This window comes from Triticum aestivum, chromosome 4B (genome assembly GCF_018294505.1).
Source record: "Triticum aestivum cultivar Chinese Spring chromosome 4B, IWGSC CS RefSeq v2.1, whole genome shotgun sequence".
NCBI lineage: Eukaryota > Viridiplantae > Streptophyta > Magnoliopsida > Poales > Poaceae > Triticum > Triticum aestivum.
This window is the reverse complement of record NC_057804.1, coordinates 90,100,293-90,172,381: the sequence shown is the minus strand read 5'-3', so window position 1 is coordinate 90,172,381 and position 72,089 is coordinate 90,100,293.

The window sequence follows — 72,089 nt, the reverse complement described above, 5'->3', positions numbered from 1 at the left end:
AGGTGTCACGTAAGAAGGCGGTGCCTACGATGGGCAGGCCTTCGAAGAGGAAGGCAAATAGAGATATGGACGAGCCTTCATTGAAGAGGTATGGTTTTAAATATGCTCCATGGTTGTCATCTTAAAGTATGACACTATTCGTTGTGTCTTATCAGGAAAAACATTCACCGGACTGTGTCCGGGGATCCTTCTGGTCATGCCTCTACTAGCCGGATTCCGGACCCTGTCTTGAGGACTGAGGCTAACGCGGAAGTGACACCAGATTGTCCTTCTGCGGAGGATTCGGATAAAGTATCCGCCAGAAACTCCGAAGTGGAAAGCGCCATGAATCATCAGCGCCGGCGGGCCGCTCTTCGCGACCCTGGTTTTTCAGAAGAGGCTTTCAATGCCTTCAACCCGGGTGATGCATACATCTGAGCTGCTCGAGATGGGCTTTCCAGAGCCACATATCAGTATTTGAAAGATATGCGGGTAAGTTCATACTTGCACAATTCTGATAATTATATACCAGTTGCCCCCGAGACTTGAAGCAGTTTAAGCAACTGATTTAAGGATCGTTGTATACCCAGGTGCTCAAAGAGAAGAACAACCTGTTGTCTCAAGAGCTGGAGAAGTGTCAATCCCAACTAACTGCTGCTACCGCCGAACTGGAGAAATCTAGGAAGGCAGCGTCTGGTAATGTTCCCCTCTATCGAGAAAACATGATCATATACCAGGAGTATTAATACAGGTGCAAATCTTATGGCAGATTCATCAGATCATCTGGAAGAGGCACCAGAAGTCACACGAGCGGGAGGTCCAGGAGCTCAAAGGCAACTGGCCGCGGGCGAACATATACTGACACAGGTGAGGATGGAGAAGAACAAACTCCAAGATGCCAACACCGAGCTGGGCGTGGAACTAAAAGACGTGCGAGCCCAGCTGGCTGACTCCGTGAAGGAGAATAGGAGGCTGCGAGGCGGCATATTTAGTATGTGTTCGGACTTACCTTTACATAGTTCGGCAAGCAAAGGAACTGATAGTAATTATGTCTGCAGGTATATTGACGGGTCGTCCCAAGGAGGAGGTGTTCGGATCGTCGAGCGATCTGTTACAAGAGCTGTCGCAAATGCACGAGCGAGCTCAGAAGGCGATGGAAAGTATTGCCAAGGCCTTATGGCCATCTGACTCCCCTCCAGGAAGTATGGAGGGGCTTGTATAGCTATTCAAGGGAGCGCAGCGGCGCTTCCAATTATGGAAGATATCAGCCTGACGGGAAGGTGCGCGAGAGGCCTGGGCAATGGTGAAAACTCGGTATACCAAGCTCGACCCGAATCACATGGTCCGGGTCGGACCTGCAGGGTCAAATGGAGAAGAAATTCCTGTTAGTTTGGTATATGACCAGGTACAATTAGCTGCCAAGTATTCCCAACAATATTGTAGGCTAGATAGCCTGTTGGATGGCATAGAGGAAGAAGTTTTTGAGTCCAAGTGACTATGTACTTCAATTGACAATTTTGTATCTAGTCGGATTGTAAAATGATTGTCATGGCAGACCTTTTCGCTTTGGCCTCTGGACCCAAAGGTGTGGAGTGTTTCCGAATACCCACTCGGTAAGATATACCAGGGTACGCGTGGAAACCAGGCGTAGGGATCATAGTTGCTTGAACAGACAAGTATCCGACTAGCTATGTTATATTTCATTTTTGATCGTAAGATACATATTCCAGGGAGAATAGTTCTGTTAAGGGTTCCTTTCCCTGGGTAAGCATGCGTTAATGTGCATGTCCAAACTGTGTTTGAAAAAACCACAGCATACATAACATCTGGGGGTTCATAATATGACAAGTAAAAAACATCTTTAGTCCATCGACCGAATATTCCCTTAAGAACACTAGATTTTGGCTTCACCCAGTCTGAGGTAAACATCCGGTGGAGACGGTAGTAACAATCGCAGAGGTGCTCCGAACTAACGAGAACGTAGGGCATAAGCACAGGAGCCAGGCAACCCAGCTTCGCCAAAACTGAAGTCATATCAATGCATATAATGGCAAAGAAAAGGTACATATGCGGAAAAGACACATATGTGGTGAGCTTGATGCTCGGAAAATAATAATAATAATAAGCTTCTGTACGAGAAGCCCCCAGGTATAATTGACGTACATATTTTAGAATGTGTACGTCGAAGTTGCACAGTTTAGCCGCACAAAGGCTTTAAGGCTTAAAAAGGAAGAAAAATGAGAAAAGAGAGGATAATAAATACTAGAAACAAAAAGGGGTAAAGGAGACGAACGAAGAGTTCGTCGCTAAGCATAGAATCTTCGGAGTCTGGCCGCATTCCACGGGTTCGGCTCTAGGTGATTGTCTGACGCATCATGTAGGCGGTATGCTCCTCCGGTGAGGACTTCGTCAATGATGAAGGGACCATCCCACTTGGGCTTGAGTTTGTCCTTTTTCTTCTCCGGCAAGCGTAGAACGAGTTCACCAACATTATAAGTCTTGGCCCGTACTTCTCTGCTTTGATACCTGCGAGCCTGTTGTTGATAAAATGCGGAATGGGCTTTTGCAACGTCGTGCTCCTCCTCCAGGGCATCTAGGCTGTCTCGCTGATCCAACTCGGCTTCTCTCCCTTCATACATGCGCACTCTAGGTGATTCATGAATAATTTTGCAGGGTAACACAGCCTCTGCGCCGTACACCATGAAGAAAGGTGTATATCCGATAGAACGATTTGGCATGGTCCGCAGCCCCCAGAGTACAGAGTCGAGCTCCTCCACCCAGTGCTTGTATGATTCTTGCAAAGACCGCACTAATCTGGGTTTGATGCCGCTCATAATAAGACAATTGGCTCGTTCGACTTGACCGTTGGTTTGTGGGTGGTAGACAGAGGCGTAGTCGAGCTTGATGCCCATATTAGCACACCAGGCTTTTACCTCATCAGCTGTGAAATTGGAGCCGGATGATGCTGTGTGGAACACCATAACGGTGCACAACACCGGATATATAGTCTATTACTGGCCCGGCTTCGGCCATTTTAACTGGTTTAGACTCTATCCACTTAGTGAATTTATCCAACATGACCAATAGATATTTTTTCTTATGGCTTCCTCCTTTAAGGGGTCCGACCATATCAAGCCCCCAGACCGCAAAAGGCCAAGTGATGGGGATTGTTTGTAGAGCGGTGGGTGGCATATGGCTTTGGTTGGCGAAAAGCTGGCATCCGACGCAATGTTGGACAAGGTCCTGTGCGTCTGCTCAGGACGTTGGCCTATAGAAACCTGTACGGAAGGCCTTGCTTACAAGGGCCCGAGCTGCACATGATGACCACTGAGACCGACATGAATTTCAGCCAAGAGCTGCCGCCCTTCTTCCTCGGAGATACATCTTTGAAGTACTCCGGTAGAGCTTTTCTTGTAGAGTTCTCCCTCGTGAACCTTGTAGGCTTTAGAGCGCCGCACAATGCAGCGTGCCTCATTCTGATCCTCAGGAAGCTCTCGCCTATTAAGGTAGGCCAAGAAGGGTTCGGTCCATGGGGCGATGACTGCCATGATGAGGTGGGCCGACGGTGTAATTTCGGTGGCTGAGCGCCCGATGATGTCGGTGTGTTAAGAATCTGGGGTTGTATTCGGATCGGATTGGTGTTGCCGCTCTCCCCTTGCCACACCATGGATGGCTTGAAAAGCCTTTCCAGAAAGATGCTAGGTGGGACGGGATCGCGCTTGGCACCGATGCAAGCAAGGACATCCGCCGCTTGATTACTTTCTCGAGCCACATGGTGAAACTCAAGCCCCTTGAACCGAGCCGACATTTTGAGAACGGCATTACGGTAAGCCGCCATCTTCGGATCTTTGGTGTCGAAATCTCCATTTATTTGAGATATTGCAAGGTTTGATTCCCCGCGCACTTCCAGGCATTGTATGCCCATGGAGATGGCCATCGGAAGACCATGCAATAAGGCTTCTTATTCGGCTGCATTGTTGGAGTCCGTGAATAATATTTGTAGGACGTACTGAACAGTATCTCCAGTAGGGGATGTTAGGACAACGCCTGCCCCTAGGCCTGCCAGCATTTTGGAGCCGTCAAAGTGCATGACCCAGTTGGAATATGTGTCGTACTCTTTCGGGAGTTCGGCCTCTGTCCATTCGGCGACGAAGTCGGCCGTACTTGAGATTTAATGGCCCGGCACGGTTTGTATGATATGTCGAATGGGAGGAGATCAATGGCCCACTTGGCAATCCGGCCCATAGCATCGTGGTTGTTTATTATGTCATTGAGTGGTACTTCGGAGGCCATCGTTATTGAGCACTCTTGAAAGTAGTGTCGTAGCTTCCGGATGACATGAAGACCGCGTATGCTATTTTTTGCTAATGGGGGTACCGAGATTTGCATGGTGTGAGGATGGTGGATACGTAGTATACCGGCTTCTGAAGTGGGAATTTGTGTCCATCCTCCTCTCGTTCAACGATGAGCACTACGCTTACGACTTGGTGTGTGGCCGATATGTATAATAACATGGGTTCACCGACGTTCGGCGCGGCCAGGATTGGGTTGCTTGCTAGAAGGGACTTTATTTCTTCCAGTCTATCCGTTGCCGCGTCCGTCCACTCGAAGTGATCGGTGCATCGGAGAAGGCGATAGAGTGGCAACGCCTTTTCTCCTAGCCTAGAGATAAAGCGGGTTAAAGATGCCACACAGCCAGATAGTTTTTGGACTTGTTTAAGGTCTGTTGGTGTAGCCAACTATGACAAAGCTCGGATTTTAGCTCGGTTTGCTTCAATTCCTCTACTGGAAACGATGAAACCCAGAAGTTTTCCCGCGGGAACACCGAAAACACACTTTTCCGGATTGAGCTTGATGTCATATGTTCGGAGGTTGTCGAATGTGATATGCAGATCATCTATTAAGGACTCGACGTGCCTAGTTTTGATGACTACGTCATCCACGTACGCTTCAACTGTTTTGTCGATTTGTTTCTCCACACATGTTTGAATCATGCGTTGATAGGTGGCACCAGCGTTTTTGAGCCCGAAAGGCATAGTGTTGAAGCAGAAAGGCCTGTATGGGGTTATAAATGCCGTTGTGGCTTGATCAGATTCCTTCATCTTGATTTGATCGTATCCGGAGTATGCATCGAGGAAGCGCAATGAGTCGTGTTCTGCGGTAGCGTTGATAATCTGATCGATGCTGGGGAGGGGTAAGGGATCCTTAGGGCAGGCCTTGTTGAGGTCCTTGAAATCGACAAATAGGCGCCAGGATTTATCCTTCTTGGATACCATAACCAGGTTTGCTAGCCAGTCCGGGTGTTTTATCTCTCTGATGAATCCGGCCTCGAGTAACTTGGCTAGCTCTTTCCCCATGGCTTATCGTTTGGGTTCGGAAAAGCGCCATAGTGTTTTCTTGACCAGCTTATATCCCTTTAGTATGTTTAGGCTGTGTTCGGCCAGCCTGCGTGGGATCCCTGGCATATCAGAAGGGTGCCAGGCGAGTATGTCCCAGTTTTCGCGTAGGAAAGCCCGCAGTGCAGCGTCGACCGTGGGGTCCAGCTGTGCCCCGATGGATGCTGTCTTCATGGAGTCCGTTGGGTGGACTTGGAATTTGACTATTTCTTCTGCTGATTTAAAGGAGGTGGATTTGGATCACTTATCGAGTATCACGTCGTCCCTATCCACTTTGGAGTGCAATGCGATTAATTCTTCGGCCACGAGGGCTTCAGACAATGCCTCAAGGGCCAAGGCGGCGGTTTTGTTTTTAGCGTGGAGTGCTATGTCCGGATCACTAGCAAGAGTGATGATTCCATTGGGCCCGGGCATCTTGAGCTTCATGTACCCATAATGGGGTATAGCTTGGAAGCTTGCAAATGCATCTCGCCCTAACATGGCATGATATCCACTATTGAAAGGGGCCACTTGAAAGGTTATCTCTTCGGACCGATAATTCACCGCGTGCCGAATACCACATCGAGTGTGATTTTCCCGGCACATCGCGCCTCCTGGTTGGGAATAATTCCTCGGAAGGTCATGCCACTTTGCTCAATGCGGCTCCTGACTATTTCCATTTTGTTGAGAATTTCCTTGTAAATGAGGTTCTGAATTTTGATTCGTCACTGGCATTGAAAGTTATGGCCATGTCATTCCAGGGGTTTATTGCTGCGACTTGGCAGACTTCGGCGAGGCCACGGAGTGCCATTTTGCGCCTATTTTTTGAGGCGAAGGTCTCGAAGACTATCAATACTATAGGGTTGTTGTCTTCCATGGGATGTTGCTCTGCGGTATTCTTGGTGAGGAGATCCTCGCCGCTCTTGGCCACTTACCGGAGCATCCAACATGCTCTAAGGCTATGGGTTGGTACGGTATCCAGCGTTGTGTGTATTTTGCATGGCCTATTGAGCCATCCCTCAAGAACGGTTTCGCGCCTCGTAATGGGCTTCAATTTTTTTGTTATTGGATCAGGCGACCGACGAGGGTGCATCCTTTTGGTCCGGACGAGGGGTTTAGTGGAAACCGGTGGCTCCCAAGAGGCTGCCTAAGTTTGCCAGGCACTTTCCATTACGCAGTACTTCTGTACTATGGTTGCCAAGTCAGCGAAGTGTGATATGTGACGACGGTTGATGGCATTGCGGATTCCCTTGTCCGTGCACTTTTTGTAGAATAATGAGATTGCATCTTCATCGCGGCAGTCTTTGATCTTCACTACAAAAAAATACACTTCCGTGATGATACGTGTTTGTCACAGTAGGTCGTGTTTTTTGTCATGCATGTACATCCATGACGATTTTATGACAGAATCAAGATAGTCATACATGTGCTGTCGTAGAAGTGTTCCATGACATTCCCAAAATTATCATCATGAAAGTGTCCACTTCCATGATGATAAATTGCGCGTCATAGAAGTGCTTTCGTCAAGGGTGACCGACACATGGCATCCACCGTAACGGAACACTGTTAAGCTATCGGGTCGGGTTTTGGATCTGATAACCCGTTAACAGCCCCGACCAATGGGGATTTTCCATGTGTAAAATCATCATTGGCTGGAGGAAACACGTGTTGGCTCACCGTTGGGACAGATGTCATCCGCTCATTAGACAGAAGATGCCTATGATACGGCGACACGTGGCACGGCCCAACAGAAGCCCATTCTTGTGAAAAGGTTGGCCCGTTTGACTTGGTCAAAAGGTGACGGGCCGGCCCATGGAAAGCCTGTTAACGGACTGTTCGCATATAGCCCATTTACAGCCAGCTAACCCAGGGGCCATTACGCCCTATCTGAATTAGGCCTGGTAGCATCATCTAGGCCGTCCAATACGATTCCAGCCCATTTTAACTTTTGGCCCATGTGTGGCCCATGACTTCTTTCGGCCCATATGAGGCCCTTTGTAACTCTTGGCCCATTAACGGCCCATGGTGAAACTGGCCCGTAATGAACAGTGTATCACTTTATACCCATTAACGGCCCGTTATTCCATTGGGCCGTTTCTAGGCCAAGTTATCTTTCGGCCTTCTTAGGTCCCATTGATTCTTGGGCTCATTTGCAGTATTTGGTTAATACGGCCCGTTACTGTCATTTTCTGCTTGTGGGCAAAATTCAGCCCGTCGTTACAGTCGGCCCGTTTGTGGACCATTAATATGTTGGTCCGTTTTCATGTAAAAAAACCTGTTGGGATGTTTTCATAGAGTTATCAAATACGGCCTATTAACGGCCCGTTATGGTCCAAGAATAGTACGACCCATGATTGGCGAAATGATGATACGCCCCATAGAAGGCCCATGGATCCTACGGCCCGTATGTGGCCCATGGATAGTACAGCCCGTAGAAGGCCCATGGATCGTATGGCCCGTAGAAGGCCCATGGACCCTACAGCCTATAGAAGGCCCATGAATCCTAAGGCCCGTATAGAAGGCCAATGGATCCTACGGCCCGTATAGAAGGCCAATGGATCCTACGGCCGGAAGAAGGCCCATGGATCCTACGGCTTGCAGGAGGCCCATGGTTACAACAGTCCGTGTGTTTCCATGATTATTTTGGCCTAGTTACCAAAAATAGGCTGTTGTGGCCACTAGAAAAACACAGAAAAAGAACTGCAGTGACTACAAGCAAACAACTAAACAAGACAATAAGGAAATAAATAAGCAAGCAATTAACGCTAGCCTATTGCCGCTATTACACATATTACATCCACTGGGCATCAAAGTTCGCCACCAGTGCAAATATAGGGAACAAAGCAGCACATTACATACACTGGCCGTCAAAATTGGCCGCCAGTGCAAATAAACGCGGCAGCAAAACAAGAGCATAACTGAAACAACTTCAGAAGAGCTCAAGAAACGTTATCCTGGGTATCCACCATGCTAGCAATAAGCTTAGCAAGCTTATTGGCTTTGTCCTGTTTAGTGCTAAAATCCTCCAACGCTTGCTGTTGCACCAGAAAGTATGCATCTGAATGCTCCAGGGACTTCCGCAGTCCTTCCGCTTCTTGTCGCAGCACAACTGATCGATGTCTTTCATCTTGTAGTTGAGACTCAAGAAACCGAACTGATTCAGACAGTGAGTTTGAATAGCTTGTGCAAGCGGTAGTGGCCAGTAACTCGAACACTAAACCAGGACAGGACTTTGGGGTTGTCTCGCTGTCTTCAAGATAGTCTTCCGTAGCTGTTTTATCAGCTTTGTTGGAGACCAAGAAGGATGTGTCACTATCCTGAACCTTATATGCATTACTTCCTTTACCATTGCTTAGTAAGGCACTCTTCCCTAATATTCTGTTAGCATTCTAAAAGAAGAAACAAGCAGACACATAACAAGTTTAGCATGTACTAGTATATGAAACTCATTTCGGTGAACCAGTTCATTAGTAAGGTGGACAGGATTAAACTACCAAGTCTTCTATTGCCAAGTACTAGTACATAATAAAAGCATCAAACAAACATATATCTATGTCTTATGGTCACAACATTGTCTTGCCAAATCAAAATAGAGACACGGTTCAAATCATATAAGTTCAAGACAAATCAGCAGTGAAAGAATACAAAGCGTGGGAAACTACACGGCACAACAAGATTTCAGATGGGTACCACGGATCTACATTTACAACAACACTATTGGCTCTGTTGTGATGCTACTAATGTGCATGATATGAAAGTCAACTGTATACACAATTGAAATTGAAATCAATAGAGCTATTGATAAGAGCAAACCTGTTAAAGAAACATGCGTGAACATACTTGTTGTGCCATTGGAGTTTCGATTGGATCCTTCAATTTAAAAATAAGTCTGTATGAGTAAATACAGTGATACAAGAGCAAAGCAATCATAGTTAAAAAAGGCGCGCCTAAGCGAGCGCTTAAGCGCGCCTAGGCTCTAGGCGTTGGCAAAACGTATTGCGCATAACTACGCTTAATCTGTGCATAACTGTAACATCCCAAATTTTTAATTTGGAATGTTATACACCAGATCATCATTGCATATCATATTTTATTGTTTTTGGGTCGATCATAGAAATTTTACGCAACTCAAGGACCATCGAAGAGAGTTGGGAATTTCGTTATTTTCATATTTGAGTTTTCTCAAATTTTTAAAATAGGATCATTTGATTTATTTTATTTTATCTTTAGTTATTTCTAAAATAAAAATATGAGAGAGGGAATAAAATGACATTTCCAGAAGAAAGAAATATTGAGGATTTAATAAAAAATCAAATATGTTTTATTTTTGAGTTTTTGGCTATTTTAGTTGAATTAGGATGCATTTTAGGGCCAACAAAATGTTCATCTCGTTCTAAATATTTTATTTAGACGGTGAAAATTTATTTTGGCATTTTTAGATTTTTATTTATTTTTTTAGAATTTTTCTTAGTTTCGGCGGAATTTTTTTTTTTAAAAACTCTTGCGCACCTGACTGGGCCGAAGCCCAGCCGAGCCAGGCCGGACCGCGCCGCCGCCGCCTCCCGCATACGGATCGGGACCGGAGTCCCGATCGTCGCCGCCGCCGAGTCTGAGCCGGCCCCGCCGCCGCCTTGCCCCCTCCCCAGGCTACCACCACCCCCCCTTTAAATACTGAGCCGGGGCCCCCTGGAGACCCAAGCCGCAGCCGCAGCCGCCGCACTCCCTGCCGCTTGCCGTCGCCGCTGCCAGGAGCCGCCGCCGCCGCCAGCCGCCGCCGCCCCGCCACCCCACGCCGCCGTCGGACCCCGTCGGAGCCTCGCCGGAGCCCGAGCTGAGGTAGCCGCCCCGTCGCAACGGTTTTCTAATAAAACCGATCCGTTTTTTTAGAAAACCTTAGATTCGTTCTTTTAGAATAGATCGATTTATGTTTTTTTATTTCCGGTTTATTTATTTAGCGAGCGTTCGCTCGTTTGTTCGTTTTAATGGACGAGTTCACCGTTTAGTTTCAGTTAACAAACGTTCGTTCATTAAACTGTTCGTCAGTTTTTCTTTTTGTCGGATTTTCTGCGATTATTTCTGATCAGGATTTCTGATCTGATTTTCGTTTTAGTTTATCTTTTCGCTCGTTTATCGGAATCGGGCGATTCAAGCACCTAGAGTTTCGTATCGAAACCCTCTTTCCGTTTAACCAACTCAAACAAGTTTTTGCTTCTGTAAAATTTAACTTAGGTCCAGATTAGTAAACGAAGCTTGTTTCTTTAGCCGTTTGTGTTTCGTTGCTTCGTTTGATTTGATTCTTTTTGCAAACCGGAGTTCTTAAGTTGAACTTTCTGGTTAGATCTTTTATTTGAGTTTTACCTGTGTATTAGATGAGTACTTATTGTATGCTTGTTTGCTTGTTTGTTTGCGATAGAGTATCCGGATTGCGCCGCTTGCTACTTCAAATCCCTAGGTTTCACGGATCATCAGCAAGGCAAGTAACACTTTGATCATACCTCTTTGCTACCCAGTTTTATTGCATTAGATCAATCCTCAAACAACGGCATGATTAGGATCTGATTAATATGTGGGTTTGGGAAGTAGATGAGGTAGTACCTATTACCTGTTTTTATATTCAAACCTATGGGAGTTACTTCTACGTTTGCTTATTATGCCATGCTATGCTAGTAGACGTGGATTGGGTGAGTGAATCCATGACAGATGTGAGATTGTTAATTAATGGTTTATTTAAGGTGGCAACTTTAATACACATCTGGGTGGATTGAGGCACCTGGGTATTCCCGGATTGCCTGCTTTTTTATGGACCGCCACCTAGGCTCAAAGGGATCATAAGATTATTCATGCTAGAAACTTCTATGTGCAGCCACATGCTACTATGGGCTCTAGCATAGTTGATTAAGTCGTGCGAACTCTTACAGTGGTAGACTAGTAGATGTAGAGGAAAGTCGGTGTAACAGTCTACCCGATCGTAAGGTGCTAGCGCTTCTGAAAGACTATGTCTCGGTCATCCGTTTCTCAAACACCATGTAGTGTGAGAAATCCAACGGAGGAGATCGAGTCTTGTGGGGGAAAAGTGCACAAACCTCTGCAGAGTGTATAAACTAATCATGGTTAGCCGTGTCCCGGGTTATGGACGTTTTGAGTATCTAGTACTTGGATTATCATGTGAATCTCATCATTTTACTTATAATTAATTTTGTTGGGTTTTAATGATGATCCTTAATTGGGATTGAGAGGGTGTCTACACTCTCAATGTTTAACAACCACCATGATAGTTAAATAAAATTTATTCCTTTGCAGTAGGGGAAAATTGGCTTTATGCAAAACTATAACCATAGAGCTTTCCACCAACCATATATGCATGTAGTATAGCATATTTCTGTTCATTACTCTCTATGTGTTACATTGCCAGCATATTCCATGTGCTGACCCGTTTTCCGGCCGCATCGTTCATGTTGCAGACTTTTCAGACGACAAGTAAGATGCCTTAGGATCGTGGTCCTATACTCAGTGATGCCGTTGGAGTTAATGGACTCACTTATCTTCCAAGCCTTCCGCTGTTATCGTTATTAGATGGCCTTAAGCCATATTTATTGTAATAAGCTCTCCTTTGGAGACACTCGATGTACTAAGTGTGTGATTGCTACTCTGTTATAAATCCTTCGAGTACTGTGCGTGTCAGCATTACTGATGCAGGGATGACACTGATGCACAGAGATCAGACTGTTTGAGGTCTGGTCGCTACAATAACTGCGCATAAGCATGCGCTTTGGTCAGTAAAGCGCAAGGCGGTGGCAAAACGCACAATTAATGCCTAGCGCTTTTTTGAACTATGATAGCAATGGAATCTTAAATTAGAACAGTTGTTCTTCAGGTTTAGGCACTTGTTCTACATGAACAGAGTACAGTAAGATGCAAGAATATAATACTTAAAAATAGAAAATGAGCTCATAGACCTTACCACATTCTTGGTTCGGGACGAGTACAGAACAAGGCGTTCCCAGTCATCGTCCAGTAAATGTGTCTCAGGAGAACGTAAGGGAATTTGATGAGTTTCTTTGCCGGTGAAGTACGTTTTCTTCAGGTAATTCCAATACTACCACCAAGCATTCTTGAAGATAGCAGAGGTATTAGCACAGGTTACCTCATCCTGAGTTTCCAAATCGGTCCTTCTCTATAGAGAAAAATGGGAAAATTTGTTGTATTATAACCATCATGGAGGTAGGATGTATGGGACGAAGCAAAGTAATTGCCATGAATAACATTACTTACACATAACTCCTGGAAAAACACCTGCAACTGGCATTTTCCTTCATCTTCAGTATAATATTTCCAAGATGGGAAGATATGCACATACGATTTAACAACATCAAATGCGATAGATGCTAAACTACGACTAGTTGGTTGTGCTTCCTCCACAGGAATATGCGTACTAACTGGTGGAGTTGGGGTTCACCGTGATAGTACTGGCCCTTTGGGCACTGGAGCTGCCTTACTAGCTGCTCTTGTTTGGGAGCTCTGTGGTGGAGATGGTGCTGTGTCAACAGGAACTGGGTTACTATCGACTGGGGTTGGGGTTAGATTGTGTGAAGCTGGTTCTCTGTCCATCACAGTAGGGGTACAATCTGCGAGAGTTTGGGTTATGTGTGGTAGGGCTGGTTCCTGTGCATGTACAACTGGGGTGCTATCTCCACCAAGAGGTAGCATTGTTTTATTTGAAGACCGTGTTTTTAGTCCGCTAGATACTGGCATCACCCGCTCCAATTCAAATGGCTGATAAACAGGAAACATAGTTGAATGTACAGACATTGTATGAGAGACAAATGCAATAGATAGTGTGGAAAAAAGAGGGCATGAAATAGTTGACATGTATATTGTTTAACTAAAACGGATAGCATGACATAATTTCACATATATGATGTCTATCTAAACTGGATAGCATAGCATAACATAATTCAAAGATATGATGAATAACTAAACAGGATCGCATGACATAAGTCACCAACATGTTATCTAAGTAATCAGGATCGCATCATTTAATTCACATATGTGTTTTATATGCTAAACAGAGGGCATTCGATATGATGTCTGAACTAAGAACATGGTGTTGAATATTGTGTATACGATGTCTAAACTATGCAATGCAAGACACCGTATGCATGATATGAGGAGTATAACCGTGCCAAGTTAGAGCATACACCTCAGTGGGGAAATAGGACTGGTCAGCTGTCTGTGAATCCATCTCTAAGGAGCTATCGGGACCCATCAAGAGATCTGCTTCGACAGGTAGCACTGTCTGCTCTGAAGGCCTTGTTTTCACTCCATATTTTTCCATCTCCCACACAAATGGCTGATTTACAGGAAGAGTAGTTTAATGTACAAACATTGTCGACAAATGGAAATGTAATGAAGAAAAGGATGGGCAAGATATCATTCAAATATATGATGCCTGGTTAAACATGATGGCATTGCACATTTCACATATATTATGGCTGGCTAAAAGACAGGAGACTGTATAATTCATATATGATATAGAAACTAAACATGTGGCATTACAGAACATGTCTAAACAAAGCAGATGACATATATGATGTCAAAAGTAGGGACTACAAGGCAACATATGCATGATATGACTAACATCATCATGCCAAGGTAGAGCAAACACCTTGGGGGGTAAATAGAAGTGGTCAGCGGCGTCTGAATCCGACTCAGAATAGATATCTTCCTCTGGATTACAATCTGGAGAGGGGTGGGGTGGGTTTGCCATTGAACCCACCATGGAGCTATGTCTGCATGACATTGTATTGCCGCACAAAACTCTTCTCTTTTTCTCTACATGTTCAGCATGACTGTGTACAATATCTGACATGCATACGAAAAAAACATGGTGAGATTATGTAAGGAGAGCATGCCGAAATTTAGAGTGATGGTAACAATCAATGGATCGACATTTTTCCGTTGAACCAAAATAGCCCTAATGGATCGACGTGAATGTATAGTAATAAGTGATGCAACAAGTGTACAACCTCTTTGCCATAGTCGTGTCGACCTCAACATCATTGGGTTGGTCGCTAAAGCAGTTGAGGCAGAGGTGGCTGTCGGAGGTGTGGAGAAAGATCTGAGGAATCTGTAGACGGCGTCCAGGGCACTGCTCTGTTGTGATGGATCGTTCTGTCGTTGGAGCAGCTCCGGTGAGCCGTAAGACGTCAAGGCCGAAGTAGCACAAGACATACATCGTCAATCTCAAGTGGGATTCTAATAGCATCTCCAATAGATGATGTAAAATGGATGTAAAATTGACATCACCAAAAACCACTTGACTACAACAGATGAGGTAAAAACTGTTGACTCTGAACTTAACTATCGAAACTGAAATTTACTGTGGAATCTAAATGCTACTGTCAAAACTGAATGCAATGGTAGCAGAGAGGCGCTTGACATGTAGTTTAGGGAGGGCCTGCAGTTCATCTTCAACCTGCACCCCCCTGAGCCGCCAGCCACCGCCGGCCCCAGTGCCGCCTCGCCGCCTCGAAACAACTCCCCACCGCCGTCCTGGCTAGCCCTCTAGGCCCCCCGGCCCCACCCTGAACCCTAAGATAGATAGCAGGGTACCTCTCTGGCGAGCCCCCGTTCCCGCTGCGGGTGGTTCTTCCTTAACTCCGGCGAGCCCCCCAACCGCTGAAAATCGACTGACCCAAAAGTTGATTCAGTCGACTGAAGTGTGGCTAAATTAGAGTAGAGCAGCAGCACGAGCAAGAGGGAGAGCAGCAACAGCAGCTAGTCGAGCGAGCGATCGAGCGAGAGCCGGAGCAGCAGCGGCAACGCGAGCGAGCAAGCGAGAGCCGGAGCAGCAGCAGCATATCCGGCTGGTATGGACGCTGCCACCGAAGGGGCCGCGCACTGGGGGAGAGCTGCCATGGAGATGTCGCCTGTGGCGCCGGCTTCAAGGTAGCCGCTCCATGGGGCGCGGGATAGAGCACCATCAGCACCGGGAGGTCGAGTTAAGGAGAAGGTGCGATGCAATGAGTGTACAACCTCTTTGGTGGCGCCGAGTAGGCCTCGTCTTCGTCCGAGGAGTCGGTGAGGATGCTGCGGTTCCGGTGGAGCAGGTTAAGGCGGCACTGTAGGGATGGAGCAGCCGCGATAGATGAGGCAATCATCGGAGCAGCTCCTTGGAGGTGGAGGACAGGGTGGCTGAACCGGCGGAACGACGAGATGGACGACATATCCTCATCCGGGGAGGTGGACGAGGGACGTCGAGCTGTTGCGGTGGACGACATCGTCGGGGAAGAGGCTTCGACGGGGCAGTGGTGACGTGGCAGACGGATGAGGGTGGGGTTTCGCGACTGGAGTGGAGAGGTTATGGCGGCCTGGGATTTCGAATGGCAAAAAGGGGGCGATGGGAGGGGGTGAAGCATGACTTGGGGACGCGCTTGTCCAAAATGTAGGGTGTGTTACAGAAGTACCCCCACCGATTTGAACTAGCGGCCCTTTCAGCTCAGGGTTAGAAGGGGGATTTCACGTGTCGGGATTTGGCAGTTAGAGGGAGTTTTCGCGTGCGTTCTGATTTGAGGATAGCAAGGTGCGGGTTGTGAAGGCGCCTGTTTTGGGAGCACGATATCTAAATTTTCGAAATATAACAAGACGCGGGTTGAATTTTAGGGACAAGCCTAACGTGTAGTAATATTGTACTTGTACATACCAAATCAATTCGCACTTCCCTCAACCAAAAAGAAAACAAAAAAAAACTATTCACACCACACAAAGAGAGAGTCTTGCCCTGTTTTACTATACAAAGGCTATTCAAAGCTACTCCCTCCTTCCATCTATATAGGGCATAATGCATTTTTTGATGCTAATTTTGACCAAATATTAGAGCAATGATATATGACATGCAACTTACATAAAGCACACCGTTAAATTTGTCTATGAAAGGTTCTTTCAATGATATAATTTTCACATTGTGCATGTCATGTACTATTAATCTTGTCCATAGTCAAAGGTGGTCTTAAAAATCTCATTACGCCCTATATAGATGGAAGGAGGGAGTATGAATCCATGTTATGTCCGATTAATTTTTTTCGCTTGCTGTATAATGCATGTAACCTACTCACACCAACATTTTAGTGCATTCCAAATGTCTATACTACCGCTGCAATTCAAACTAAATTCGAATTTGTTTCTCTATTTCAATAAGAATCTACAATCATGATCATTGCCAACTTCAACCATCATAGTTTCCTTGCTATCCGCCAGATATAACTCGGATGACCTATAATGCAGGATGGCAGGCACACCATCATCAACAACTCCGTTTTTTATAAGAGTAGAGATAAAATATATTAATGTAGTATAACATGTTCATAACCACACCATGTGTATCACTGTTATATATATTCACACATGCGTCGGTTTAAAACACTATGATAAATTATTCAAATATCCGAATTCGCTTTTTATAATGAGGTATATATGATCTCTATTTGTCTTTTACACCCACACAACCCTCTTATCTTTGTAGCTAGCGCTAACTTTCTCTTGTGCATGCACACGCCCGCATCCCTCTCACCCTCCTTCAACATTCTCTAGCTCCATCGTGCAAATTCGTCTTTTCACTTTAGGTCGTTCACCCATGGTGTGTGTAGGCCCCCAGCTCCTTCTTTACGGCACACATCGATCGATATGCCTCTCTAGCCAGGTGTGCCTAGCACAAACACAAGCTTCCCCTCTTCTCTTGTCACCGTCCATGCCTCACTCCCACCACTCTTTTCATCATTCTCGTACTCGCACACTCCTTCCCCCTCAATATAGTATGCCTCTCATACCACCTCCTAGATGCATCCCTCTCTCTCTATCCTTCTCCTCGTGCCTCATTTGCTTCTAACACACACATGCATGTATACCGATCAATCCCCCAACATATACCTAGATCGACTTTAACTACCCCCCCCCCCCCCATCGATCGACGTACCTCACAAGTTATGTCTCTCCTTTCTCTAACAAAGGGCGATTGATCTTCCTATGTAGTTACGTCTGCTTACCACAGCCACATCGTCCCCCCTCATCATTCGTGCATGCCTCCTGACCCGTCTCTCACACGCACGTGCACAGACAGCAAGCAGCCATCTCCTCTCTTATTGATATTGCGGGTGTGCCCTCCGTTTGTCTAGCAAGCCTATCCCACCATTTGTTAGAAGCAACTCCACTACCACCCCCTCCAACACTCTAGCTCTGTCTCTCTCCCAACCTTATTCCTCTCCTGCACATATGCATGGATGCCGATCGATCTCCCTTAATACATGAGGCAGATCGATCTCCTTAATACGTGAGGTAGGCCTCTCTCCTCTTACACACATATGCTAGCCATCGTACCTCTATAGTTAATTGGGCCTCCCTCCTCCCCCACCACACACCGATAGTCGAGTGCTGCAGGTAGGTATCCATGCCACAGAGACAAACTGCGCATGTCCCCTCTCACGTTCCAGTAGGCCAGCCACTCTATATCTTTGATGTGGGCACACACAAATTCGATGTCACTCTTTATCGATCACGCGCGCGCACACACACACACACACATCATCCCTCTCTTCGATTCTATGGACACCTCAAGCCGATGATACCTCCACTCTCTTCTCGTGGATCACCCCCTCTATATATATGTTATATCCAGGACACTATTTCACACATATTGCATATGTTACATTTTTTGATTGACCCCCCCCCCCCAAAAACACTCAAGAACCCACACACTATATCTCCCTAGGTTTGTATCTCTCTCACACAACCCCACGTAGGTGGTGTACGTATACAAGAAGAGACTAGGTGCACCGTGCATGTACTCAGGCTTCGTGCCCAGCCACACCTGCACAGGTACACAGTGGAGCTCATTTCTTTACGAAATGGCAGCCCACGTGCTAATTTGAACACCTGTAGCGGTTGTTTACATAGGGAGGTCGCGTACCACGCGTGCACGAAACAAAGTTCGACTTGACGCGTTGCCGCGTTATTTTTAAATAAAGTTATAGCGCTCAATGGCACATACACAGAATATAAAATGATTTTTATGGAGAAAAAGGTAGTCCTCTCACTATATACAGTGGAGCCTGCCTGCCTGGTTTGTCGCTCTTCAGAGTATCTCGCACAAGGCTGCGGTGGCCTCTCTCTCTCTCTCACCATTGGTCACTGATCCGGCCGCATCCCGTCCGCCGGGGGAAAGGGAGTGCGGTGGCCTCTCTCTCTCTCACCATTGGTCACTGATCCAGCCGCATCCCGTCCGCCAGGGGAAAGGGAGGAAGTGCATCATTTCTCCGTTCGACGGCGCCGAGACAGCATGTCTTGATCTGCAGTACACGCCGTTCTCTCTGACCAAGCTCAGGGCCTACGCCACCTGCTCGCTGATTCCGCCTGCCGCTGCTCACCTAGTTACATCCCGACGACCTCCAGGTATCCCCTCTGGCCTTGCTCCACTGCCCGTCTTCCCACGTTGCTGCATGTGGATCTTCCATAGTTCTTTGCCCAAAACATAGCTCGTCCGGCGTACTTTCCATATTGCATTCTCGTCCTCACACCATTTTAGACAAACACAACCGTGTTGTTATCTTCCCTTAGGACAAGGAATATGCTTCTTTTTTGTCGTCGCATGTGTCATCAACTGTTATTGGACAGTAATTGTTTCCTTTCTACCTCGTTTTTGCAAACAGGGCTATCCATTTCACCTCGTTGCTATTGCGACCTTTTGGTGAACTGCACAAATCACTTTTTTCTTAAGAGTGTTTTGTGCAGTTGTACTAAAATGTCACACGGGCAGCGTCTCTACATTTTAGTGCGACTGCACAAAGGGAGATTGGTTTTGCTCTATCCTCCTCATCCAACTCCGAGCCTAATCTTCTCCAACTAGTTAGTCTTAAGAGAGACTGCAAAGGTGACCGGCTTCTATTTGTGTGTTTATTATTTCATCAACAGTCCTCTATTATCGTAATCACACTTAATATCTTTGGAACAGGGACACTCAGCTCTATTTTAGTGGAACTGCACAAAATGATCGGAATGTTGCATGCTCCAGACAGCTACTTTTTTTCCCAACATGCCTTGTTGATTTAGACAGAGCTGGGGAGACGTTGCTGCCAATGAAAGCATGGATCAATTTTAATTTAACACCTTCTCATAGCTCTGTCTTCAGTTGTGATGTAATTATTAGCTCTGATCTACTAATAATTGACATGCATTAGCAAGGAAGTTAGTTTTTTATTGTTTCCGAAAGAGCATCGATGGCAAGACACGCGAAACAAAAGTTGAAAGCTCACACCATTGTACAATTTCATGTCACTGGAAAATTATTTGTATAGTACGTCAATTATGTAAACAAATGATGGAAGCTTGATAGCATTGTCAGAAGCCTAGTCATCATCCGGGTCCATGTGCCATGCACAAAATTATACTCCTTCGTTCCTAAATATTTGTCTTTTTACAAAATTCAAACGGGCATATTTTAGAGTGTATATTCACTCATTTTGCTTCGTATGTGTACTCCCTCCGTTCCTAAGTATTCTATTCGTCTTTCTAGAGATTTCAACAAGTGACTACATACGGAGCAAAATGAGTGAATCTACACTCTAAAATATGTCTATATACATCTGTATGTGCCAGTCCATTTGAAATCTCTAAGAAGACAAATATTTGAGTAGTCACTCGTCGAAATCTCTAGAAAGACAAATACTCCGGAGTATATTTAAGAATCGAGGGGGTAGTGCACAACCGCATGGGAGACTCAGCTCGGTCATTGTGCCGCATTAATAGTGAGTAATGAGCAGTCAAATCATAAGCCCCACCTTTCCCACTGTAAGTTGCTCGGAAGAAGCAACCATCAATACACTCTTCTTTGAGGGCATCAGCAGTGTAGAGGCAGCCCAGCCTCTAAGCTGGGTCCCACATATGAGCCTCTAATCTTAGCGTGTGAAGTTGGAGTGTGTTTACAAGCTTGTTGCCTCTGACATGGAGCCCATCTTTAAATTAAAAACAATAGTTTTTACTTGTTTGGCTGATGAGCAGCACATGCAGCACCAGCTGACCGGTGGGTCTGGACCATTGCTTTTGAGCTTGGAGGCAGCCTCTTACGCTAGCGTCAATGCTAGTGTTTTTAGCTTAGAGGCAGCAACGTGCAGTGTATAGAGGCAGCTGCTACACGCTTGGAGGTAGGCTTAGAGGCGGAAATATCACACACTATGGATGCTCTAAATCCGCTCATACTACTCCATCCGTCACTGTTTATAGAGCGCGCTTCAGAAAAAAGAAAAAAATCTGTGTGACCAAGGCGACTAGCGATCGGCCTGAAAAATAGCTTTGGTAGTTATAGCACGGCGTCTATTACTAGAGGGAATAATGCGTACACACATGCATGCAGTGCTTCCACCCCGGGTACACACATGCATGCACTTACTCCACTCTGTAGTAGTAGTACATGGAGAGAAAATTGTGGACTTGATTGCAGTTACCACGCCCTAATTATTTGAGCGTTAAACCAAACACGTCTAAAGTCTCTCCGGTGGTGGAAATGCATTGAGAGAAATGCATCATAATGAAGCGTGCCCTGTAAACTGTGACGGAGGAGGAGTAGTATGAAGGTGCAAAACCAAGTACGCGTATGGCCAGTCGGTCAACGCACCTCCTCTTGGCATATCACTGACATGTGGGACAGGAGTGTGAGCAAACCGATCTCAATTGACGGCAAAGAGCCAACCCGCCGTTCCTTGAGAGAGATGAGGAGCGAGAACACACAGACTGGCTCGCACGGAGGCCAAGAGATATTCGAGCATGGTTGGTTGATCAATATCATTCATTACATGCTAGGCTGCCGTTTTCCGCCCTTCTCCGGAATAAACGTGTACTTTATCAGATATAAAAAAAGAGTACAGACGCTCCACCATGCGGTTCTATTAGTAGTACTCCCTCCGTCTAGGTGAGTAAGTCATCTTAGGTTGTGCACCGTGACCAAGGAGAAGGGGAAAACGAGAGACCTTAATGTTTATTTGCTAATTAATAGCATTGCATGCAATGAACTAACCACTGCATGTCGTGTTTAGTAGTCTCAAGTCATTAAAAGCATGCACACCCCTCATCTCTTATTCATTGATATGTCAAGAAACAAGAAACGAAGTAGAAATTAATGCACCATGCCTAAGTTTTTTGGGATTATTTGGTTTTTGTAAGATGACTTACACACCTAGACGGAGGGAGTACTACTCGTACTACTGCGCTTGGCTCTTCGCCTCTTTGTGAAGTCGAACAATGATGGTACTCCGCATGTTGGCTACTACAGTGTATGCCTCTAACAATCTGACACCGAATGGACTGATGCATGTGCACCGAGGGTAGGTTGCATTAGTCAAAAGGCGTAAGCGAGCTTCACCTTGTCCTGCAAGCTTCTCCTCTTTCTACGAGTTGACGGGACACACCAAAAAGTAGTGCTGGTCCATACTCCCTCCTTTCTGATTAATATGTCTTAATCTTTTTTCGGGTAAATGAGAGAGCTTTATTCATATATAAGCATTCTTAGGACGATCAACCAAGACACAGGTCACTAGGAAGCGAGGTGATGTCTACTACACTACCTTCTTCTTGTAGACGTTGTTGGGCCTGCAAGTGCACAGGTTTGTAGGACACTAGCAAATTTCCCTCAAGTGGATGACCTAAGGTTTATCAATCCGTAGGAGGCGTAGGATGAAGGTGATCTCTCTCAAGTAACCCTACAACCAAATAACAAAGAGTCTCTTGTGTCCCCAACACACCCAATACAATGGCAAATTGTATAGGTGCACTAGTTCGGCGAAGAGATGAAGATACAAGTGCAAAATAGATAGTAGATAAAGGTTTTTGTAATCTTAAATAATAAAAACAGCAAGGTAACAAGTGGTAAAAGTGAGCGTAAACGGTATTGCAATGATAGGAAACAAGGCCTAGGGTTCATACTTTCACTAGTGCAAGTTCTCTCAACAATAATAACATAGATAGATCATATGACAAGCCCTCAACAAGCAACAAAGAGTCACTCCAAAGCAACTAATAGCGGAGAACAAACGTAGAGATTATGGTAGGGTACGAAACCACCTCAAAGTTATTCTTTCGGATCAATCTATTCAAGAGTTCGTACTAGAATAACACCTTAAGACACAAATCAACCAAAACCCTCATGTCACCTGGATACACCATTGTCACCTCAAGTATCCGTGGGCATGATTATACGATATGCATCACACAATCTCAGATTCATCTATTCAACCAACACAAAGTACTTCAAAGAGTGCCTCAAAGTTTCTACAGGAGAGTCAAGAATGTGTGCCAACCCCTATGCATAGGTTCATGGGCGGAACCCGCAAGTTGGTCACCAAAACATACATCAAGTGGCACATGATATCCCATTGTCACCACAAATAAGCACGGCAAGACATACATCAAGTGTTCTCATAAAAGACTCAATCCGATAAGATAACTTCAAAGGGGAAAACTCAATTCATCACAAAAGAGTAGAGGGGGAGAAACATCATAAGATCCAACTACAATAGCAAAGCTCGGGATACATCAAGATCGTGCCATAGAGGGAACACGAGAGAGAACACGAGAGAGAGAGATCAAACACATAGCTACTGGTACATACCCTCAGCCTCGAGGGTGAACTACTCCCTCCTCGTCATGGAGAGCACCGGGATGATGAAGATGGCCACCGGTGAAGGATCCCCCCTCCAGCAGGGTGTTGGGAAGGGCTCCTGAGAGGTTTTTGGTGGCTACAGAGGCTTGCGGCGGCAAAACTCCCGATCTATCTTGATATTCGATGTTTTTAGGGTACGTAGGCTTATATAGGCGAAAGAAGTCGGTCGGGAAGTGCTTGAGGGGTCCACGAGACAGGGGGGCACCCCCAATCTCCTGGGCTCCTCGAGGATCTTCTGACTTGATCTCCAAGCCTCCAGGATGATAATCTTCCAAAAAATCACGTTGCCGAAGGTTTCATTCCGTTTGGACTCCGTTTGATATTCCTTTTCTTCGAAATGCTGAAACAGGCAATAAAACAGCAATATGGGCTGGGCCTCCGGTTAATAGGTTAATCCCAAAAGTAATATAAAAGTGTATAATAAAGCCCATAATCATTCAAAACACATAGTAATATAGCATGAATGCTTGAGAAATTATAGATACGTTGGAGACGTATCAGCATCCCCAAGCTTTATTCCTACTCGTCCTCGAGTAGGTAAATGATAAAAGAAAGAATTTATGAAGTGTGAATGCTAGAAGGTGCACAAGTTGGATCAATGATAATTTCAATCACCTTTTCTAGCATGATAATATGTCATAACAGTAGTTCATCTCATAAAACTTCTCACGATCAAGTAACAAGAAATTCACATGTCAAAGCATAGACCATAAACTTTCTTGAAAACTAGCAAACTTCATTCTGAGTCATCAAAACAATTGCAATTCATCTTATTTTCGGGAAGAGTCTATGTCAGAGCTTTGATTTAGCAAACTTCACATACTCAACTATCATATAGTCTTCTACAATTGCTAACACTCACGCAATACTTGTGGTTATGAAGTTTTAATCAGACACAGAGAAAGATTGGGGCCTATAATGTTGCCTCCAAACGTATTCACCTTTGGGTGATGTCAACAATAATAGTTCATGCTAACATACATCCAATTGGATATATATATCAGTATCACCCTAACACAAAGTGCTTGCCAAAGGATAAAATGAAAAAGGGAAAGGTGAAGATCACCTTGACTCTTGCTTAAAAGTAAAAGACATAAAGTAAAAGATAGGCCCTTCGCAGAGCGAAGCAGAGGTTGTCATGCGCTTTTAGGGTTGGATACACAAAATCTTAATGCGAAAGAACGTCACTTTATATTGCCCCTTTATATGGACCTTTATTATGCAGTCTGTCACTTTTATTGCTTCCATAACAAGTTCGTACAAAGCTTATTTTCTCCACACTAATAAGTCATGCATATTTAGAGAGCAATTTTTATTGCTTGCACCGATGACAACTTACTTGAAGGATCTTACTCAATCCATAGGTAGATATGGTGGACTCTCATGGCAAAACTGGGTTTAAGGATATTTGGAAGCACAAGTAGTATCTCTACTTGGTGCTAGGAATTTTTGGCTAGCATGAGGGGGAAAGGCAAGCTCAACATGTTTGAATGATCCATGACAATATACTTTAATTGAGATGTGAGAAAACATAACCCATTACGTTGTCTTCCTTGTCCAACATCAACTCTTTAGCATGTCATACATAATGAGTGCTCACAATTATAAAAGATGTCTATGATAATATATTTATATGTGAAATCTCTCTTCCTTCAATATTCTTTCACGAATTGTTCAAATGACCAATACAATGCTTGCTAACCGTAAATAAATTTACAACCTCTACTTCTTAGATGTGAAGTCACTACTCCCCATGGGATAAGCAAATGAAACATATATAATTTCAGATTTATGACAATCAACTCATTCAACCATTTACTCATAGGATATAAGTGAAGGACGCGAGTAAATGAAAAACTACTCCAAAAAGATATAAGTGAAGATCAATGAGTAGCTAAATAATTATGCAACTATGTGAAGACTCTCTCTCATTTAAGAATTTCAGATCTTGGTATTGTATTCAAGCAGCAAGAAAAACAAAATAAAAAGACATTGCAAGGATAGCACAACTCATGTGAAGAAGCAAAAACTTAGGCTCAACCGATACTAATCGATGATTGTCGAAGAAGAAAGGTGGGATGCCTACGGGGGCATCCCCAAGATTAGATGCTTGAGACTTCTTGAAATATGATCTTGGGGTGCCTTGGGCATCCCCAAGCTTAAACTTTTGTGTCTCCTTAATTCCTCTCATATCATGGTTTCGCTTTTTATCAAAAGCTTCATTCACAACAAACTCAACAAGAACTCGTGAGATAGGTTAGTATAAACCAATGCAAAACCTTATCATTTTCTACTGTAACAAATTACTAAAATTATTATTCAACATTGCATATTAAATGCCTCTGCATAATTAATACTCCTATCCTCAAATATAATCATTAAACAAGCAAACATATGCAAACAATGCAACCATAACAGCAATCTGCCCAAACAGTACAGTCTGTAAAGAATGCAAGAGTATCAATACTTCCCTAACTCCGAAAATTATGATAGAAAATTCCTACTGTAATAAATTTATCAGATCTCAATATGAAAAAAGATTCAACATTATACCATTCTCGGACTTTTCTAGGGAATTTTTGCAACAGCGGTAAACTTTCTGTTTTCAAACAGCAACATGTATACTAGCAAAATAAGCATGGCAAAGCCTATCCTTGAATTTTTTATTGAAACTAAAGATGCAAAACATTATTATAACTAACAGAAAGCAAAAACAAACAAAAGAAAGATGACGCTCCAAGAAAAACACATATCATGTGATGAATAAAAATATAGCTCCAAGTAAAGTTACCGATGAAAGAAGACGAAAGAGGGGATGCCTTCCGGGGCATCCCCAAGCTTAGGCTCTTGGTTGTCCTTGAATATTAACTTGGGGTTCCTTGTGCATCACCAAGCTTAGGCTCTTGCCACTCCTTATTCCATAGTCCATCGAATCTTTACCCAAAACTTGAAAACGTCAACCACACAAAACTCAACACAAAACTCGTAAGCTCCGTTAGTATATGAAAATAAAACCACCACTTAGGTACTGTAATTAACTCATTCTAAATTCATATTGGTGTAATATATACTGTATTCTAACTTCTCTATGGTTCATACCCTCCGATACTACTCATAGATGCATCAAAATAAGCAAACAACACAATGAAAACAGAATCTGTCAAAAACAGAACAGTCTGTAGTAATATGTACCAAACGTATACTTCTGGAACAGCAAAAAATATGAAATAAATTTCTAGACCTGAGTAATTTGTCTATTAATCATCTTCAAAAATAATCAACCTAAAATCACTCTCCAGTAAAAAAATGGCAGAAAATCTCGTGAGTGCTAAAGTTTATGTTTTTCACAGCAAGATCACATAAACTTCACCCAAGTCTTCCCAAAGGTTCTACTTGGCACTTTATTGAAACAAAAGCTATAAAACATGATTACTAAAGTAGCATAATCATGTTAACACACAAAAACAGTAAGGTTAAATTTTGGGTTGTCTCCCAACAAGCGCTTTTCTTTAATGCCTTTCTAACTAGGCATGATGATGGCAATGATGCTCACATAAAAGATAAGAATTGAAACATAACGGGAGCATCATGAAGCATATGACTAGCACATTTAAGTCTAACCCACTTCCTATGCATAGGTATTTTGTGAGCAAACAACTTATGGGAACAATAATCAACTAGCATAGGAAGGTAAAACAAGCACAACTTCAAAAAATTTAACACATAGAGAGGAAACTTGACATTATTGCAATTCATACAAGCGTAAGTTCATCCCTCATAATAATTCTCAGTAGCATCATGAATGAATTCAACAATATAACCAGCACCTAAAGCATTCTTTTCATGATCTACAAGCATAGAAAATTTACTACTCTCCACATAAGCAAAATTGTTCTCATTCGGAAAAGTGAGAGTATCATAAGAGACTTGAACACTAAAAATTGTTTCCACATTAAAAGAGTAACATTCAGAAAAAGGGTAATCATAATCATGACAAGATTTGTAAATATAATCATGACTACTTTTTATAGCATAAGTTTCATCACAATAATCATCATAAGTAGCAACTTCGTTCTCATCATAATCGATCGAAACCTCTCCCAAGATAGTGGAATCACTAAATAAAGTTGACACTCTTCCAAATCCACTTTCATATTCATCACAATAAAATTCAACATCCTCCAAAATGGTGGGATCATTACTTCCTAAAGTTGACACTCTTCCGAACCCACTTTCATCAATATAATCATCATAGGTACAAGGCATGCTATCATCATAACAACTTTGCATATCAAAACTTGGGATGCTAAAAATATCATCTTCATTAAACATAGCATCCCCAAGCTTGGGACAAACATTAATTTCAGAAAATATATTCTCAAATATTTCATCCTCATCAAACATAGCTTCCCCAAGCTTGGGCCCTTTCATATCATAAGCATAATCACTCTCATCATTAAAAATATCGATAGCACCAATAGTAAAGCAATGAGTAGTAGGAGCAACATCATTTGGGAGGGATGCCTTTTTACCTTTGTTGCTCCTTCTTTTATTTTTCTTCTTCACATTATGTGTGGGTTCAACCTTCCTTTTTGAGCTCCTTATTGACAAGATTGGTTGAATAGAAAGCTCCTCCTTGTTGCCCGATTCATCATAACAAATAATAGGAGGATATTGGGAAGTCTCTTCCCTTTCATTAGTATTCTCATCATCTTCTATTTGCTTTCTTTTCTTTAGGTAATTGGCAATATAAGAATTTGCAATGCAATTCTTCGCACAAAACATATAAATCTTTTCTAGATCAATATCAAGGAATTTCTAATGGGCAAATTCTGGAAGATCCTTAAGTAAATGTTTCAATTCTTCATAACCCAAAAGTAAACTAAGTTCATTGTAATGTGCAAGGGAGATCAAATCATCACGACATTTGGACACGATTCGATCAGGAAACAATTTGCATTGGAGATGTAAATGACCACGTTCATTGCAAAGTTCACAAGTACGGCAAAGGAATTTTAATTTTTCAGCACTCACATCTAGCCTTTCTTGCTTTCTAAATGCTTATGCCTCTTGCAATAAATATCTTCTCTATTAGGTGTGTTCATGCAAACATGCACTCCACAAAAGTTGACATGCTCATAAGAGATATTTTCATCATGAATAGAGCAATCATCATTAATACTCTGGATATTCAAGGAGTTCATACTAACAACATTGCAATCATGCTCATCATTCAAAGATTTAGTGTCAAGCATTCTAATGCATTCTTATTCTAGCACTTGAGCACAATTTTCCTTCCCATCAAACTCACGAAAGATATTAAAAAGACGAAGCGTACGAGACAAACTTAACTCCATTTTTTTGTAGTTATCATTTATAAACTAAACTAGTGATAAAACAAGAAACAAAAAGATTCGATTGCAAGATCTAAAGATATACCTTCAAGCGCTAACCTCCCCGGCAACGGCGCCAGAAAAGAGCTTGATGTCTACTACACAACCTTCTTCTTATAGACGTTGTTGGGCCTGTAAGTGCACAGGTTTGTAGGACAGTAGCAAATTTCCCTCAAGTGGATGACCTAAGGTTTATCAATCCGTAGGAGGCGTAGGACAAAGATGGTCTCTCTCAAGCAACCCTGCAACCAAATAACAAAGAGTCTCTTGTGTCCCCAACACACCCAATACAATGGAAAATTGTATAGGTGCACTAGTTCGGCGAAGAGATGAAGATACAAGTGCAAAATAGATAGTAGATAAAGGTTTTTGTAATCTGAAATAATAAAAACAGAAAGGTAACAAGTGGTAAAACTGAGCGTAAACGGTATTGCATTGATAGGAAACAAGGCCTAGGGTTCATACTTTCACTAGTGCAAGTTCTCTCAACAATAATAACATAGATAGATCATATGACAAGCCCTCAACATGCAACAAAGAGTCACTCCAAAGCAACTAATAGCGGAGAACAAACGTAGAGATTATGGTAGGGTACGAAACCACATCAAAGTTATTCTTTTGGATCAATCTATTCAAGAGTTCGTACTAGAATAACACCTTAAGACACAAATCAACCAAAACCCTAATGTCACCTAGATACTCCATTGTCACCTCAAGTATCCGTGGGCATGATTATACGATATGCATCACACAATCTCAGATTCATCTATTCAACCAACACAAAGTACTTCAAAGAGTGCCCCAAAGTTTCTACCGGAGAGTCAAGAACGTGTGCCAACCCCTATGCATAGGTTCATGGGCAGAAACCGCAAGTTGGTCACCAAAACATACATCAAGTGGCACATGATATCCCATTGTCACCACAGATAAGCACGGCAAGACATACATCAAGTATTCTCATAAAAGACTCAATCCGATAAGATAACTTCAAAGGGGAAAACTCAATTCATCACAAGAGAGTAGAGGGGGAGAAACCTCATAAGATCCAACTACAATAGCAAAGCTCGGGATACATCAAGATCGTGCCATAGAGGGAACACGAGAGAGAACACGAGAGAGAGAGAGATCAAACACATAGCTACTAGTACATACCCTCAGCCTCGGGGGTGAATGTCGGTGTACTAGAATAGGGGTACCCTAGTATCCCGAACTTGTGCACGGGCAGTGGCATCACCCCGCGGCAAGGCTTGCCGGACGACCGCCAAGATACTCCGTGGCTCCTTCGGAGCCATTCAAGAACAAAGTACCCAAGTAAAGAAGACAAGGCCCCGGCAAGAGGAGCTTGCCGGGAAGGCCAACCGAGGCATCTCAAGGAACTTGCCGCGACGCACCATGCATCCCGGCAAGGCCCGGCGAGCGACAAGCTTCCGGACACGACAAGACCACGACCGCGGCAAGATGCTTGTCGTGGCAAGCGGCCACTCTGTGCCCATGCTCCAGCGCATCCACCAACGTGTCGCCCTGGGGGCCTTTCCAGGCACGCGTGGCGGAAGGCTGTGCACCCAGCGGTAAGCGGTGGCATGCGATGCTGACAAGATCGCCATCGTGGCAGGCGGTGGCGCCCCTGACGGTCCTTTTCTGCACTGTTTGGGCGACACAGACGGGCATTTAATGCCCTTGTCCCCTGCCGTCAGGGTTAGGTAGAGTATATTGTGCAAGTAACTGTACCAACCGCAACTCTTTTTACATTTTTACCATTCTCTGCATTGCCACCTGTCAGTGACCCCTTGAGCCTATAAAAGGAGGCCCATGCGCAACGTAGGGGGGTTCGGCGGGTTCGGATCATTTCGAAGCCAGCAAAACACTTAGCTCTCTTTAGCAAGAACACAATACAATCAGACAAGCAGCAGTAGGAGTGTTATCTCTCCGGAGAGCTCCGAAGCTGGGTAAACTGCTCGTGTGCTTCGCCTCGATCTGCTCTTCGTGCGACCTCCGCCCCCCACCGAACCGAAAAGGGGCTCGGTCCGCCGGTCCCATAGGTGTTCGTGGATCAGTTTCCCCGACATCTTTGGCGTGCCAGGTAGGGGGCGTCGAGATTGTGTGAACCTGATCCGGCGTTCACATGAGCTAGATCTTTATTTTCTTCATCGACATGCCACCGAAGAAGAAGGCTTCGGAGGCAGCTGCTCCGTCCACGTCGATCTCACCGCCAGCAGAACAAACGGGTGGTGGGGTTGACGCTGGTGGAAGAACGGACATCGACGAGGAAGCTCACGGTGCTGCCAGGACCAAGGACAAGGCTGCACAAACCTCGGTGTTTGTACTTCCGCCGCGCCCCTCTCAGGAGGCGCAGGACTGACAGCGTCATGGTATTCGCAGTACCATACGTTTGTTGGACCAAGATCAAGCTGGTGGGTCTCAGGGCGCTCAAGACCAGCATGCACGTCACCGCGCTGGCACGAGCGAGGCACGGTCGCCTGGACGGGGTACTGCTCCTTCTAACATAGTTAGAAGTCCGAGCATGTCCCGCTCCTCGCACCGTTCGCCACTGTCGCCCACCACTCCAGCGGAAGCTTTGGCGCGAGCTCAACTGCTCCTGGATTATCCTCCGACGTCGGACAAGATCGACGAATGGAGGGCCACCATTCAGAGCCTCATCGGCTACGCCAACAGCGACACTCCACGGCAGCCGAGCATGTCGCTGCCACGGCAGGACTGCCAGGCGCGAGCTGGTGGCGGCGAAACTGGTGGGGGTGCAACCACCATGCACTCTCCACCCCGAAGGCCAAGATCACCGACTCGCCGGATCCACCTTGACAGCGACTCCACCGCATCGTCGGATCCACGAGCTCGTCGCGATCAGCGCCAAGTTCTTCACGATAGACAACAAGACGCTCGAACTCGCATCGAGCGCCAAAGAGAAGCGCGACATCAATCCGACAAGCGCGCTGGGCTCTCTGTTGACATGCATGCGCCCGGGGAACCAGGCGACTTGCCGTATGCGGTAGGTTGCCCTGCGTTCACTCGTGAGCTGCGGCAAGTCCAGTGGCCCAGCACGAAGAATTTCAAGCCAGATGTACCCGAGAAGTACGACGGCAAGACGCACCCGTCGGAGTTCCTCAGCATCTACACCATCGCGGTGCAGGCTGCCGGAGGGCGAGACGACAAGATCCTTGCCAACTACTTCCCGCTGGTACTCAAACCCAACGTCAGATCCTGGCTCATGCACTTGCCGGACAACTCCATATCTTCCTGGGCGGATCTATGCCATCAGTTTGTCGGCGCCTTCACGGGCGGCCACAAGCCTCATGTCCAAGAGAGTGACCTTCATCTGCTCGCCCAGAAGGAAGGAGATCCCCTGCGCAAGTACATTCAAAGATTCAGCAACGTACAGCACAACATCCCAGATATCCACCCTGCCGCGGTAATCAGCGCGTTCCATCAGAACGTGCGGAACCGCAGGATGCGGGAGGAGATGGCGATGTGCAAGATCAGAGACGTCAGTTAGCTATATGCCCTGGCCGACAAGTGTGCACGTGCTGAGGAAGGGAGGAGACTCCCCGGAGAGAGTATAGGAGCAGGAGGATCTGACAGTGAGGATAATGCCCTGGCAAGGAAAAACCGGCGGCGGAATAACAGAAAGAAGAAAGGCAAAGAGGTGCTAGTTGTCGAGCAGTCCGGCAACGGAGGTGGCGCCAGGAAAGCCAAAGCTGGTGGCTCCGGCAAGGAGATTGCCGCAGAGGCTGTGGCGGTCGCCGACAAGCAGGACGGCACCAACAAGCAGTACTGCAAGATCCACCGCACCAAGGGCCATGACCTCCAGAGCTGCAAGAAAGTTGAGCAGCTTGTCGAACAGCAAAAGGCTGAATACGAGCAGCGCGACAAGGAGAAGGCCCAGGAAGGTGCTGGAGGATCCGGCAAGAAACGTCCCGGCCGGGGAGGACGCCGCGGCAAGGCCAAGCAACGGCAAGGAGACAGACCTCCCCGCGGCCGTGACAAGGATGAAGATGACGACAACGACGAAGACATAGATGATGACGAGACCGATGAGCAGGAGTTCCAGAAAGCCACAGAGGTCCTGTGCGTCGACGGTGGTGCTTCTTTGCATACTTCACACCGCCAACTCAAACAATGGGTGCGGGAAGTCAATGCGGCAGAACCACCCTTCGAGTCACGCCGGCCTCTAAAATGGTCCAGCACGCCTATCATCTTTGATATTGAGGACCACCCAGATCGCATAACTGCGCTCGGGTGCTTGCCGATGTTGGTTTCACCAACTATCCGCAACCTCAAGGTCACTAAGATGCTAGTTGACGGCGGGGCCGGCTTGAACCTGATCTCCTCCGCGGTGCTCCAGAAACTCCAGATCCCTGACAGCGAGCTCGAAGAGACCGGCGCATTTCAAGGAATCAATCCGGGAAGGAGCAAGCCGAAGGGAAAGATCACGTTGTCGGTGACATTTGGCAGTGAGCTGAACTTTAGGACTGAGAGGGTCACTTTTGACGTTGCCGACTTTCCATTGCCTTACAATGGGATACTCGGCCGTCCAGCACTCGCCAAATTCATGGCGGCCTCTCACTATGCATACAACGTACTGAAGATGCCAGGCCCGATAAGCGTCATCTCTGTCCCTGGCGACAAGAAGGATGCTCTTATCTGCGCCGACAAGATCTACCGGGAAGCAATGGCCGCAATGGATCGCAAGTCACTTGCCGCTGAAGCTCCCGGGGGGAAGAAGAAGAACAAGTCCGGCAAGAGTTCTGATGCCCACTTCGGCAAGCGCACCTCTTCGGAGTGCTGCGCTACCGTCGAGGACGCACCATCGAGCTCCACCAGCAAGTGTAAGAAGGCAATGGCAGCTCCACCAGATACTAAGAAGGTGTCCGCCAAGGAGGACGGCACTGGTGGTACCTTCACCATCAGTGCCACTCTCGACCCTAAATAGGAAAGTGCGCTCGTTGCTTTCCTGCGGGCGAACGTCGACGTGTTTGCGTGGCAACCGTCTGACATCCCCGGTGTTCCCAGGAAAGTAATTGAGCACCACCTTGCCGTTTGTCCTCATGCCCGGCCCGTCAAACAGAGAGTTAGGAAACAGGCAGTGGAGCGCCAAGAATTCATCTCGGAAGAAATCAAGAAGTTGGAAGCAGCAGGCCTTGTCAGAGGAGTGCTCCATCCTACGTGGTTGGCCAATCCTGTTGTCGTACGCAGAGCCAATGGGAAATGGAGGCTTTGTATCGATTTTACCGATGTCAATAAAGCTTGTCCCAAAGACCCATTTCCCTTGCCACGCATCGACCAGATTGTTGACTCCATGGCCGGATGTGATTTGCTTTCATTTCTTGATGCATACTCAGGATACCATCAGATCTTCATGGCAGAAGAGGATGAGGAGAAGACCGCATTCATCACCCCGTGTGGCACGTACTGTTTCGTATGGATGCCTTTCGGTTTAAAGAATGCTGGTTCAACATTTGCAAGGGTTGTCCATCACGCTTTTGAGCCGCAAATGCACAGAAATGTGGAAGCCTATATGGATGACATAGTGGTCAAGAGCAAGGACAAAGCAACTCTGATCCAAGATTTAGATGAAACCTTTGCGAATTTGCGCAAGATCAACCTGAAGCTGAACCCCGAGAAGTGTGTGTTTGGAGTCCCCTCCGGCAAGCTTCTCGGGTTCTTTGTGTCTCAGCGGGGAATTGAAGCCAATCCCGACAAGATCAAGGCCATTGAGCAGATTGAAGCACCAAAGCGCGTCAAGGATGTACGAAGACTTGCCGGTTGTGTGGCTGCTCGCAGCAGGTTTATCTCTAGATCTGCTGAGCGCGTCCTGCCATTTTTCAAAATATTGAAAAAGACGGGTCCAATGAAATGGACTCCGGAAGCGGAGGCTGCGTTGCAGGACTTGAAGAGATACCTGTCCTCCACCCCAACACTTGTCGCACCTAGGCCACAAGAGAAGTTGCTGCTGTATATAGCAGCAACCAATCAGGTCGTTAGTGCTACGTTAGTGGCGGAAAGGGAGGCAGATGATGAGCCAGCAACCACGGCAGATGCATCCAGCGACAAGCAGGGGGCTTCACCGGCAGGCTCTGGTCCGGCAAGCTCTGGTTCGGTAGGCTCTTGTCCGGCAGGCTCTGGTCCTGACAAAGATGGATCTGCGCAGAAGCATAAGGAGATGCAGAAGAGAATGGTGCAGCGCCCAGTTTACTTTGTCAGTTCCCTTTTGCAGGGGGCTAGGACAAGGTACTCTGGTGTGCAGAAGTTGCTTTTCGCCCTTCTCATGGCCTCGAGAAAGCTGCGCCGTTACTTCCAAGCACATGAGATCACAGTTGTCACTCGCTTTCCGTTGAAGAGGATACTGCAAAATCCAGAAGCAACAGGCAAGATTGTCGAGTGGGCACTGGAACTGTCAAGCTTTGGCCTCAAGTTTGAAAGCACTTCAACTATCCAAAGCAGAGCATTGGCAGAGTTCATAGCAGAGTGGACGCCAACACCAGATGAAGAAATTCCAGAGACGAACATCCCTGTCAAGGAGGCAAGCAAAGAGTGGCTGATGTACTTTGATGGTGCCTTCTCGCTGCAAGGCGCCGGTGCGGGCGTGCTGCTTGTCGCACCCACCGGAGAGCACCTCAAGTACGTAGTCCAGATGCACTTTCCCAAGGAGCAAGCAACGAACAATACTGCAGAGTATGAAGGCTTGCTTGCTGGTCTCAGGATTGCGGCAGACCTTGGGATTAAGAAGCTCATTGTCAGGGGTGATTCACAGCTTGTCATCCGCCAAGTGAACAAGAATTATCAGAGTCCGTTGATGGAAGCTTATGTTGATGAAGTGAGGAAGCTAGAAGAACACTTTGACGGCCTGTAAATGGAACATGTTCAAAGAGCTCAGAATGACATTGCTGATGGCCTGGCAAAGTGCGCCGCACTTAAGTTACCTGTGGAACCAGGGATCTTTGTGCTCAAGCTGACTCAACCATCCGTGACACCATCAACTGGATAGAGCCAGAAGAGAAAGTTGATCTCTGGTGACTACTTTCCGGCAGAGCTTCCCGAAGCCGCCGCCAGGAAAGCCCCCAAGATCAACACCAAGAGTGCTGAGGAGCAGTCTGCTCCGGCAAGCCTTAGGGTTTGTTCCGTTGAAGCAGACGCTCCCGACAAGTTTTGCTCCGGCAAGCTTGCTGGGGAACATCAAGCTCCGGCTGAGCCGCAGGTTCTCGCCGTAAAAGCAGATGTTCCCGCAGCAGCAGATGTGCCTTTAGTCCTTGTTGTCGAGCCGCAAGCTCCAGCATGGGCACAGCAGATTGTCCATTTCCTTCAGACAGGAGAACTTCCCGAAGAGCAAGAAGAAGCGGAAAAAGTAGCCCGGCAGTCAAGTATGTACCAGTTTGTCGACAACATACTGTACAGAAGGAGACTCAACGGTGTTAAATTGAAGTGTATTTGCCGGGAAGACGGACAGAAGCTGTTGGCAGAGATACATGGAGGCATATGTGGTCACCACATTGGCGCAAGAGCACTTGCCGGCAAAGCTTTCCGGCAAGGTTTCTTTTGGCCGACAGCCCTCCAGGATGCAACTGCACAAGTAACCAAGTGTGAAGCGTGCCAGTTCCATTCCAAGCAGATACATCAGCCAGCTCAAGCTCTCTAGACGATCGCTTTATCCTGGCCATTTTCGGTCTGGGGCTTGATATCCTCGGCCCCTTCCCCCGAGCTGTCGGGGGCTTTGAGTACTTGTACGTTGCAATCGACAAGTTCACAAAGTGGCCGGAAGTGGAACCAGTGAGAAAGGTGACAGCACAGTCAGCAGTCAAGTTCTTCAGGTCGATTGTTTGCCGTTTCGGGATCCCTAACCGGATCATCACCGACAACGGCACGCAATTCACGAGCCGCACCTTCATGCAGTACGTCCAAGATCTTGGCGCCAAGGTCTGCTTCGCTTCTGTTGCTCATCCGAGAAGCAACGGTCAAGCGGAGAGGGCAAATGCTGAAGTGCTGCGCGGGCTCAAGACCAGAACTTTCGACAGGCTGCACAAGTGCGGAAGAAACTGGATCGAGGAGCTGCCAGTGGTTCTTTGGTCGATCAGGACGACGCCAAATCGAGCCACTGGACAGACGCCTTTCGCTCTGGTCTATGGAGCAGAGGCAGTTCTCCCCATGGAACTCGTATACGGGTCGCCTCGAGTGCTCGCTTATGATGTGCTTGAGCAAGAGTAGCTGCGACAAGATTATGCACTGCTCCTTGAGGAGGACCGTCTTCGGGCTGCTATATGAGTTGCTCGGTACCAGCAAGCTTTGCGCCGCTACCATAGCCGCAAAGTTAATGCCAGAAGCTTCGAGGAAGGCGACCTTGTTCTTCGGCGCGTTCAGTCCGCCAAGAATTCCAACAAGTTGACGCCGAAGTGGGAAGGCCCTTACCGGGTAAAACAAGTCACTAGGCCTGGCGCTGTCCGCCTTGAGACCGAAGATGGCATTCCGGTGAGCAACTCCTGGAACATTGAGCATCTTCGTAAGTTTTACCCGTAGGGCGCGGTTGCCGGAACCTGTTCCGGCAACCACCTTTTGTACAAGTCTTGCCGATGTTGCATGTAATCCTTTGTACAAAGCCGGGCGCAGATCCCGTGCATAAGTAAAGCTCATGTGCTCCGCACACCTTGTCAATTTCATGCATTACATTCCTTATATTTGCATGCTTTATCTGACACTTTGTGCAGCACCTACCCCCGGTAAGCAATAACGAGCCGAAAGGCCCCATATCTTTATTTTCTCTTCTTTCTTTTTCTCAAACAAAGGAAAGAAAGGTTCCCTCGCACACAAGTTTGCCGGGGGGGAAGGAGAAGATAATGATATGGACCAGGCGTCGTTTAAGGAAGGTTCGCCTTGCCGGGAAGCAAACGACAGAAAAGCTAAGTTTCCAAAGTCTGAGCAATTAGTTTTAATTTTTAAAAAGTTATCTTCCTCGAACGACTGTGCTTTGTATGGAAAACCTGTGCGCGGAGGAACCAAGTCGTAGCTAGTTGCACCCTTACTTTGTTTCGAGTCCGCTCAACAACTTAAGTGTGCTGCAACTAGTCGCGACAAGGTTTCTTGTCGGAGCGGCACCGCCAGCAGGCTGCTGACGTCCCGCACTCAGCGCTCGCGGCTCGGGTGCCTGCGCCGACAAGTTCCCTAAAAGCGTAGGGTAAAACATACAAAGCAAGGGATCTAGTAAAGGAAATAACATAGCGATCATTATCCAAAATAAAGTTATATTACAAGATAACTTGTCGCAGCTCTAACACATTGTTCCCATGACATGACTAGCAGCGACAAGGAAAAAGATAAAACGGGCGGCCTAGTCTACGCGACCGCCCTCAACCCTCTTGATCTCGCTCACCTTGTCCACAATGGGTGCGACAAGGGCCTTGAGCGCTTCCAGATCGGCGTCGGGCGGCAAAGACCTGAGGACGTTGGTGAGGTTGAGGCCTGGGTTACGGAAGGCCACCTTCACCAGCACCTTCTGAAGAACTCCCGCTCAAATCCTTCGCGACTCGTCGGCCAGCTGCTTTGGGATCTTCTCCCGAAGCCGCTGGAGGGCTGTCGCCACGCCCTTGAAGAACAAGCTGAGCTTGGCGCTGGGTTGGAGATGCTCGTCGGAAGAATACCCAAAGTCCTCCATCCCCAGTTGCGCCAGCTCCCCGTCGATGACTGCAGCGATATTCACCAGACCCTTGGTCCAGTGCTCCACCGTCTCCCTGAATGAGTTCTGGGTGACGGCAATGCTCGCCAGCAGCGCCTCGTCGGCCTTGATCTTCTCCGACAAGGTCACCTCTCGCTCCTTGGCGGCGTCCAGCGTCTGAGTCAGCGTGGCCAGCTTCAGCTCGAGATCCGCGTTGGAGTCCTTGACGGCGCTGAGCTCCTTGCCCCTCTCGGCGAGAAGACCCTGCAGCTCACCATGGGCGGCAGCATCCTTCTCGCGCTCGTGCTTGAGCGCGACAAGCTCCTCGCCGCTCGTCTTGAGATTGGCCTCTAGCTGCGCCACCTTCGCCTCCAGCTCTTTCTTGGCGGCCTCAGCAGCCGCGGCAGCATCCCTTGCTTCCTTGAGAGCGCCGCCAATCGCTAGCTCCCGCGCGGCGAGCTCCTCCTCATGGCTGTCAAGGTTCACCTTGCGCTGCGCCAAATCCCCCTCCCGTGCGGACAGCCTCTCGGCAGCAAGCCGCTGTTGCTCCTCAACCTCAGCCTTTGCGAGGAGAAAGGCTTTCCTCTCCTCGGCGACTTGCTCCTGCTCTTCTGCCAGGCTCTGGAGAGTTTCCTGCCTGAGATCCCAGAGCTCCTCCGCGCGCTTCTCAATGTCGACTCCCGCCTTCGCGACAAGTGCTTCTCGGGAGGCCAACTTGGCTTGTCGGGCGCGGTAGAGCAACGTCAGCTTCCGCAGCAGCCACTCCTCTTCAGGCTCGTTGCTGCTGCTTGGCGCATCAACCAACGTCAATCCGGCGGAGGCAAGCACCTCTCCGTCGAAAGTTTCTCCTTCGACCGGCGCCTTGGAGCTTGACGCCCAGGGAAGCTTGATGAAGACGCCATCGCCGGCCTTCAGGTAGGCGCCAGTCTGGGGCTCTTCGGAGCCTGGCTCTGCGGCAGCGGCGGGGGGATCGGTGGTCGGTGCAGTGCCTGGCGCTCCTGCGGCCTCGGGGCCGTCAGTACGATCACCGGATCCCTCGCCGGCTTCTGCGGTGGCAGCCTTGGCGGCCTCTTCACCGGTGGGCTCATCAGCGCCGGCCTCTCCTTCAGCGGCTTCGGTTTCCATCGGCTCTGTGGCGGATGGATCTGAAGAACGAAGTAGGGAGAGAAGTCAAGCAAATATACAAAAAGAAAGTCAGAAGAAGAAAAATCCAAGGGCAAGTTGGTAAGCAAGTGGATTACCTGTGCTGGGGTCTGGAGTCGCGGTCTCAACCGCCGGAGGATCACTGGCGTCGTCCCTTGCCGGAGAACTGGTCCTTGCCGGAGAGTTCTCCCTTGCCGGAGAGCGCTCGCTTGCCGGGGACTCCTCCCTTGGTGGTGTAGTCGAAGCAGATGGCACTTCGGGAGTGACTTCCGGGCCCTCCTGGTGAGGCTGCTCTGCTCCTACACAAATCCAACAATCAAGATATCAGTAAGAGAAAAGAGCACCCATGCGCGCTTGACAGCAAGAAGTAAAACCATGTACTTACGCTGGGGGCTGCGCTGGGGGCTGCTTTGGGGAGTAGTTGCCAGGTCCGTCAAGGTGGGCTCAGACACGCCCCCTGCTGACACGGTGGGATCGTCTTCGATGACAATCATCGAGGCCTTGGCTCTCTTCGCCGCTCTCTGGGCCAGCGTCCTGAAAAGGAATGGATTCAGATCGAAGCAAGTCAGATACAAGATGAAAGCAACAAGATTGAAGAACCACAAGTATAGCGAGGAAGCTTACTCTTCTTCTTCATCATCGGAGCTGAGCGCGGAGAGATCGAAGTCCGGCTCCCCTCCGGTGCGGCAAGGTGGAGGAGTAGGTTCCCTCGCCCGCTTGGCGGGGGCGGTGGCGGTGGACCGGGAAGGTCCCGCTCCAGTTTCCGCAGCGGCGTGAGGCGCTCCCGTGGCAACGGTGCTTGCCGCGGTAGAGCATGTCGCGTGGCTCGGCGGCTGTTGACCCGTCTGCCGCCCCGCTACGTCCCCAGCCCTGCGGAGATGCCTTCTCGGTGCGGCCGGGGGCTCCACTTGCGGCAAGTTGTCTAAAGGTTCGGGCTCTTCCTCGCCGGGCTCGCTCGGCTCAGCTTCAGGGCCGGCAAGATTTTCCTCGCCGACAAACTCCTCGCGCTCGGCAAGGCTTGCCGCCTCTGCTGCTTCCGCCTCCTCCACGGTGAACCCGAACTCGCCCGCGGCAGCTGCTGCCGCAGCCTCTTCCGTCCTAGTGGCGATGCACTGCAGCTCCGCGTTGGTAGTGTCACGGGTGAGGCTCTTCTGCTCGTAGGCGCGGATCGGCACTTCCTCCAGACTATCGAAGAACGCCCGCACGACGTCATCCGCAGGCTCTTGCCAAGTTGGGGCGATTCCATGTGAATCGCACAAAGGCATCATCGCGCGGATCCGGTCGAGCGAAGAATTGTTGCACAATGGAACGACGCCCCTCGGAAACATGAATGGATGCTGAGGGTCGCGTTTGAACAGCTCCAAGAGCATCGCATCCAGCTCCAGGACTGTGAAGTTGAAATTAAGGCCCGGGCGCAACCTCATGATGTCCGCCGAGTTCTTGAACTCCCAGGCGGGTCTCCCTCTCTCCTGCAGGGGGGCAATGCGGCGACGAAGGAAATCTGCGCCAACGGTGCCTACAGTAAGCCCGGCAAGCCTGAGGCAAAGAATTCGGATGACGGCGATCTTCAGCCTGTCATCTTCCAGGGCCACGTTGCTCCAATCATTGCCGTGTACTATTGGGGTTTGGCGCACGGCAGTGAACGGCTGCGGGTTCTCCTCGACGATCCAACACCACTCCGCTCTCCACTCCTCCCATTTGCTGCGAAGCTCCCCCTCCAGATAGGCTTCTTTCTTGCCGACTCTCGAGATCTCAGACGATTCCTCCGGCAAGGGGCTCTCCTCTCTCGACTCGGGGCATGAAGAAATGGCGTAAGAGGGCTACATTTGGGTGGACACCGACAAAGTTTTCGCACAGATGTGCGAAAACCACCATGGTCAGAACGGCATTGGGGGTGAAATCTAGGAGGTAGAGCCCGTATGTGTTCATAATATCGCAGAAGAACTCCGAGAAGGGCGGGCAGAGCCCGCGGTAGAAGAACATCGTGAAGAAGGGGTATCCGTTTGGAGCCAGCTCCGAGGCAGCGGCCGGGAGTACCCTCGTGCGCGGGTGCGCCCGCGTCTCCGTCGACCAGAAGAGGTAGTAGTACTCCCTCAGCTCCTTGGCGCCGAGCTGAGGGGGGAAGATGGCCCGCTCCTTCCGCAGCGCCGCAAGCCGCTGCGCCTCGGCTGACTTCACGCCCTTCCCCTTGTCGGCTTTCGGAGCCATGGCGGAGGTGGCAGAGGAGATCGACGGCGTTGGTGGTGATGGTGGCGACGGGGGGCGGAGCGCTGCTCTCTGCGACGGAGATTTTTGGAGTTGAAGCAAGAAACGGCGAGATGGGCAAACTGCCCCTGTTTCCTCTGCTTATAAAGAGGGAGGGGGCGGACGTTTCGCCCTTCCGAATAATGAAACCCCCCACGATATCTCCCATGATGCCGCATTCAACGTGTGCCATTGGGGGAGGGCGCGGTGGATACGGAGTAAGATTCGGCGTTACTCGGGCCGTGTGTGCCCGTGTCCTGTTTTGGGCCTGGCCCAACAGCGCTCGGCACCGTGTGTGGCCCAGGCCCGGGGGCTCCTGTCGGTGTACTAGAATAGGGGTACCCTAGTATCCCGAACTTGTGCACGGGCAGTGGCAGCACCCCGTGGCAAGGCTTGCCGGACGACCGCCAAGATACTCCGTGGCTCCTTCGGAGCCATTCAAGAACAAAGTACCCAAGTAAAGAAGACAAGGCCCCGGCAAGAGGAGCTTGCCGGGAAGGCCAACCGAGGCATCTCAAGGAACTTGCCGCGATGCACCACGCGTCCCGACAAGGCCCGGCGAGCGACAAGCTTCCGGACGCGACAAGACCACGACCGCGGCAAGACGCTTGTCGCGGCAAGCGGCCACTCTGTGCCCATGCTCCAGCGCATCCACCTACGTGTCGCCCTGGGGGCCTTTCCAGGCACGCGTGGCGGAAGGCTGTGCACCCAGCGGTAAGCGGTGGCATGCGATGCTGACAAGATCGCCATCGTGGCAGGCGGTGGCGCCCCTGACGGTCCTTTTCTGCACTATTTGGGCGACACAGACGGGCATTTAATGCCCTTGTCCCCTGCCGTCAGGGTTAGGTAGAGTATACTGTGCAAGTAACTGTACCAACCGCAACTCTTTTTACATTTTTACCCTTCTCTGCATTGCCACCTATCGGTGACCCCTTGAGCCTATAAAAGGAGGCCCATGCGCAACGTAGGGGGTTCGGCGGGTTCGGATCATTTTGAAGCCAGGAAAACACTTAGCTCTCTTGAGCAAGAACACAATACAATCAGACAAGCAGCAGTAGGAGTGTTATCTCTCCGGAGAGCTCCAAAGCTGGGTAAACTGCTCGTGTGCTTCGCCTCGATCTGCTCTTCGTGCGACCTCCGCCCCCCACCGAACCGAAAAGGGGCTCGATCCGCCGGTACCATAGGTGTTCGTGGATCAGTTTCCCCGACAGTGAACTACTCCCTCCTCATCATGGAGAGCGCCGCGATGATGAAGATGGCCACCGGTGAAGGATCCCCCCTCCGGCAGGGTGCCGGGAAGGGCTCCCGAGAGGTTTTTGGTGGCTACAGAGGCTTGCGGCGGCAGAACTCCCGATCTATATTGATATTCGATGTTTTTAGGGTATATAGGCTTATATAGGCGAAAGAAGTCGGTCGGGAAGTGCTCGAGGGGTCCACAAGATAGGGGGTCGCGCCCTGTAGGGGGGGCGCCCCCTATCTCCTGGGCTCCTCGAGGATCTTCTGACTTGATCTCCAAGCCTCCAGGATGATAATCTTCCAAAAAATCACGTTGCCGAAGGTTTCATTCTGTTTGGACTCTGTTTGATATTCCTTTTCTTCGAAATACTGAAACAGGCAATAAAACAGCAATATGGGCTGGGCCTCTGTTTAGTAGGTTAATCCCAAAAGTAATATAAAAGTGTATAATAAATCCCATAATCATTCAAAACACATAGTAACATAGCATGAATGCTACATAAATTATAGATACGTTGGAGACATATCACGAGGTACCGCGCAAAAAAAAGAAGTAGGAAGCGAGGTGTTTCATCAAGCCAGCTCTTAGCCACATTCAAAGTGCAGCAAGCACGGTTCGCATGAAGATGTGCAGCAAGGTTTGCTGACCTGTTTACATGCTGAATAACAAAAAAAGAGGAAATATTACCGAGCGCTATTATTTGTAACAAGATATGAGCCAGAATTAAGCGAGAATTATGGTGAGTGTTCCATGCAATCAACTTCCATTATCACATGCGGGAACTCTCGAAGAGAACAAAATGTGTTGAAGATTGCTTTATCACATTTTAAAATTATAATAAGAGTGCAGACGCTCCTCCATCCGGTTCCTAGTACTAGTATAGTACATACCTTTTGTTGGAAATATGCCCTAGAGGCAATAATAAAAGTATTATTATTATATTTCCTTGTTCATGATAATTGTCTTTTATTCATGCTATAACGGTATTATCCGGAAATCGTAATACACGTGTGAATACATAGACCACAATATGTCCCTAGTGAGCCTCTAGTTGACTAGCTCGTTGTGATCAACAGATAGTCATGGTTTCCTGGCTATGGACATTGGATGTTGTTGATAACGGGATCACATCATTAGGAGAATGATGTGATGGACAAGACCCAATCCTAAGACTAGCACAAAAGATCGTGTAGTTCATTTGCTAGAGCTTTGCCAATGTCAAGTATCTCTTCCTTCGACCATGAGAGCGTGTAACTCCTGGATACCGTAGGAGTGCTTTGGGTGTATCAAACGTCACAACGTAACTGGGTGACTATAAAGGTGCACTACAGGTATCTCCGAAAGTATCTATTGTTTTATGCGGATCGAGACTGGGATTTGTCACTCCGTGTAAACGGAGAGGTATCTCTGGGCCCACTCGGTAGGACATCATCATATGCGCAATGTGACCAAGGAGTTGATCACGGGATGATGTGTTACGGAACGAGTAAAGTGACTTGCTGGTAATGATATTGAACAAGGTATTGGATACCGATGATCGAATCTCGGGCAAGTAACATACCGATAGACAAAGGGAATTGAATATGGGATTGATTAAGTCCTTGACATCGTGGTTCATCCGATGAGATCATCGTGGAACATGTGGGAGCCATCATGGGTATCCAGATCCCGCTGTTGGTTATTGACCGGAGAACATCTCGGTCATGTCTATATGTCTCCCGAACCCGTAGGGTCTACACACTTAAGGTTCAATGACACTAGGGTTATAAAGGAAGTTTGTATGTGGTTACCGAATGTTGTTCGGAGTCCCGGATGAGATCCCGGACGTCACGAGGAGTTCCGGAATGGTCCGGAGGTAAAGATTTATATATGGGAAGTCCTATTTTGGCCACCGGAAAATGTTCGGGATTTTTCGGTATTGTACCGGGAAGGTTCTAGAAGGTTCCGGAGTGGGGCCCACCTGCATGGGGGGACCCACATGAACGTGGGTAGTGGGGGCAAGGCCCCACACCCCTGGTCAAGGCGCAACAAGATCCCCCTTAGAAGGAATAAGATCATATCCCGAAGGGATAAGATCAAGATCCCTAAAAAGGGGGGATAACAATCGGTGAGGAAGGAAATGATGGGATTTCTTTCCTCCCACCTTGGCCAACGCCCCAATGGACTTGGAGGGCAAGAAACCAGCCCCTCCACCCCTATATATAGTGGGGAGACGCATGGGAGCTGAAGACGAAGTTCTGGCGCAGCCCTTCCCCTCTCCCAAGTCTTCGTCCTCTCCCGCGGTGCTTGGCGAAGCCCTGCAGGATTGCCACGCTCCTCCACCACCACCACGCCGTTGTGCTACTGTTGGATGGAGTCTTCCTCAACCTCTCCCTCTCTCCTTTCTGGATCAAGGCGTGGGAGACGTCACCGGGCTGTACGTGTGTTGAACGCGGAGGTGCCGTGCGTTCGGCACTTGATCATCGGTGATTTGAATCACGACGAGAACGACTCCTTCAACCCCGTTCACTTGAACGCTTCCGCTTAGCGATCTACAAGGGTATGTAGATGCACTCTCTTTCTACTCGTTGCTGGTCTCTCCATAGATAGATCTTGGTGACACGTAGGAAAATTTTGAATTTCTGCTACGTTCCCCAACAGTGGCATCATGAGCTAGGTCTATTGCGTAGATTCTTTGCACGAGTAGAACACAAAGTAGTTGTGGGCGTTGATGTTGTTCAATATGCTTACCGTTACTAGTCCAATCTTGTTTCGACGGTATTGTGGGATGAAGCGGCCCGGACCGACCTTACACGTACTCTTACGTGAGACAGGTTCCACCGATTGACATGCACTTGGTGCATAAGGTGGCTAGCGGGTGCCAGTCTCTCCCACTTTAGTCGGAACGGATTCGATGAAAAGGGTCCTTATGAAGGGTAAATAGCAATTGGCATATCACGTTGTGGTTTTGCGTAGGTAAGAAACGTTCTTGCTAGAAACCCATAGCAGCCACGTAAAACATGCAAACAACAATTAGAGGACGTCTAACTTGTTTTTGCAGGGTATGCTATGTGATGTGATATGGCCAAAAGGATGTGATGAATGATATATGTGATGTATGAGATTGATCATGTTCTTGTAATAGGATTCACGACTTGCATGTCGATGAGTATGACAACCGGCAGGAGCCATAGGAGTTGTCTTTATTTATTGTATGACCTGCGTGTCATTGAAGAACGCCATGTAAACTACTTTACTTTATTGCTAAACGCGTTAGTCATAGAAGTAGAAGTAGTCGTTGGCGTGACAACTTCATGAAGACACGATGATGGAGATCATGATGATGGAGATCATGGTGTCATGCCGGTGACAAGATGATCATGGAGCCCCGAAGATGAAGATCAAAGGAGCTATATGATATTGGCCATATCATGTCACTACTCTATTTGATTGCATGTGATGTTTATCATGTTTATGCATCTTGTTTGCTTAGAACGACGGTAGTAAATAAGATGATCCCTTACAACAATTTCAAGAAGTGTTCTCCCCTAACTGTGCACCGTTGCTACAGTTCGTCGCTTCTAAGCACCACGTGATGATCGGGTGTGATGGATTCATACGTTCACATACAACGGGTGTAAGACAGTTTTACACAGCGAAAACACTTAGGGTTAACTTGACGAGCCTAGCATGTACAGACATGGCCTCGGAACACGGAGACTGAAAGGTCGAGCATGAGTCGTATAGTAGATACGATCAACATGAAGATGTTCACCGATGATGACTAGTCCGTCTCACGTGATGATTGGACACGGCCTAGTTGACTCGGATCATGTAATCACTTAGATGACCAGAGGGATGTCTATCTGAGTGGGAGTTCATAAGATGAACTTAATTATCCTGAACATAGTCAAAAGACCTTTTGCAAATTATGTCGTAGCTCGCGCTTTAGTTCTACTGTTTTAGATATGTTCCTAGAGAAAATATAGTTGAAAGTTGATAGTAGCGATTATGCGAACAGTAGAAAGCTTATGTCCTTAATGCACTGCTCAGTGTGCTGAACCCCAAACGTCGTTTGTGGATGTTTCGAACATCGAACATACACGTTTTCATAACTACATGATAGTTCAGTTAAATGGTTTAAATAGAGGCACCAAAGACGTTTTCGAAACATCGCGGAACATATGAGATGTTTCGAGGGCTGAAATTGGGATTTCAGGCTCGTGCTCACATCAAGAGGTATAAGACCTCCGACGATTCTCTTAGCCTGCAAACAAAGGGAGAAAATCTCAATCATTGAGCTTGTGCTCAGATTGTCTGAGTGCAACAATCACTTGAATTGAGTGGGAGTTGATCTTCCAAATGAGATAGTGATGTTTCTCCAAAGTCATTGCCACCGAGCTGCTAGAGCTTCGTGATGAACTATAACATATCAGGGATAAATAAGATGATCCTTGAGGTATTCACGATGTTTGACACCGCGAAAGTAGAAATCAAGAAGGAGCATCAATTGTTGATGGTTGGTGAAACCACTAGTTTCAAGAAGGGCAAGGGCAAGAAGGGATACTTCATGAAACGGCAAATCAGCTGCTGCTCCAGTGAAGAAACCCAAGGTTGAACCCAAACCCGAGACTAAGTGCTTCTGTAATAAGGGGAACAGTCACTAGAGCAGAATTACCCTAGATACTTGGTAGATGAGAAGGCTGGCAAGGTCGATAGAAGTATATTGGATATACATTATGTTAATGTGTACTTTACTAGTACTCCTAGTAGCACCAGGGTATAAGATACCGGTTCGGTTGCTAAGTGTTAGTAACTCGAAATAAAAGCTACGGCATAAAGGGAGACTAGCTAAAGGTGAGCTGACGATATGTGTTGGAAGTGTTTCCAATGTTGATATGATCAAGCATCGCACGCTCCCTCTACCATCGAGATTTGGTGTTTGCGTTGAGCATAGACATGATTGGATTATGTCTATCGCAATACGGTTATTCATTTAAAGAGAATAATGGTTACTCTATTTATTTGAATAATACCTTCAATGGTCTTGCACCTAAAATGAATGGTTTATTGAATCTCGATCGTAGTGATACACATTTTCATGCCAAAAGATATAAGATAGTAATGATAGTACCACTTACTTGTGGCACTGCCATGTAAGTCATAATGGTATAAAACGCATGAAGAAGCTCCATGTTGATGGATCTTTGGACTCACTCGTTTTTGAAAAGTTTGAGACATGCGAACCATGTCTATTGGTGTATATGCATGAAGAAACTCCATGCAAATGGACCGTTTGGACTCACTTGATTTTGAATCACTTGAGATATGCAAATCATACCACATGGGCAAGATGACTGAAAAGCCTCGTTTTCAGTAAGATGGAACAAGATAGCAACTTGTTGGAAGTAACACATTTTGATGTGTCCAATCCAATGAGTGCTGAGGCATGCAGTGAATACCGTTATGATCTTACTTCACAGATGATTCGAGTAGATGTTGAGAATATTTACTTGATGAAACACAAGTCTGAATTATTGAATGGTTCAAGTAATTTCAGAGTGAAGTAGAAGATCATTGTGATAAGAGGATAAAATGTCTATGATATGATCATAGAGATGAATATCTGAGTTACGAGTTTTGGCACACAATTAAGACATTGTGGAAATTGTTTCACAATTAATATCGCCTGGAACACCATAGTGTGATGGTGTGTCCGAACATCATAGTTGCACCCTATTGGATATGGTGCGTACCATGATGTCTCTTATCGAATTACCACTATTGTCCATGGGTTAGGCATTAGAGACAACCACATTCACTTTAAATAGGGCACCACGTAATTCCGTTGAGATGACACCGTATGAATTATGGTTTAGAGAAACCTAAGTTGTCGTTTCTTAAAAGTTTGGGGCTGCGACGCTTATATGAAAAAGTTTCAGGTTGATAAGCTCGAACCCAAAGCGGATAAAATGCATCTTCATAGGAAACCCAAAACAGTTGGGTATACCTCCTAATTCAGATCCGAAAGCAATATGGATTGTTTCTTGAATCGGGTCCTTTCTCGAGGAAAAGTTTCTCTCGAAAGAATTGAGTGGGAGGATGGTGGAAACTTGATGAGGTTATTGAACCGTCTCTTCAACTAGTGTGTGGCAGGGCACAGGAAGTTGTTCCTGTGGCACCTACACCAATTGAAGTGGAAGCTTGTGATGTTGATCATGAAACTTCGGATCAAGTCACTACCAAACCTCGTGGGATGACAAGGATACGTACTACATCAGAGTGGTACGTAATCCTGTCTTGGAAGTCATGTTGCTGGAAAACAATGAACCTACGAGCTATGGAGAAGCAATGGTGGGCCCGGATTCCGATAAATGGCTCGAGGCCATAAAATCCGAGAACGGATCCATGACTTTGGAAGAAATACTTGATGGTCGTAAGTCCATTGGGTATGGATGGATTTTAAAAGGAAGACAGACAATGATGGTAAGAATTACCATTAAGAAAGCTCGACTTGTCGTTAAGATATTTTCCGACAAGTTCAAGGAGTTGATTACGGTGAGGTTTTCTCACTCATAGCGATGCTAAGAGTCTGTTGGAATTGGATTAGCAGTTACTGCATGATTGATGAAATCTTGCAGATAGGATGTCAAAACATTGTTTCCTCGACGTTATACTTGAGGAAAGGTTGTATGTGATACAACCGGAAGGTTTTGTCAATCCCAAAGATGCTAATAAGTATGCAAAGCTCCAGCAATCCTTCTAAGGACTGGAGTGAGCATCTCGGAGTTGGAATGTGTGCTTTGATGATGATCAAAGATTTTGGGTTTGTACAAAGTTTACGAGAAACTTGTATTTCCAAAGAAGTGAGTGGGAGCACTATAGAATTTCTGATGAGTATATGTTGTTGACATATTGTTGATCAGAAATGACGTAGAATTTCTGGAAAGCATATAGGGTTATTTTGAAAGTGTTTTTCAATGGAAAGCCTGGATTAAGCTACTTGAACATTGAGCATCAAGATCTATAAGGATAGATCAAAATGCTTAATAATACTTTCAAATGAGCACATACCTTGACATGATCTTGAAGGTGTTCAAGATGGACCAGTCAAAGAAGGAGTTCTTGCCTGAGTTGTAAGGTATGAAGTTAGGACTTAAAGATCGACCACGGCAGAAAAGAGAGAAAGGACGAAGGTCGTCCCCTATACTTTAGACGTAGGCTCTATAGTATGCCATGCTGAGTACCGCACCTGAAGTGTGCCTTGCCATGAGTCAGTCAAGGGGTACAAGAGTGATCCAAGAATGGATCACAGGACAACGGTCAAAGTTATCCTTAGAAATTAGTGGACTAAGGAATTTTTCTCGATTATGGAGGTGGTAAAAGAGTTCGTCGTAAAGGGTTACGTCGATGCAAGCTTGACACCTATCCGGATAGCTCTGAGTAGAGATACCGGATACATATAATGGAGCAACAATTTAGAATAGCTCCAAGTAGAACAGTTATTTGGATTAGCTCCAAATAGAGCGTGGTAGCTACATCTAGGAGATGACATAGAGATTTGTAAAACACACACGGATCTGAAAGGTTCGGACCCGTTGACTAAAACCTCTCTCACAAGCAACATGATCAAACCTAAAACTCATTGAGTATTAATCACATAGTGATGTGAACTAGACTACTGATTCTAGTAAACTCTTGGGTGTTAGTCACATGGCGATGTGACCTGTGAGTGTTAATCACATGGCGATGTGAACTAGATTATTGACTCTAGTGCAAGTGGGAGACTGTTGGAAATATGCCCTAGAGGCAATAATAAAAGTATTATTATTATATTTCCTTGTTCATGATAATTGTCTTTTATTCATGCTATAACTGTATTATCCGGAAATCGTAATACACGTGTGAATACATAGACCACAATATGTCCCTAGTGAGCCTCTAGTTGACTAGCTCGTTGTGATCAACAGATAGTCATGGTTTCCTGGCTATGGACATTGGATGTCGTTGATAACGGGATCACATCATTAGGAGAATGATGTGATGGACAAGACCCAATCCTAAGACTAGCACAAAGATCGTGTAGTTCATTTGCTAGAGCTTTGCCAATGTCAAGTATCTCTTCCTTCGACCATGAGAGCGTGTAACTCCTGGATACCGTAGGAGTGCTTTGGGTGTATCAAACATCACAACGTAACTGGGTGACTATAAAGGTGCACTACAGGTATCTCCGAAAATATCTATTGTTTTATGCGGATCGAGACCGGGATTTGTCACTCCGTGTAAACGGAGAGGTATCTCTGGGCCCACTCGGTAGGACATCATCATATGCGCAATGTGACCAAGGAGTTGATCACGGGATGATGTGTTACGGAACGAGTAAAGTGACTTGCTGGTAACGAGATTGAACAAGGTATTGGATACCGACGATCGAATCTCGGGCAAGTAACATACCGATAGACAAAGGGAATTGAATACGGGATTGATTAAGTCCTTGACATCGTGGTTCATCCGATGAGATCATCGTGGAACATGTGGGAGCCATCATGGGTATCCAGATCCCGCTGTTGGTTATTGACCGGAGAACGACTCGGTCATGTCTATATGTCTCCCGAACCCGTAGGGTCTACACACTTAAGGTTCGATGACGCTAGGGTTATAAAGGAAGTTTGTATGTGGTTACCGAATGTTGTTCGGAGTCCCGGATGAGATCCCGGACGTCACGAGGAGTTCCGGAATGGTCCGGAGGTAAAGATTTATATATGGGAAGTCCTATTTTGGCCACCGGAAAATGTTCGGGATTTTTCGGTATTGTACCGGGAAGGTTCTAGAAGGTTCCGGAGTGGGGCCCACCTGCATGGGGGACCCACATGAACGTGGTAGTGGGGGCAAGGCCCCACACCCCTGGTCAAGGCGCACCAAGATCCCCCTTAGAAGGAATAAGATCATATCCCGAAGGGATAAGATCAAGATCCCTAAAAAGGGGGGATAACAATCGGTGAGGAAGGAAATGATGGGATTTCTTTCCTCCCACCTTGGCCAACGCCCCAATGGACTTGGAGGGCAAGAAACCAGCCCCTCCACCCCTATATATAGTGGGGAGACGCATGGGAGCTCAGACGAAGTTCTGGCGCAGCCCTCCCCTCTCCAAGTCTTCCTCCTCTCCCGCGGTGCTTGGCGAAGCCCTGCAGGATTGCCACGCTCCTCCACCACCACCACGCCGTTGTGCTGCTGTTGGATGGAGCCTTCCTCAACCTCTCCCTCTCTCCTTGCTGGATCAAGGCGTGGGAGATGTCACCGGGCTGTACGTGTGTTGAACGCGGAGGTGCCGTGCGTTCGGCACTTGATCATCGGTGATTTGAATCACGACGAGAACGACTCCTTCAACCCCGTTCACTTGAACGCTTCCGCTTAGCGATCTACAAGGGTATGTAGATGCACTCTCTTTCTCCTCGTTGCTGGTCTCTCCATAGATAGATCTTGGTGACACGTAGGAAAATTTTGAATTTCTGCTACGTTCCCCAACACCTTTATAGACTATAGTAGTAGTACTAGTACTACTAGTAAACTTTGTGCTTGGCTATTCGCCTATTTGGGAAGTCGAACAATAATAGTGCTAGTAGTATAGTGTATGCTTCTGGCAATCTGACACCGAATTAACTGTTGCACGTCCACCGCTTGAGCGAGGGAGAGCTTGCATTAGTCAAAAGTTTCTCCTTGTCCTACGAGCCATCGCGCGCAAGCTTCTCCCGTCCTGCAACCTTCTCCTTGTTCGGCAAGTTGATGGGACACAGCAAAGTAATGCTAGTCCATACTGCCTCCTCTCCGGTTAATATGGCTTAATTTCAAATGATATAAATACACTGTCTGTCACTGTATATTTGTAAAAATACAGTCAGTGGACTTCATAATATGCTCATTGCGCTCAATATATATATTTTCCGGTGTTTATACGATCATTAGCTCATCCTGATTGAGTATGTGTGTGAATGCACGTGTAGGTTGAGCACTTGAGCGTGACCGTGTGTGTTCTGTCGTGTGCTCGGACATGCATGCATTAGGGCGTCGCGCGCGTTTTTGCGTCCATGTGTATGTGTGACTGCTGCATACACGTAGGGGGGTACGTGTAGGGGGCACTAAGGAGCAGTCAAATCACATAGTAAGTTAGTCAGAAGAAGCAACCATCATTTCACTCTTGAATGACACGTACGCAATATAAAATGGTTGATATGGAGAGAAAAAGAAAACCACTATATATACACAAGCAGGAGCCTAAGCTACAAGCCTGCTTGCTTAGGTTGTTCTCTTCACAAGCATAAAACGATGGGCCTGATCCCCCAACTGGGGGAAGGGAACAATGTTCTGCGTAGACGCAGTCGACATCGGCGAGGGAGAAAACCCACAGTTGGTGCATCCCAGTCAGGGGTCACCGCGGTATGGGCCGATGCCGCATCCCAACCGCCCTTCTAGCTACAGCCCGATGTCCCAGGTAGTCCATCTTCCTTTTGGAGCTGGCTTGCTCCACTGCCGTAGCTCCATCTCCATGTCGATCTTTCTCTACTTCTACCGGCTTCTACTTGTGATGAGTTTATGTCTCATGAACTAGTGCCAGTACTATTATTCTAATCACACGTCTTCAATATCTTTGCCATCAGGGATGCTCAGGTCGATTTTAGTGGAAGTGCACAAAAGCATTGTATGATCCAAGGGTGCCAGCCGTCTTTCCTTCGACAGGTTCTACCTGGCCAGGAAATTAAATCAGGTTTAGGGTTTAGGGTTTAAGTCGTAGATGTCGGTGTCAAAACCGGCGGATCTCGGGTAGGGGGTCCCGAACTGTGCGTGTAAGGCTAATGGTAATAGGAGGCTGGGGACACGATGTTTACCCAGGTTCGGGCCCTCTCGATGGAGGTAATACCCTACTTCCTGCTTGATTGATCTTGATGATATGAGTATTACAAGAGTTGATCTACCACGAGATCAGAGAGGCTAAACCCTAGAAGCTAGCCTATGGTCTGATTGTTGTTGTTGTTGTTGTTGTTGTTGTGTCCTATGGACTAACCCTCCGATTTATATAGACACCGGAGGGGGCTAGGGTTACACATAGTCGGTTTACAGAGGAGGAGACCTACATCTGAATCGCCAAGCTTGCCTTCCACATCAAGGAGAGTCCCATCCGGACACAGGACGAAGTCTTCTATCTCGTATCTTCATAGTACAACAGTCTGGCCAAACTATACAGTCCGGCTGTCCGGATACCCCCTTATCCAGGACTCCCTCAGTAGCCCCTGAACCAGGCTTCAATGATGACGAGTCCGGCACGTAGATTGTCTTTGGCATTACGAGGCGGGTTCCACCTCCGAATACTCCAAAATTAATTCCGAACACAAGGACCGTGTCCGGCTCTGCAACATAAATTCGATATACCACCGTAGAGAGAATAATAGTCCATGAGTCTGATCTGCTGACAATTCTTCATTGTGTGACATCACGCCACGGCTCGGTAATTTATTTGAACCGTTTTTACAACCTGCTCCCGCACACATCGTGAGGCGGTTTCCTTGGCATGTCTTATCAAAGCAGAGATCGTGTCCCCTTATCACGGGATCTCCATCAATACGGGTATGGGCAACCCAACCAGCGCCATTAATCGAGGCGCTTGAAAAAATAAGAGATTTCGAGAGGCAAGTGGGGAGGCGCACATTCTGCATCGCCTTTATATAGGGACGGGGATCTCCCGTTTTCACCCACGCCTTCTTCCTTCTTTGCTCATCCGTTCTCGCACCCTCGAGCTCCAGCACCCAAGTTCTCACCTTCTCCGTAGGATCGCAGTATGTCCAGAGTGGGAGGCAAGTGGATGGCTTCCTCTGTCATAGAGGAGAACATCACCAAGCTTCGGGAGGCTAGATACCTGGCTGAGAGCATCGCGCACAGGCTTCCGGCAGAGGGACAGATTACCCCCACTCCGAAGTCTCGGGAGAGAGTAGTATTTCTCCCTCATTTCGTCCGCAGACTAGGATTTCCACTCCACCCGTTTGTCTGTGGGCTTATGTACTACTACGGGCTAGATTTTCATGATCTGGCCCTGAACTTCGTCCTCAACATCTCGGCGTTCATCGTCGTGTGCGACGCCTTCCTCCGCATGAAGCCTCATTTCGGCCTATGGCTGAAAATCTTCTGCGTGAAGCCGAAGATCGTGAGCGGCCAACAGGCGGAGTGCAGAGGTGCCATGGTGGGCAAAATGCCCAATGTTACATGGCTTGATGGCTCCTTCATGGAGACCATAAAGGGGTGGCAATTAGGGTGGTTCTATATCAGTGAGCCGCGCGACGCCAACTAGGTGGCGGCCCCCAAATTCAGATCCGGAATCCCCATGCGGCTCACTTCCTGGGAGAAGAAGGGCCTGGCCTGGGGCGAACCCACGGAGCTGACCAGACTCGAGACCTGCATCAGAAGTATGAGGGACAATAAGATCAAGCTTGTCAACATGGTCCAGGTCATGCTCATTTGCCGGATTCTCCTGTGTCAAAGACGGGCATTTGATATGTGGGAGTTCGACCGGCCGAACACCATATGCTGCTAGAGCTCTTCGACACAACACACAAAGAAATCTGGAATGTGCTCTTCAAGACCGGCGAAGTTCCTCCTCCCCTTTCCGAGGACCGGGGGCTTAGCGCAAGCCGCCTCGCCATTCCGGTAAGTCCTCTGGTTATTACAAGATGTTTCCTTGCTAGTACATTCATGGGAGGATTCTCAGGTCACTATGCTGACCGAACAGGATTGGGTGGAGATGGCGGAGCGGATTGACTGTCCGGCTCCATTGCCTGAGGACCCAGTAAGCGCACTCCTAGCGGAGATGCTGGTTCCGGCACCATACACGGTGCCGGAGAAAAAGGCCGAAAAGAAGGCCGTAGGGACCCGGAAGGGCCTCCGGCGCACTAGACGCCTCGCCAGAAGATGATGAGGCGCACTCCTCCCACGAAGGGGAGGAGAGGAAGAAGAAGGCCGCCTCAACTGAGGGGGCCGAAGGGTCCAAGAAGGTGGCCGCAGGGACCAGAAAAGGTCCCCGGCGCAAGGCAGTGATAGAGTCGTCATCCGAAGACGACGAGGAAGATTCCCCCCCCCCCCAAGACGGGGGTAAACACGAAGAGATGCCCCGTCGGGGGCGGCTGGGACTCCGAAGAAGGGAAAGGCGTCCATTCCAGATCAATCTACTACCGCCGCTTTCAGCGACGAGGAGTGGCTGCCCAGGGGCAAACCCCGGGCGAGGTCGTAAGTATCCGCATTCCATAATATTTTACGTGCGACTTTAACCTCATGGTTTGTAATGACGCCGAACACGTTTATGCAGTCCGGCCGGGTCCGATCTCGAGGAGTCCTCTTTGGAGGAGTCTCTGAACGAGTCGGAGATGAATTCACTCCCGACAGCAACCTCCCCACGACCTGTGGATGACACCGAGGTGTTGTCCCGGAGGATGCGAGAGCAGGAGGCGATGGTTCTGGAGACGCCCCAAGGCAAAATCTCAGGCGCCGGACACATGGGGGTTGAGAACCCCATGTATTATGCTGACGGGAGCCACATCAAGTCTGGCTCCCAGCCGGTTACTCCGTCGGAGCCTACAAAGGTTCCGGATTCTAGTAAGCAGTCCCTCACGAAGGAGGGCGAGCCGGTCATGCCGATGACCTCCGCCCAGCTGGAGGCATCGGATAATTTGTTGGAAGTGCTTCGAGGCGCTTCCATCGAGGATGAACACCGTACGCTTATGGGTACAGTGATTGAGAAGGTTCGGTCCGCCAAGAGCGGATTGACTGAAGCCTGCACCAGCCTGCTAACATGCTTTGAGGTAAAGAAAGTGTGAGGAAATATCACCCAATAGACAATAGCCCCTGATACTCTGGTTGGTGTTCGGAAAGAAAAGCCAAACGGAGGGTCAAATAAAAAACCACAGGAAGCTAATAGTTTTTGTCTATATGAATCAAACAGGCACTACTGCTGACAGCCGTTGCGCGCACGGCTGAGGTTGCCGGACTCAAGCGCGAATTGGGGCAGGCCGAAGAAGAGCTCGGCCTCGTGAAAAAGCAGCTCGAGGCGAACAAAGGTAAGAGAAACCCCGTCCATATGTCTAATAGAGCATAAAAAGTTGGTGATGCTAATAAGAAGCATCATGGCTTTTGATAGGGACCGCGACCGAAGTGGCAACCCTAAAGGAAGCGTTGTCCGCGGTCGAAGCCAAGGCGGATACGGAGCGCACCGAGCGAGAGAAGCAAGATGCTCGGGTGGGAGAGGTACAGCAGGAGCTCCAGGAGCTCAACAAGAAGTTCGACTCCCTGGAGCATGACTACAAGACGCAAGCGTCTGAGCTTGCGAAGGCCCTCCAGACCGCGGCCGACGCCAGGGCTGAAGCCCAAAGGGCCCTCCAGGAAATCCAAGCAGCCAAGAAGATAGCGGAGGGTAAGGCATTCTTTATGCAAAGCAAGCATGTGGAGGAGTCATTTCTTTTACTTACACGAATCTGGAGCTCTCCAGGGGCATTCGCAGATCCGCCACGCAGCATTTCGGATGCCGTGGAGTTCTATCGCGCTGAAGAAGGGAGCTCTATGGAGAAGTTGTTCTGGTTCCAATATACTGGGTCCAAACACCTGATGCCTCTAAGTGACCAAGTGAAGCAGCTGGTCGAACTCCACAATGCGGCCGCACAGGCCATGAGGGACCTCATAGTCCGGTTGTGGCCTGGCGAGCCCCTGCCCAGCAGCTACTTTGGCCTGGTGAAGCGGATGGTGCATGCATGTCCACAGCTAGAAGTTATCAAGCAGTCCGTATGTATTGAGGGTGCCCGACGGGCCTTTGCCCGCGCGAAGATGCATTGGGGCAAACTGGATGCTGAGAAGCTCGTGAAGGATGGACCCCCGAATGGCAAGGAGTACCGCTATCCCGAAATGTATTATGATGGCGTTATGAAAGGCGCTCGGCTAGTGGCAAATGAATGTCCTAAGAACATTAATTTCGAGTAAATGTACTCATTTTGTCTGTGTAATGTGAGGACGAGTTTGATTGCGCTATATAACACTTTGTTTGATTTAAAATATTACCTTCTCTGCGGATGTTTATCAAAATCTGAAAGTAGTCCAGTCGTCGGCTTCCGCCCCCTTGTAACTAGTACTGGGTGTTCGTGGAAAACCAAAACACTCTTTTTCCAAATTCTTGGTCCTTTAAGGAGGTGTTTAGCGCAGCGAACCAGGCAATCGGACTATTCGGCTTTATAACTCTCACTTGGCCATAGAAGTCTATAATTTTAAATTTCGGCGAAGCCCCTAGTATTCGGAAAGCCGAACTGGGGCGTTATACACGCCTAAATTGGGCAAGGTCGATTCCTTAAGCAGAAAAAATCTTTAGGGATTTTAGTACCTCGCGATCAGCGACCAGCTCTCGCCGCATCATGACGGTCAGTTTTCGGCTTTCTCTACTGAGGTGCTCGTCCGGAAGAACCGGGACACAATCGCAGTAGTTCTTCCTGCGCTACCTTAGCCGATATAACGGAACATAAGGTACCAAAACAAGGGCGCCGGGCTAACCCAACTATTGACCCAAGACATGATTCAGAGCTGATGCATATAATGCTATAAGTTCGGGGTGCCGCACTGTTGAAAGTGTTCGGACTTTTCTTGCCATTTTATGGGGCTCGATAAGGAGCCCCTGGCAAACTGACCGTACCAAAATGTACGGATGCAATATTGAATAAATATTCAACAGAAAATATGAGGATAGTAATAAGAAGCTGACGCTATGTACTACTTCCAATTTATGTGGAGAATACGGCAAAACGTAGGTGTACAATTGATGCATTAAGCAGAAAAAATAGGACTATTTGACATATCCTATCCAAGGGCAGTCTACATGCGGGTATGTAAGAACAGGTATAATGATCATTGAAGAGGACCGCCTGAGTATTCCTCTGATGTTTGAGGCCGGATTGCTAGTCGAGCTCCTGGTGTGCCTGATAGTCCTGTTGCGGGGTACTCCGGACTCGCTTGATGGTGTTCGGGGATGTCGTTGCCGAATTGGCTGTTTGTCGGAGGAGGCTGCTTTGTACTTCTGCCGCGAGGGCTGCAGTATGTTCTTCCATACAGAGGGAGCGGTCTGTATTTCCATTGACTGTTATGACCCCGCGAGGTCCTGGCATCTTGAGCTTGAGGTATGCATAGTGCGGTACCGCATTGAAACGAGCGAACGCAGTTCGTCCAAGTAGTGCATGATAGCCACTATGGAAAGGGACGATATCGAAGATTAACTCCTCGCTTCGGAAGTTATCCGGAGATCCGAAGACCACTTCCAGTGTTATTGAGCCAGTGCAGCGAGCCTCTACCCCTGGAGTTACACCTTTGAATGTGGTTTTAGTGGGTTTGATCCGTGACGGATCGATGCCCATTTTGCACACTGTGTCCTGATAAAGCACGTTCAGGCTGCTGCCACCGTCCATGAATACTCGCGTGAGGTGGAATCCATCGATGATTGGGTCAAGGACCAATGCGGCTGAGCCACCGTGACGGATGCTGGTGGGATGGTCCCTACTATCAAAGGTGATCGGGCAGGATGACCATGGGTTGAATTTTGGGGCGACAGGCTCCATCGCATAGACGTCCCTAAGTGCGTGCTTTCGCTCCCGTTTGGGGATGTGAGTGGCGTAGATCATGTTCACTGTTTTAACCTGGGGGGGGATTTCTTCTGTCCTCCCGTGTTCGGACGCCGGGGCTCCTCGTCATCATCGCTGTGCAACCCCTTGTCCTTGTTCTCGGCATTTATCTTGCCGGCCTGTCTGAACACCTAGCAATCTCTGTTAGTGTGATTGGCTGGTTTATCGGGGGTGCCATGAATCTGGCACGAGCGGTCGAGTATGCGATCTAGACTGGATGATCCCGGATTGTTTCTTTTGAACGGCTTCTTCCGCTGACTGGATTTGGAGGTGCTGAATTCGGCATTGACTGTCGTATCCTCCATATTGTCGCCATTGTTTCGACGCTTGTGTCTGTTGCGCCGTGGTTTTCCGTTACTGTCACGGGCATCTGAAGTGCCAGGGTTTCCTGGCGCGGTGTTGCTGCGAGCCAGCCAACTGTCCTCACCCATGCAAAAGCGGGTCATTAGTGTCGTGAGTGCCGCCATGGTCTTCGGTTTTTCCTGGCCGAGGTGTCGGGCAAGCCACTCATCACGGATATTATGCTTAAAGGCCGCCAGGGCCTCGGCGTCCGGACAGTCGACAATTTGGTTCTTTTTGGTTAGGAACCGAGTCCAGAATTTCCTGACTGACTCTCCGGGCTGTTGGGTAATGTGACTTAAGTCATCAGCATCCGGTGGTCGCACATAGGTGCCTTGGAAGTTATCGAGGAATGCGTCCTCAAGATTTTCCCAACTGCCAATGGATTTGGCTGGCAGGCTATTTAGCCAGTGTCTGGCTGTCCCTTTAAGCTTGAGTGGGAGATACTTGATGGCATGTAGGTCATCACCGTGGTCCATGTGAATGTGGAGAAGAAAATCCTCGATCCACACTGCGGGGTGTGTTGTGCCATCGTATGACTCGATGTTGACGGGTTTAAACACTTCTGGGAATTCATGTTCCATTAGTTCATCAGTGAAGCAGAGGGGGTGTGTGGCGCCTCTATGCCAGGCTATGTCGCGGCGTAGTCCGATTAGGTCTGGTCGGTAATGTCCGGCCCGGCCGGATTTATTAGTATTGTATCTGGCGTGACGATCAGTGTCATGAGTTGTGGCGCACCCTCGTGATCCATAGATCGATCTTGGTTGTCCTGCTTTGTTTTCCATTATGTCCTGCAGGTCCTGCATATTGCCCCGGGCCATAGTGAACCGGCGTGGGGGTGCGGGTTGGTGTCCGGCCTGATATGCCATTTTATCCCATCCACGTGGTGGCCGGTCAGCCTCGTCTTGTGCTGGAAGTTCAGGCTCTTCGACCTCTTCTTCTAGCGGTTTGTGTTTTGGGTATCCCCTGCTCGGGGGTTCGAGTCCGTATTCCTCGGCCGCCAGGACTTCGGTCCATCTGTCTGCGAGCAAGTCTTGGTCAGCTTTGAGCTGCTGCTGCTTCTTCTTCAGGCTTCTTGCAGTGGCTATAAGCCTGCGCTTGAAGTGCTCCTGCTCTATGGGATCCTCTGGTACGCCGAATTCATCGTCACCGAGGCTCACCTCATCTTCGGAGGGAGGCATATAGTTATCCTCCTCCAAGTATCCGTCTGTCGCCTGTTCGTGTGGGCTAGCCCGCCCATGTTCCTGTTTGGCTTGCTCGAAGGTGGTTTGATCAGGATCGTATTCCCCTTCGGCACCATCTGGATTTTATTCTCCAGTGCCGGTATTGTTGTGACGAGGCTTGGAGCGGCGCCGATGATGCCCATGTTTTGCCTTCTTCCCCGAGGGGTTATCTTCCGTTGCCTCATCGCCATTGGTTTCTTTCAGAGTATCCACCATATATATATATCATATGAAGAGGTGGCAGTCCAGCGCCCTGTGGGTGGTGGTTCCTGTTCTTCTCCCGCATCGTCGTCTATACTGTCGATGTCTTCGGAGTCAAAGTTAAGAACGTTGGTCAAGTCATCAACCGTGGCTATTAAGTGGGTGGTGGGTGGGAAACAAATTTCTTCGTCGCCAACTTCCCACTCGACCCGGACATAGTTTGGCCAGGAGTCTCCTGACAGAGAGAGAGACCTTAAAGAATCTAGCACCTCTCCGAAAGGTGAGTGCTGAAACATATCTGCGGCGGTGAAATCCATGACTGGAGCCCAGTTAGATTCAATGGGCACGAATGCGCGCGGCCCGGAACACATGGCCGGAGATAAGTCCGGGGGTCCGGAGACACATATCCCTTTAGGAGAGGAGTGTGTGTTTCGCTCCAACACCGAGGAGTGTGCGGACTCCGGGGCGGGGTCCATCCGCCCGTCCTTGGAAGGCACGACCTGCTCTGGAATGAGGTCCGGAGCTATAGCAGGTGTGATGTTCCGAATACTGTCCGACTGCCGATCTAGGTCATGCACGTCGTGATTGTTCGGCGCTCCTGACACGGGCCCGAATCCGTCGAAGATCATGTCTCCGCGGATGTCGGTGGTGTAGTTTAGGTTTCCAAACCCAACCTGATGGCCAGGGGTGTAGCTATCGATCTGCTCCAAATGGCCAAGCGAATTGGCCCGCAGTCCGAAGCCGCCGAACAGGAAGATTTGTTCGGGGAGAACAGTCTCACCCAGGACAGTGTGGTTGAAGGTTGGAGAAGCCATCTAGCATTGCGGCGACGACACAGAGGAACTCTCAATGAAAGGACCAATGTCGGTGTCAAAACCGGCGGATCTCGGGTAGGGGGTCCCGAACTGTGTGTCTAAGGCTAATGGTAACAGGAGGCTGGGGACACGATGTTTACCCAGGTTCGGGCCCTTTCGATGGAGGTAATACCCTACTTCCTGCTTGATTGATCTTGATGATATGAGTATTACAAGAGTTGATCTACCACGAGATCAGAGAGGCTAAACCGAAGCTAGCCTATGGTATGATTGTTGTTGTTGTTGTTGTTGTGTCCTACGGACTAGACCCTCCGGTTTATATACACACCGGAGGGGGCAAGGGTTACACAGAGTTGGTTTACAGAGGAGGAGATCTACATCCGAATCGCCAAGCTTGCCTTCCATGCCAAGGAGAGTCCCATCTGGACACGGGACGAAGTCCTCTATCTCGTATCTTCATAGTCCAATAGTCTGGTCAAAGTATATAGTCCGGCTGTCCGGATACCCCCTTATCCAGGACTCCCTCAGTGGATAAGGGGGTATCCAGCCAGCCGGACTGTATACTTTGGCCGAACTGTTGGACTATGAAGATACAGGATGGAAGACTTCGTCCCGTGTCCGGATGGGACTCTCCTTGGCGTGGAAGGCAAGCTTGGCGATTCGGATGTAGATCTCCTCCTCTGTAAACCGACTCTGTGTAACCCTAGTCTCCTCCGGTGTCTATATAAACCGGAGAGTTTAGTCCGTAGGACACAACAACAATAATACCATAGGCTAGCTTCTAGGGTTTAGCCTCTCCGATCTCATGGTAGATCAACTCTTGTAATACTCATATCATCAAGATCAATCAAGCAGGAAGTAGGGTATTACCTCCATCGAGAGGGCCCAAACCTGGGTAAACATTGTGTCCCCAGCCTCCTGTTACCATTAGCCTTAGACGCACAGTTCGGGACCCCCTACCCGAGATCCATCGGTTTTGACACCGACATTGGTGCTTTCATTGAGAGTTCCTCTGTGCCGTCGCTATAAGGCTTGATGGCTCGTCTCGTTGTCAAAGACAACATCACCTCCGGGGGAGCCCTGGCTTTATGCCAAACTCTCCGGCTGGGCGGCTTCGTTATGACAGCCTGATTGGCTGTTGCACCAACGATGACTTCTCAGGTCATTAAAAATAGCCTCCATGTTGATTCGGAATTTGACGAACAGATGGACACAATGGAGCTCTTCTCCCTCAATGAGCTCTTGGATCGCATCGCCGCCCTTGGCGTCGCTACGGACTATGACCAGATCGGGCTTAAACCTGATCAAAGGTAGATTCACTCTCCACCGGTCACCCATGAGATAGCAGTAGTGGAAGAGCATCATCCTAATTCTCCCTCCACTTTGAGGATGAACTATGTACGGATTTCCAAGCTCTCCGAGCCGGACACTCGCTCATGGGAGGACATGACCCCGGTCCCAGAATCAGGATCGGGGGTGCACCGAAGAAATCGGGCAACGCCCCCGAACCCGAGCTGTTAAACTCGGAAGCTTCTTTGCCCCTGGGTCCCAGATCGGGTCGGGATTCGGATTCAAATCTGCCCACCCACCCAGATTTATCCAATCTTTCCCATATCAGACAAGAGCCCCAAGAAACAGTACATCACTACTGGGCCAGATTCCTCCTTGTGATAAATAGGGTCAAGGACTGTCGCGAGGCAGACACAATCTCCCTCTTTTGCAAAAATTGCACGGACAATGGGATTCTCAATGCTATAAGTCGCCGTGACATAGTACACTTTGCTGACTTAGCGGCCATAGTGCAAAAGTATTGCACGATGGAAAGTGCCTGGAAAACCCAAACAAGTTTCTGGGACAATCCGGCTCTAGCCAAATCCTCTGTCTGAACTAAAAGGGTAAACTCTCATAAGTCACCCGATTCAAGTACCAAAAAATAAAACCCGCCGCAAGGCGCGGAACCGTATTGGAAGAATGGCTAAATGGGCCGTGCAAGATTCACAGCACACCGGATACTACGCCAACGCATAGCCTTAGAGCATGTTGGATACTCCGGCAGGTAGCAAAGAGCGGCGAGGATCTCCTCATAAAACATCCCGTCGGAGACAACAATACGGTATTTACAGTCTTCGAGACTTTCGCCTCAAATAATAGGCGCAAGCGAGCTCAGCGCGGCCTCGCAGAAGTTTGCCATGTGGCAATAATAAACCCATGGAACGGCACGGCTATAACCTACAATGCCAGTGACGAACCCCAATTCCGGACAGTCCAAGCACCAGCCGCTTTGCTCCTTAGCCCAATCTTGGATGGCTTCAGGCTTACTAAAGTGCTCATGGATGGCGGAAGCGGACTAAACCTCATCTATGAGGAAACCCTTAACAAGATGGAAATTGACAAGAGCCGCATTGAACGAAGCAGCACGACCTTCAGGGGAGTCATCCCTGGTCGAGAGGCACAATGCGCGGGAAAAATCACACTGGATGTGGTATTCGGCACGCCAAAGAATCACAAGTCCGAAGAAATTACATTCCAAGTAGCCCTGTTCAGCAGCGGATACCACACCCTCTTAGGGCGGGACGCATTCACGAGTTTTCAGGCTATACCCCATTATGGGTACATGAAGCTCAAAATGGCCGGGCCCAATGGAATCATTGCTCTAGCTAGTGATCTAGATGTTGCACTCCGCGCCAAAAATAAAACTGCCGCCCTCGCCCTGGAGGCATTATCAGAAGCCCTCGCGGCCGAAGAACTGACAGCACTGCGAGCAACAGTGGACAGAGATGACGTGATACTCGACAAGCGACCTAAATCCACCTCCTTCAAGCCAGCGGATGAGATAGTCAAATTCCAGGTCCACCCAACGGACCCTTCGAAGACAGCTTCCATAGGGACACAGCTGAACCCCACAATAGACGCCGCACTGCAAGACTTCCTGCGTGAAAATTGTGATATTTTTGCCTGGCATCCTTCAGACATGCCGGGCATCCCATGCAGGCTGGCCGAACACAACCTCAATATACTGAAAGGATACAAGCCAGTCAAGCAGACTCTTAGACGCTTCTCAGAGCCTAAGCGGCAAGCCATGGGAGAAGAGCTAGCCAAGCAACTTAAGGCCGGATTCATCAGAGACATCAAACATCCGGATTGGCTAGCAAACTTGGTAATGGTACCAAAAAAGGACAAATCCTGGCGCTTGTGTGTCGATTTCAAAGACCTCAATAAAGATTGCCCTAAGGATCCCTTCCCCCTTCCCCGCATTGATCAGATAATCGATGCCACCGCAGGACACGACTCATTGTGTTTCCTCGACGCATACTCCGGATACCATGAAATAAAGATGGCAGAGTCCGACCAGGCTGCAACAGCCTTCATTACTCCGTACGGCCCCTTCTGTTTCAACACCATGCCCTTCGGGCTCAAAAACGCCGGCGCAACCTATCAACGCATGATTCAGACATGCCTGAAAAAACAAATCGGCAAGACAATAGAGGCCTACGTAGACGACGTGGTCATCAAAACAAGACACATCGAAACTTTAATAGATGGCTTGAGGCTTACGTTCGATAATCTCCGAACATACGACATCAAGCTCAACCCGGAGAAGTGTGTCTTCGGAGTACCCTTTAGAAAATTGCTCGGCTTCATCGTTTCCAATAGAGGAATTGAAGCCAATCCGGCAAAAATCCGAGCTCTGTCACAGTTGGCTATCCCAACAGACCTCAAGCAGATCCAGAAATTAACTGGATGTGTGGCTGCCATAAGCCGCTTTATCTCCCGCTTAGGAGAAAAGGCACTACCCCTGTATCGCCTTCTTCGATGCACCGAACACTTCGAGTGGACGGATGCGGCCATGGCTGGACTGGAAGAAATAAAGGCACTCTTGGCCACCAACCCAGTCCTGACCGCGCCAAACATTGGCAAACCCATGCTATTATACATAGCCACAACAAACCAAGTTGTGAGCGCAGTGCTCGTCGTCGAACGAGAGGCAGACGGACACAAGTTCCCGCTCCAAAATCCGGTATATTACGTGTCCATTGTCCTCACTCCATGTAAATCTCGGTACCCGCACTATCAAAAGATAGCATATGCGGTCTTCATGGCATTCCGGAAACTACGACACTACTTTCAAGAGTGTTCGATCACGGTGTCCTCCAAAGTTCCACTCAATGACATAATAAATAACCGCGACGCAGCAGGCCGAATTGCTAAATGGGCTATTGAGCTCCTTCCGTTCGACATAACATACAAACCATGGCAGGCCATTAAGTCGCAAGTATTGGCTGACTTCGTCGCTGAATGGACAGAAGCCGAACTCCCTAAAGAGTACGGTGGATACTCAAATTGGATCATGCATTTCAACGGCTCCAAAATGCTGGCCGGATTGGGAGCGGGTGTCATCCTGACATCCCCGACCGGAGATACGGTGCAGTACGTCCTCCAAATATTATACACAGACTCCAACAATGCAGCCGAATACGAGGCTCTGTTGCATGGTCTTCGGATGGCGGTCTCCATGGGCATTCAATGCCTCAAAGTGCACGGGGACTCGAACCTCGCAATATCTTAGGTAAATGGAGACTTTGACGCCAAGGATCCGAAAATGGCGGCCTATCGCAATGCTGTCCTCAAAATATCAGCTCGGTTCGAGGGGCTCGAATTCCACCATGTGGTCAGAGAAAATAACCAAGCGGACGATATCCTCGCCCGCATCAGCGCTAGACACGAGCTCGTCCCACCTAATATATTCTTAGAAAGGTTGTTCAAGCCGTCCGTGGCATGGGAAGGGGAGTCCGGCACCATTAGTCCGGCTCCGAACACAACCCTAGATTCTGAACCTTCTGACGTAATCGGAGGCTCTGCCACCGAAATAACATCTTGGGCCCACGAAATAATGGTTGTCATCACCCCGTGGACCAAGCCCTTCTTGGCCTACCTTAATAGGCAAGAGCTCCCCGAGGACCAAAATTAGGCACGTTGTATTGTGCGACGCTCTAAAGCCTACAAAGTCCATGAAGGAGAACTCTACAAGAAGAGCACCACCGGAGTGCTCCAACGATGCATCTCCGAAGAGGAAGGGCGGCAGCTCTTAGCCGAAATCCATTCCAGACTAGGTGGGCACCATGCGGCAGCCAGAGCTCTCGTAAGCAAGGCCTTTCGAACAGGATTCTACTGGCCGACAGCCCGGGCAGACGCACAGGACCTTGTCCAACATTGTGTTGGTTGTCAACTATTTGCCAATCAGAGCCATATGCCCCCTACCGCTCTCCAAATGATCACCATAACTTGGCCCTTCGCGGTCTGGATATGGTGGGACCCCTTAAAGGGGGAAGCCATAAGAAAAAATACCTATTGGTCATGGTGGACAAGTTTACCAAATGGATTGAAGACAAACCAATTAAAATGGCCGAATCCGGACCAGTGATAGACTTCATATCGAAGGTTGTACACCGTTACGATGTCCCCCACAATATCATCACTGACAACGGCTCGAATTTTCCAGCCGAGGAGGTGAAAGCCTGGTGTGGCAAAATGGGCATTAAGCTCGACTACGCCTCTGTCTATCACCCCCAAACAAACGGTCAGGTCAAACATGCAAATTGTCTTATTATGAGCGGCATCAAACCCAGACTAGTGCGATCCTTGAAGGAATCAGACACGCATTGGGTTGAGGAACTCGACTCCGTACTCTGGGGGCTGTGGACCACGCCGAATCACACCACCGGATACACACCATTTTTCATGGTGTACGGTGCAGAAGCAGTGCTGCCCTGCGATATAATTCATGATTCACCTCGTGTGCGCATGTATGAAGAAAAGGAAGCCGAGCTAGACCGGCAGGACAAATTAGATGCTTTGGAGGAGGAACGTGATGTCGTTAAAGCTCGTTCCGCATTCTATCAGCAACAGGCTCGAAGGTATCAAATCAGAGAAGTACGGGTCAAAACTTATAACATTGGCAAACTCGTTCTACGCCCACCTGAGAAGAAGAAGGACAAGCTCAAACCCAAGTGGGAGGGTCCCTTCATGATTGATAAAGTTCTCACCGGAGGAGCGTACCGTCTGTGCAGTGCATCTGATAATAGACTCGAGCCGAACCCATGGAACGCGGCCAGACTCCAGAGATTCTACGCCTAGCGCCGAACCCAGTGTTCGTCTCCTTAACTCCGCCCCCTCAATTATGTCCTCTTTCCTCCTTTCTCGCCTTTTTTCCCCTTTTTTTATATACAGCCTTAAAACTGTAAGGATGCCCCGAGCACTCCGGTCGCATTATGCGCACACACTATACCGGGGGCTTCCTATTCAGAAGCTATATATATAACTACTTTAATGGCTTCTTGCCAGCCACATATGCAGTTTCTTTCCATATGTGCCTTTTCTTCACCATTATATGCATCGATATGACTTAAGTTTTGGCCATGCTGGGTTGCCTGGCTCTTGTATTTATGCCCTACGTTCCCGTTAATTCGGCTAGGGCATAAGGGGAGCACCTCTGCGATTGTTACTGCCGGTTGAGCCGGATGTGTACCTCAGACTGGCTGAAGCCGAAAGCTAGCGTTCTTATGGGAATATTCGGTCGGTGAACAAAAGATATTCTCATTCCTAACAACGACAATACCCAGATGTTTTGTTTCCTGCGCTTCTGTTCGCAGTTCAGACATGCACATCGATGCATGCGTACCCAGAGAAAGGAACCCCTAACGGAACTATTCTCTTTGGAAGTTGTTTCTTACTATCCATGTAACATAACATAACTAGTTGGGTACTTGTCTGTTCAAGCACTTATGACCCCTACGCCTGGTTTCCACGCATACCCCGATTTTTCATTACTGTGTGGGTATTCAGATACACCCCGGACTGTCGGATCCGGGGGCTGAAGCAAAAAGGTCCGCCATGACAAATGATTTTCAATCCGGCTAGGGAGTACATGAGCCCATTGAAAATTACATAATCATATAGACTGGCTGTACTCTTCCTCTATACCATCCAACAGGCTGTCTAGCTTACAATCCTGCTGGGAATATTTTGCAGCTAATGCTACTTGATCATATACCAAACTAACGGGTATCTCTTGTTCATCTGGCCTAGCCGGTCCGACTTCGGCCATATGGTTCGGGTCAGCCTTGGTGTACCGCGTCTTCACCATGGGCCAAGCTTCTCTTGCACCTTGCCGGAAGGCTGATATCTTCCATAATCAGAAGCGCCGCCGTGCTCCTTTGAGCATCTCTACAAGTTCGCCCATGCCTCCTGGCAGGAAAGCGGATGGCCACAAAGCCTGGGCAATACCCTGCATCACCTGCCGAGCTTGTTCGTGCAGTTGTGAAAGGTCTTGCAGCATATCGCCTGCAGACCCGGGCATCTCCTCTTCAGGGCGTCCCATCAACATACCTGCAGACATAACTCTGTCAATACGCCTCCTCGCCGAACTATAATGTAGTTCTTTAAAGCACTTACTATAAATGCCGCGTCGAAGCCTCCGGTTCTCCTTCACGGATTCCGCGAGCTAAGCCCGCACATCTTTCAATTCTACGCTCAGTTGGAGATTAGCATCTTGCAGCTTATTCTTCTCCTGGATAGACTGCGTCAGCATGCGTTCGCCCGCCTTCAGCTGACTTCGGAGATGCAGCCCATTATCTCCCACAGTCTCCAGATTTCCTCCGGGATTGTCTGCTGAATCTTTCGTCAGATTTATAAACCATGCCAAACACACAAACTGGTAGAAGGAAATTCTTACCAGAAGAAGCCTTTTTGGACCCCTCTTGTTTGGCTACATTAGCCTTCATTTGGGCCTTACACCTCCAGCTCTTGAGACAACTGGGCATTCTTCTCTACAAGAACCTATGCATTTAAATGATCCTTAAATCAGTTGTGCCAACTGTTTCAAGTCTCAGGGGCTACTACTACACATACTTATTAAATTCTCTTACCAGTATATCCTTCACATACTGGTCCGTTGCTCTGGCAAGTCCATCTTGAGCAGCGCGGATATAGGCGTGTCCAGAATTGAAGGCATTGAATGCCTCTTCGGAAAAAATACCACCGCGGAGTACGGCCCGTCGGCGCCGGTGATTCATGGCGCTCTCTACTTCTGAATTTGTGGCGGAAAACATATATGTATCCTCCGCAGGAGGACAGCTTTGCACTGTCCCCACATCAGCCTCCGCCCGGGAATCCAGTCCAGGAATCTGGCTGCTGGAGGCACGGCCGGTAGGATCCCCGGACATAGTCCGGCGTTTCCTGACAGGACGTAATTAAAGCCATCACGTCTCGACAAATAGTCCAAATAGACCACGGGGCAAGTTCAATGAATACCTCTGCGCCTGCGTACCGCTCCTAACTGCCTTACTTTTAAGCCTACCTTGTCTAGGTGCCTCTTGCTAAGAGGCCCCCGCGGGTTGCGCATGGCGTCCCGACCGCCATTTCTATAAAAACACGGCGTGTGATCATAAGGTACGGCAAAATGAAGGAATCCTTTAGGAAGGTTGAAACCCCGACATTACTTACATGCGACACGGGAAGCAGTCTGGGATAATCCACGATGATGGCCACTAAAGAGCCGCCACTGCTTGCCTGATAGAAAGTCCTGTCGATGAATTCCACGGATATGTCCGGATCTTCGTCAAGTCCGGGGTCGAGGGCCCGGTCGGGATCCTCTGGCGGCGGAGAGGGGCTGTTGAACTCTTTCACGGCCTTCCTTAGTTCCTGTTTTGAAACAGCCAGGTAAATAATTGTGGCAAAGAAGGAAGGAACAATTAGAGTCGAGTAAAAAATGACAACTTACCTAGCTTCGGGGGTTGTACATGGAAAATCCATCCCGCGGTTTAATGCGGAGGAACTCCTCTTCTTCTCCTTTGTACAATTCAGATAGTATCCTCGCCAATGATGTGGCGGAGTCCGGACCTTTGCGACCGCAGCGGGAGGCACCGTCTTCTCCATTGAAGTGCCACATGGGTTTTCCCCTATATTGAAGTAGCTGCACTCCCCTTATTATGCATATTGACATAACTTCGATTATTGTCAATCCTGATTTGGCCAGGGTTTGTATCCGGCTCATCAGATAGAAGACTTCCCTGTTTTCTTCCTCCTGGGGGCTCCGAGGGCGCCAGCTTCGGCATTTCTTCAGCGGAGTATTGGTAAACTCAGGAAGGCCCATCCGGGCTGGGTCCGGAAGGGGAACGTCATCAACATAAAATCACTCCGAGGGCCAGTCTTCGGACGCCTTCTTTGGAGTACCGGACAGGTATCTGGTCTGGGCGATGCACCATATTTCGGCTCCGCCCACTTGATATATAGATCCCTCCTGGTTGCGGGGGACGAGGCAAAATAACCTCTTCCATAGCTCGAAATGAGCTTCGCAGCCCAGGAACAGCTCGCAGAGGGCGATGTAGCCCGCGATGTGCAGTATGGAGGCGGGGGTAAGATTATGCAACTGGAGACAGTAGAACTCCAGGAGCCCGCGCAGGAATGGGTGGATTGGAAACCCGACGCCTCTTAGCAGATATGGGACAAGACATACCTGCTCCTCCCGAGATGGGTTAGGGAATCTCTCCGCTTGCTCCCCGCCATTATAGGTGCCTAGTCCGGATCGGACGGGGACCATGTATGCGGGTGGAAGGAACCCTTTGGTCTATAGCTCTATTAGGTGGCTGTGAGGGATGGAACACTTTTCCCAATCCCCTGGCTTCGAGCTAGGGGAGCGACGAGCAGGGCTGCGGCGACCGGTCATGATGGGATGGCCTCTTTTGGCGCACTCTGCAGAATGCTTTCTTGGGGGAAGATGGTGTGATTTGGATCTGAAGATCCCCATCTCCTCAAATAGACAGCTTACCTACAGGATTACGGTGTCAAATGCAAAAATGCCCCGGCCCCTCGTCTTCAATCGACACATGGAGGTGGCCATTATTGAAGCACAAAAGCCGAGTAGTACAATCTTACTGGGAGGCCGGACACTATTCGCTACAACGGGTGCACTGGATTTGGAGAAGAACCCGCCTTGCAATGTCGAAGACAATCTGTGCGCCGAACTCATCGTCATTTAAGCCTAGTTCGGGGGCTACTGAGGGAGTCCTGGATAAGGGGGTATCCGAACAGCCGGATTGTATACTTTGGCCGGACTGTT